At 49.0% G+C, this 59,850-nt stretch overlaps 1 protein-coding gene across 1 annotated transcript; it reads right to left on the reverse strand.

Moving 5' to 3' along the window:
- Positions 1–7,567: 7,567 nt before the first annotated feature.
- Positions 7,568–56,186, reverse strand: ERCC5 (ERCC excision repair 5, endonuclease). The gene is made up of 18 exons (XM_056109963.1): positions 56,085–56,186; positions 52,557–52,732; positions 49,555–49,670; positions 49,085–49,171; positions 47,846–47,906; positions 46,832–46,975; positions 43,762–43,969; positions 42,438–43,163; positions 40,642–40,916; positions 40,086–40,205; positions 39,431–39,644; positions 38,517–38,661; positions 37,677–37,877; positions 36,170–36,254; positions 33,785–34,202; positions 13,822–13,988; positions 11,746–11,863; positions 7,568–7,971 (listed from the first exon to the last, which is right to left on the reverse strand). Exons 1-18 carry the CDS (start codon positions 56,170–56,172, stop codon positions 7,568–7,570), a joined length of 3,753 nt encoding a protein of 1,250 aa, XP_055965938.1. The 5' UTR covers positions 56,173–56,186.
- Positions 56,187–59,850: the final 3,664 nt, after the last annotated feature.

Below are 59,850 nucleotides of genomic sequence, written 5' to 3' on the forward strand. Positions count from 1 at the left end.
CTTCAAATCATGTAAATCTTTTCGTCTTTTACTAAAGTTAATAATCCTTAGCCATTGAAAAACACTATAAGATAGAAAAGACTTATTAAAATTATATCTTTTGAAATTAAAATTTGTAGCAAAGTAGTGCAAAACTTGCAAAAAGATGAAGCGGACACACCCACAAAATAAAGTGGAACTGAATAGGCAGTGTGGGGGATGAGTGTTTAAACTTGCAGTGAATGCTGTGGACAAAATAAAACAGCAGTTACTGAACCTAGGGCTTGTCAGGTGTCACCACTAACAGAAGAAATATTTAGAATCCTATGGCTGGTTTGGTCCTAATAACTGTTTTTGAATGAAGAACTACATCTCTGTCCCTAGAAATAACTTGGTAGCTACATCCATTTTCTTTCTCTTTTTTTAGCAGAGGAGCCATATTTTTCCTTGTTACCCCTCAAATTCTTGCTGCTGTCATGAGTACACTCCAGAAAACTCTGAGGTGGCTTTGAGGAATCTTAAACTCTACTCAATGAGCCCTAAAACCACCATGGTCATAAATTCACGTTTTTCAGAGTCAATTGGAAGATGTAACAGGAGACTTGTATCTGAGTGCTAATGACCACCTTTATGGAGAGGCTACACTTGACAGTGGCAATCTAACTGTGCTGGGAGGAGTCCACATTACAACACAAACACAAATCACTTACAGCATAGGTGGAGGGATGTGTCTGAACCCTTAATACTAAGGTTCTGAGGCCAGAGCGATAGTATAGCGGGTAGGGCATTTGCCTTGCACACTGCCAACCAGAGTTCAATCCGCAGCATCCTATGCAGTCATCCAAGCACAGTCAGGAGTAACACCTGAGTGCAGAGCCAGGAGAAACCTCTGAGCATCACCCAACACACACACACACACACACACACACACAAAGATCGAGGTTCTGGAGAGGGACTGACCAACAACCGTCCAGTCTGGGCCTCTTGCAGCTGTCTGTTAGTGGAGAGGGAGGTTCCACTTCTGAACAAAAGACTCGAAGACATCGATGGAGAAGACTTTGAGATCACAGGTCTGGCATCCCAAAGGCATCTCAAACCTGGTCAATTCTATGTCAAGTTTGACACTGTATTCCAGATCTGCATTATCCTGACCTCGTGTGAATTTTAATGTAGGTGCGGTCTCTCACCCTCTCACCTCTCAACTTTCCAGAGTTTGCTGGTATGATCAGCGGTCACCCACACACCCTCACCTGTTCATCACTGCTAATGGTGCATCTTCTATCAAAACAATGTATCTAGTCAAGGTAGATAGAGTGTTGGCTGGAACTCATCTGCCTCACAGGAATTGGGAGGGGTGGGAGGTGGGGTTCGCAGTTAAAAATAAGTATTGGTAGAGGGAAATGTGTTTGATATTTACATGACTGAAACCTAAACCCGAAAGCTCTGTGGCTTTTCCCACAGTGATTCAATAAAGAAATAAATGATAAAAAAAAAATGGTTTTCCTTAGGTGGCTTTTAAGCTTATGGGGAAAATAGCTGGACTCCTGAAAATAAGTTTGGCAGCAAAATAAAGATAATATTTACATTTTCCACACACACAAAAAAAGCACATCACAACTTGGCTTGTCAGGATCATTAACATATGAATACAAATATAATGGGAAACTTAAAAAAATTCATGCTATACACATTCTTTAATCTCTGACTACTGGCAAAGACCCAGGGTTCAGCCATTATTGTCTGTGTGCTCATTCTCACTCCCCAGATAACGTTTACGTACCATCTGTAAGCAGAGGACTCTACATCCAGCCCCTCCCATCAGACTTGGCAGATAGCTTCAGCCCTCTCTGTCCTCACACTCATGTTCAAATGGTTTGGAGGACCTTTGGCCTCCACACATCCTTAGAGCTGACCGTGTAGAGCATTTACCCTTTGGGGGCTGCTGCCATGCCCTGCCTGGATAGCAGTGCAGTTTTCCGGCTTACCCCTTTGCCCCGCCCCACCATCAGCCGGAGTGGCCCTTCCCTAAAAGGCCTCTTTTCTCTCCTCTCCTCTAACCACACAGGGATTCTCCACAACAGAAAAGCTAAAGTTTTCCCTGGCCTGGAAAAGTGCTGGCCTTCATCTGTGAATGTCCAGGGGTGGTGTAAGCAGGGTAGAATCACTCCCTTGAGCTCAAGGGACAGCCATCACCTCTGATGGCCAAGCAAGACCCAAGAGTGTCGCCCACCAGGTGAACTCCAAAAGGTCACCCTAGGCCCAACCTTCTATGTGGAGTCCGCTGGGGGTTGCCTCCACTTCCACCCTACTCCCTGCCACTCCCTTAATACTTTCCATCAGCCTGTCTGCAGTGGTCCTCCCTAATAAACAACCTGCACCCCGAAATCAGGAGCCTCTGAGACTGAGTCCCAGGAACCCAGTGTCCGGTTGAGCTCCCACCCAGCCCACCAGGCTCTCCACCTCACGTCTGACCTGGCTCCTCACATGCCCACCCACAGCCCACTGGCCCTTGACCACTTACATCTTCACCACCTCCCACCACCACCCCATCCCTGTCCTCACAGAGCTGCTTCTGCTGGACCATGTGTCGTGTCTCAACACTGGACACATGGACATCCCTGCCCTTCCTTACATCTTTGGTCCTGAGGAGCTGACCCTGACCAGCTGACTAAGGCAGGACATGAGAGAAAAGAAAACGGAAGCTAAGAAAGGGGCCGTTCCCATGTTCAGTCACCCACCGGCCCTACCCTACCGATTCCGGATTAAATCTCCCAGGAGATGCAAACCAAACAGCTAAAACACGGAAACACTGGTCCTCGCAGCCAAAAACTCTGGGACATCCTCAGGAGAAGTGTTCCACTCACACCCACCCAAGTACCAATCCAAGCACCCACCCCCTCCTGTCTTTCTGCAGAAGCCCAGAAGCCACAACCAGACCCCACCACCGCAGCCACCCCTAGGGCCCAACCCACCCAATATGGCCTTACCAATATTCTCGCAGAGATGACAAACTGTGAATCATCTCAGTTATCACAGGCTGATAACTCTGTTGTTTTGAGGTGTCGAGGTGGACAGCCTACCCTCACCCCCCCTTTTTTTCTAAGATTTATTTATTTATTTTTAATTTTTATTAGTGAAACATAATGAGGTACAGTTGTAGACTTACAAATTTTTGTGCTTGGGTTTCAGTTATACAATGATCGAGTACCCATACCTCCACTAGTGCCCAGTATCCTCCCACCCCCCAGCCCCCTCATCCCGTCCTGCATCTATGGCAGGGCATTTCCTTTTGTTCTCTTTCTCCTTTTGGGTGCTGTGGTTTGCAAAAGAGGCATTGAGTGGCAATCATGTTCGGTCTATAGTCTACTTTCAGCATGCATGGAATCCATAAAGTACATTGAAGACAAAGTTGGCAAAACCCTCCATGACATTGAAGCTAATGGTGTCTTCAAAGATGTCATGCCACTGGCCAAGCAAGTGAAAACAGAGATAGAGAAATGGGACTATCTTAAACTAAGAAGCCTCTGCACCTCAAAAGAAACAGTGATTAAAATACAAATACAGTCTACAGAATGGGAATGGATATTCGCTGAATACGCATCCGACAAGGGGTTGATATCAAGGATATACAAAGTACTGGTCTAACTCCACAAGAAGAAAACATCCAACCCCATCAAAAAATGGGGCAACGAAATGAACAGAAATTTTCTCAAAGAAGAAGTCTGAATGGCTAAAAGGCACATGAGAAAATGCTCTACATCATTAATCATCAGGGAGATGCAGATCAAAACAACAATGAGATATCATTACCACAGAGACTGGCCCTCATCCAAAAGAACAAATGAAACCAATGTTGGCGCGGATGTGGCAAGAAAGGGACCCTCCTTCACTGCTGGTGGGAATGCCGACTGGTTCAGCCCTTTTGGAAAAGAGTATGGTCTATTCTCAAAAAATTAGAAATTGAGCTTCCGTTTGACCCAGCAATACCACTCCTGGGAATATAACTCAGAGAGGCAAAAAAGTATAGTCACAGTAACATCTGCACTTGTTTGTTCATTGCAGCACTCGTTACAATAGCCAGAATCTGGAAAAAACCTGAGTGCCTGAGAACAGATGACTGGTTAAAGAAACTTTGGTACATCTACACAATGGAGTACTATGTAGCTGTTAGAAAAGATGAAGTCATAAAATTTACATACAAGTGGTATTACATGGAAGTATCATGCTAAGCAAAATGAGTCAGAAAGAAAGGGACAGACATAGAAAGACTGCATTCATCTGGGGAACATAAAGTAACAAAATAGGAGACTAACACCCAAGAATAGCCGAGATAAATGCTAGGAGGTTTACTCATGGTTTGGAGGACAGTTGCACATGCTAGGGGAAATGGCAGCTCAGATAGAGAAGGGAGCACTAAATAAAGGGTGTTGGGAGGATCCCCTCACCCCCTTTACTCCTGGAAACCTCAGCAGCCACACCCACCTCCCACAGCTCCACTCATGGGCCCAGAACATGGATCCTGACATCTCTGGACCACACATCACCTCCTAATTGCTCGGGACTGAAATTCCAGGAGGAGCACACCAAGTTAGATGGGAGAGTGACATTGAAGTCAACTAAACTCAACAAGCAAACACAATAACACAGAAGGTTCAACTAGCAACTACAGCTTAATAAATTCTTAGACAAGGAATTAACAACCCTGCCATCAGGTATAACAATTTTCATATAAATTTATTTTTCATATTCATTGATTTTAATATATGAGCTTTGTTATTTAATCAATTTTAATTCTAGAATTGTATCAACAATTATGGATTTTTTTTGCATTAAAATAATTTTTTAATAATTTTTTTAAAAAGTAACCATTCTGATTTTCTTCGTGTATTTCCTTATCATTCTGGGCACAGATTTCATTTGGAGATAATCACTTTAATTGCTTAAAGAGATGGAAAAGAGCTGTGCATTTTTTATTGAGGTACTAGTTTACAATCATGTTCATATCCATGCTTTATGTGTGCAATGTTACCGCATGAGGCCCACTACCAAGTGCCAATGTCTTCCCACACTACTTCTAGGTCCCTTCTTGTCCACTCTCTCTCCCACCCCACCCTCTACATGGAAAACTAGTTTCTCCTCACAGCCTCAGGGTTGTGTTCATTGACCTTAGTCTATTCATTCGCTTTGTTTCTTCATAGTCCATATATGAGTGAGGTTATCAGGTACTTGTCTTTCTCCTGACTAATTTCACTTAGCATGACTCCCTTCTAGTCCAACTCAAGTTGTATAAAAATGGAAACTTTCCCTTTCTTATAACTGAGTAGAATGCTGTAGTGAATATAGACCAGGTCATCCACTCATCTGTTGCCAGGCGCTTGGGTTGTTTCCAGTCTTGATTGCTGTAAATATCACTATAGTTAATATAGGTGTGCATGTATCTTCTCAGACTTTTTGTGTCCTTGGGATAGATGCCAAGGAATGGACTTGCTAGATTATGTGTCAGCTCTACTTTTAAATTTGTTTGGAAATTTCCATAGAGGCTGAACCAAATTACATCCCCATCACACCTGAAAAGGTTTCCTTTCTCTCCACATCTTTACCAGCATTGGTTCTCTTTGGCCTCTTTTGTATCTCACTAGCATGAGGTAATATCTCATTGCCATTGATATTTGTATGTCCTTCATAATCTGTAATGAAAAACACTTTTTCATATGCTTATTAGCTTTCTATATATCTTCTTCAGTGATGTGTCTATTCTGTTCCTCTTTCTGATTTTGGTAGTTTATTTACTTTTTATTTTTGTGAGTTTTTGTATGTGTGTGTGTATATATATGGATATATACACATATATCCATATTCCATATAGGTATGTATGTTATATATAATCTTACTTTCAATCCCACTGGTCTGAGAGTTTTTTTTTTATTCTAGTACCACTCTACCACTCTGGATTCTACTATAGTTTTATAGTTTGGTTTAAAGTTAAGTTAGGGAATGTGATAGCTTCCATCATCTTTTCTTCTCAAAATTGTTTTGACTTTTCAGGGAGTGAAAAATGCTATTTTTAAGTGCTATTTTAAATGCGTAAAGGCATTATAGTGGTAGAGGACATACCTAGGGGCTCAAGAACCCTGGGTCTGGGCAGCCCAGCCTGCCCACATAGAGGCCTGGACAAAAGGCTCAACCTCTTTAGTCTTGGTTTCTTAGCTGTGAAGTGGGGATGATGGTTCACTCAGAGTTCTTAGGTTGTGAGAAATGAATTTGCCTAAGTAGCAGATTGTGCAATCTTACTGGATCATGTAAATATTGGGAATTGTTGAGAGCTGGTCCTATAATCCTATACAATTTACAATCCCACAGAGTCTAAAAGCACCAAAAACTCCAGTGGGGTGTATTGGCACCTGGTTTATAGGTTTAGCTATACTCAACCCTGTGTGGGCTAAGGGCTTCCAATAAAGCTGAGAACTTCCTGCAGTGCTGAGAGGCTGCTCTGAGCAGAGCCTGTAACACCCCAAGGACCCAAGGACACAGCCATTAGTCAGGACAGATAGGTCAAAACATTCCGATACAGTTTTCTTTCAAGGTCTCAAAAAAATCCAGTTTTTTTCCTCTTCTTGCACTGACTTTAATTACTTAAGACTTAATCCTAATCTCTAAAGCTCATGTGAAAAGTGTATTCAGACAGGATATCAAAATCTAAGTGTTTTTGTGTATCAGTGTATGTGTGTGAGCGTGTGTGTATTTGTGTGTGTGTGAGTGTGTGTGTGTTCATCAGAAGCACTTGCAGCATTAAAACATCTGATGGTGTGAGATTAGAGACCTAAATCTTCTCATGTGTGTTTTTAATCCATTGTTCCCCTATTTATTTCTGCTTCTGTGCTGCAAAATAACCAAACTTACAGAAAATAAAACACCACTTCCTCCTAACCCTCATCAGGTCTTCAGTGAGTTTCCCTCATTTCCCCACTGCACTGGCTGAAATGTCCTTCTCGACACTGTGTCCACACCCTCAAATCCACAAGCCCGACTGACACTGTGCTGGAGGGTCAGCCTACCCAGCAGACAGGAACCCCTCACAGGCACTAAGGAAAATATGACAGCTGCCCATCCCCCATCACTCAGAGTTCACCCAGGCCCTCTCTGCAGGCCCCGGGATAATGGGATTCTGCCTAGACAGAGACTTGGCTCTGCCAACGTCCCAGATGATAGGGTTGTTCACTTTGGAGATAGCATCAGTTAAAAGTTCTCATTCTGCAGCTATACATTAAAATTAACAGCTGCTCTATTACTGGTAAAGGAGACCATAATAACCCAGGGTGCATTAAGGGGTAAGGTCGGCAGACACTGACCTAATCAAAAACCACATCACATAACTCTGCCAGCTCCAGACCCATGTGCAAGTGAGATCCAGGAAAAGCTTTGCCTGCTTCGAGTGAGAGGGGTATGTGTGTGTGCATGTGTGTGTGCGTGTGTGTGTGTGTGTGTGTGTGTGTTCCCATGAGAAAGCCCGTGCTACATCAGTTTATCCAGGGTCGCTTTCCCAGGCAGCTGGAAACTGCTTTCACTTTCTAAAAGTCCTGTGAGATTATCATGCACTCCTCCGACTTTTCTTCACAGCTTTATACAACTTAATATGCAGAGTGGGGAAACTGGAAATCTCCTCCAGCTCAAACAATCCCTTAAACCGGTCTACAAAAGCGTCATCTTCCTCCAGCCTGAATCTCATGGCCCAGAGGATGACGGTCGTGTCTCTGCACAGGTGGTCAAAGGTGACTAGCAGTTCATCCAGGAATGGGTGGGCGTATACCACGTCAGCCGCCAGCACATAGTCGAAGTTGTTGGAAGACCTGGGGAAGTTGGTTTCGAGATCCACACCCCAGGACAGCTCCTTCACCTGCGGAGGGTGCCTGCACTTCATTTTCGTGTTTCGTGAAACATTATACTGCAAGTTTCCAAGTAACTCGGGTAAGTCGGTGGCCGTCACCTGGGCACCTGTGAAAAGTCATTCATTCTGGTGAGAGGTGGTTTCACCATCAGATTTCTTGTCAATGAGCATTTGGCAGTGAGCATAACTGCTGGCTCCAAGGAGAAAGCGTTGGTACGTACAGGTGGGAGACCCTTTCAAAGCGCCATGGAGGCAACTCTAGGAATCCCCTTTGAAAGTTTGAGGGGGACTGGAGTGATAGTACAGCATGGAGGGCGTTTGCCTTGCATGCGGCTGACCTGGGTTCGATCCCTGGTATCCCATAGGGTCTCCCCAGCACTACCAGGAGTAATTCCTGGGTGTAGAGCCAGGACTTAACCCCTGAGCTTTGCCAGGTGTGATCCAAAAAGCAAAAAAATAAAAATAATTAATAAATAAATAAATAAATAAAGTTTGAGGGTGGTGACAGAGAGATAGTGCAGTGATAAGGGCATGTGCCTTGCACACAGCAGCCCAGCTTCAATCCCTGCAGCGCCCCCCACCCTCCCTGGCCTCATGCCTGTGTGTTGTGGAAGGAGGAAGCCTGGGCACCACCGGGTGCGGCTCTCATGGCCAGCACTCAGGACCCCGAGTGCTTGGCGGTGGGTCACTAGGAGCAGACCCCAGCCTCCCCGCCCTGCTTAGGAGGCGCCAAACAAATTAAATATATTCTTTTAAGTTTTTGATGCAGGGAGACCATTTTAATTCTATTCTCTTGTTGCTTTTGTTTCCCCTGATGCATTTTTTTGTCCCTTCCCCCAGGTATTTTGTGTTTTGTTTTGTTGCTGTTTTCTATTTACCTACGACATACAAGGGAGAAACATATTCAAGAGAGGGAGTTTCCAAACTTATGGGACTTCCTGAGAACACACCTTAGTCATTGCTGAATGATACGTTTTGGTGAATGTTTCCTGAGCCTCAGTCAGTGATAAGGAACATGCCCGTTGCCTATTCACCATCCTGGAGCCAGAGATGGTTTCATGGTTTGAGAGCATCTTCCTGGAGATGGAGATCAAACATACGGCTGAGAGTTCAAGTCCCCATGCCACCCACGTGCACCCAGGTGGTCCTGATAGTGCTGCCATTGGGATTCCCAGGGAGGAGAGGGTCCAGCAGACACTCAGAGGCTTAGAATGTACCCAGGACAGGGCCAGAGCAATAGCACAGCAAGGAGGACACTTGTCTTGCACGTGACCTACCTAGGTTTGATCCCTGGCATCCCATTAGATTCCCTGAGCACCACCAGGAGTAACTGCTGAGTGCAGAGTCAGAAGTAACCCCGGAGTATCACCAGGTGTGACCCAAAAGGCCAAAAACTAAAAAGAAAGTTCCCAGGACAGGAAGGGAGGCTGAAAGCAAAATACCTGAACTCTCATGTTCTGGCATGTTCCAGGTCAAGCCTAACAGCCCCACAGGATGGAATCCTCATAAGAGAAAAAAATTACTTACATGAATTTTTTAAAAAATGATTTTAGTGGCCAGGAAAATACCACCAAGGGTTAGACAGTTCTGCCTAGAGAAGGCCCAGACTTGAGTCCCAAGTTTGATCTCCAGCAGCACATGATGGGACTGCCTCCCTCCCCCCAACAAAATAAAGTATGTATATTAAATTAAATATATATTTGCATATAGAACGGCAAAGCCTGGCAAGCTACCCGTGACATATTCAATATGCCAAACACAGTAACAACAAGTCTCATGATGGAGACGTTACTGGGCCCATTTGAGCAAATCGTTGAACAATGGGAGGACAGTGATACAGTGATAGCATTAAATTAACTACATATGGATATATATTGAAGGGATTCCTGGTTAATGCCTGACACTCAACAAAAATTAAAGAGAAAGTATTATGACAGCATGTTTATGCCTAAGTTTTCATCTGGACCTCATTAGAAGTCTTTTATGAAATGATATTTAAATTTAGCCACAACAGGTAAGTAATACTTATCTTAAAAACGGGGCTGGAGAGACAGTACAGCAGGTAGAATACTTGCCTTGCACACAGCTCACCCAGGTTTGACTCTCGTCACTACGTACGGGCCCTTTAGGTCTGCCAGGAGTGATCCCTGAGCACTGAGCCAGGAATAAGCCCTGAGCACCCTTGGGTATGGCTCCAAAGCCAAAACAGTAATAAAAATATTAAGAGACTGATTATATTTAAAAAGGCAGGTAGAATGCGCAGATGAAAAAGACAGAAATAATTCCTGAGTTGAAAGCAGATATGGAGGTCGCTTTCAAGAAGAAAACAGAAGGAGCAAAACAGTCAAAGCCAACTCCCAATCACGGGACAGATTTCACCTTCCTGGCATGCTGTGAGCCAGAAGACAAGGCGTAGACGGGTACCGAGGTGGTGAGTGTGGCAGCATCAGACAGAACAAGGCCCAGCTGGAGAAGGACTTGAAAGACACCTTGTTTGGCCCGCATAGAAGGCAGTTTTGGGGGGAAATGTCATGGGAGAGGAGTACGCAGATCACTGCAGAACCACAGATTAACCCACAGGGAAACCCTTTGTTTTGTTTTGTTGTTTTTTTGGGGGGGGAGGTCACACCCAGCGATGCTCAGGGGTTACTCCTGGCTCTGCACTCAGGAATCACTCCTGGTGGTGCTCGAGAACCATATGGGATGCTGGGAGTCAAACCTGGGTCGGCCGTGTGCAAGGCAAACACCCTACCCGCTGTACCTATCTCCAGCCCCAAACCCTTCATTTTTAAGTGATGGACAAAACAAAGATCCCCTCTTTGGATATTTGAACCAAGTCTCCTGAACAGGTTGAAATAATGAATTCATTGGGATGAGATGAATGAGTTCCCGAAGCACAATTTCTATTCCCCAGAACTGGAAGCCTTCGGGGCATAATTCGGCTCGTACTGAAGCCAGGGTCTTGCATGTCCTGGAAGGCAGGGACAAGCTAGAAAAGGCTGGCTTTGGAAAGCAACATCGAGAGAGAACTCCCCCCACCCGAAATTGTTTTAATAATGAAGGAGGATTTCAAGATCTTCTATCTCCTTGGTGTTTAGGAAGCTGTGAGTTGCTAAGTGTCAGTTTTTCTCAAGGTGTTAGAATGGCAGATGGGCCCTTCTAAGAATCCAGGAAATCAAGACAGATTCAGGGAGGGCACCTCGAAGAGGCAGCTAGATCAGGGCAAGTAAACGGAGAGCAAAATCCAGAAAGACTCTCAGGAAACAGGTTCAGGCACACACAGAGCCACTCACATGTCTCGCTAGAGGAGAAAATGCTTGGAAAAAGAACAAAGGATCATAAAGGAGAAACAGAAATGAACTGAGAAAATAAATTGAAAGCCGACACCTAAAATTAGTAAAAGCCGACCTCTATGGAACTGCAAATGCTGCTTTCTCTATTCCAGCCGGTGCTTTTCCTTAAGAGCAGACAACCTCAGAACCCAGAAGAAATACAGGCAACAACTAAGAGTAAGTGTGAAAGATCAGAAACAGCAGCAGGGGTTGGGGGGGGGGGGGGGCGTGCTCCTGTGGGAGCGCGGTGGGGGGGGGGGGGGCCGCGGGGGCAGACTTCACACCTTTTCTCTTGCAGCCCCAGGTGGAGGGCCCCTCCTAGTCAGAACACACAGTGCTTCCGCTCCAGAACACCAGGAATAGGATTCCCAGAAGATGCAAGGAAAGCCAGGAAGGCAACTTTAACACGCGTGGAGACATGGATAAAACTCAGATGGACAATGAAGGGGCTGAAAACGGGCCCTGATCATTGTATACTGAATAGTAAATGCGACTCCCGCTCTTGAGCTGTGAGCTCTGGGCAGCCTTACGGCAAACCAGCCCACTTACCCAGCAGGCTCGCCACGATGGACACGAGCCCTGTGCCAGCCCCAATCTCAATCACATGTTTGTCAGCCAAGTCGTACTGCTTTGCATTCGTTTCCAGGAAATGACACAGAACAAGGGCCTGTAGACGTCAAAAAGAAAAAAAAAACAGAAAGAAGTTGTGTTTGGCAAGTAACAACAGAATGAAAAATGGAAACTCCATTAAAAAAATTCCCCACTGATGCTAGGATATGTTTGTGTGCACGTGAGTGTACAGATGTGAGCACATAAAAGCATGCATGTGTATATACCTGCATGTGTATGTACCTGTGTGTATATACCACATGTGTGTATATTTCTGCATGTGTATCTACCTGCACATGGATATCACTTAATCACACTTAACTTCCCGTTAGTCGTCGATTTGCTCGAGCGGGCGCCAGTAACGTCTCCATTTGTCCCTGTCGTGTGCTAGTGTAGCCCAATGGCATCTGTTCGCTCTGGGAACATGAAGAGCCTCAAATCAATTGTTCATGATCTTGACCATCTGGTAGGTGGGCGGCCATGCGGTCTTTTGACATCCTGTGGAATCCAGTCGGTAACAGCTCTAGTCCAGCAGTCGTCTTTAAATCTCATTACGTGACCAGCCCATCTGATTTTCGACACCTTGGCAAATGAGACAGCATCCCTGATTCTTGATCATCGACAGATGTCGGAACTCCGGATTCTTTCTCTCATTTGAGTGAAACGTGATATTCCAAGCATAGCTCTTTCTATTCTTCTTTGGGAGACCTGAATAGCATTCTCATCCTGTTTGCGTAGGGCCCAGGTCTCTGAGGCATATGTTAATGCAGGAAGAACAGTGGAATCAAAGAGATGTGCCCGGAGCCGGAGGTTCTTCGTCCTCTTAGCTATTTCTTCGATGTTCTTAAAGGCGTTCCAAGCCGCTGTCTTCCTCCTGCGCAGCTCGGGTGCCAGGTCATTTGTCATGTTGACTTCTCAACCTAGGTACACATAGCTGTTGCGTTCAGAGATGGTCGTTCCGTTGAGAGTGAATGGGGCATCAGTGTATATACTATGTGTATATAGATCTGCATGTGTATGTACCTGCATGTGTATATACTACATGCATGTGTATATACATGTATATGTATGTACCTGCATATACTACGTATGTGTATTACATGCTACTATCAAATAGATTCAGTAGAAGTTCAATAGGTCCAATATTTTGGCCAAAAATAATAGTCCTTGGGGATTATAGTCCCCAATTTCCCCAACATGGCCTTCAGTTGATTGTGATTGATTATCTTTAAAGAAAGGAATTTAATGACAATAGTAAGGGTGTGGGATTAGCAAATCTTTGGGAGATACTGAGCCTTTAAAATGGTCACCTGCTAGAATAATCTGCATGTCAAGACCAATAGATTTTGTTAGAATTGTTCACTTCAAGCGATGCCAGTTAAATAGGAAATAAATTTGCTATTCTAATGCTTCAGTCATTAAAGAAAAAAGAAGTCTCAGGGCATAACAAAATGATTATTCTTACAAATTTTCATAAAGTTAGACATAGAATTCATTAATAGAAGCATTTTCACAATTTCGTGCTTTCTAGATGTTAGTGTTGTTTGAGGTCACCCAGTGGAAATGTGGAACTGATTTTATTCTTCCAAATAGCACCTAGGGGCTGGAGTGATAGCACAGCAGGTAGGGCATTTTCCTTGCACACAACCAACCCGGGTTCGATTCCCAGCATCCCCGAGCACTGCCAGGAGTAATTCCTGAGTGCAGAGCCAGGAGTAACCCTTGAGTATCTCTGGGTGTGACCCAAAAAGAAAAAAAAAATGGCACCTAATTTTTTTTAATGTTTTGGTTTGGGGGCTACACCAGTCAGTGTTCAGGGCTATTCTGGTTCTGCACTCAGGGATCACTCCTGGCCAAGTGATTCCCCCCACCCCTTGTGGGGCACTGGAAATCCAACACAGGTCACTGTGTGCATACCCAGTTCCCTGCCTGCCTCGCCATCCCTCCAGCCTGCACCTAATCATTCAAAAGGGCTGAAAAGGAGCTGACATAAACCAATTTGATAGAACATTATACCGATGGCCAGACCACGGCGCCATAGCAGTCCATGGCTTCCGTGATGCGAATCTCGTTATCCACGAAATGAAAGGCCTCCCATGAGGTGGTGGTGATGAGGGCAGGCACAGAGCACCTGGCCAGGATCTCTGCCACCACAGCCTCGTCTGCATTGCCGCCTCTGCTTTCTGAAATGAGAAAGGGAAGCCGTAGTTACATTCAAAGGGGACGAACCTGGTGACAAGGCGGCATTGCTAATGGAGTTTCCATTGCTGATGGCACTGCTACTTATAACTCTGAATCTCCATGAACCTCAGTGGCTGCCCAGGAGCAGCCATGGAAGTTCCGTGAAAACAACCCACTCTCCCAGCTAATATTTCTCACCCCTGGGCAGTGCCTGTGGTTCTCATTGAGTGGGGTGGTGATGCTGTGTGACACAAGTGGTAACTGCTTAAAAGCACTGCGGGCATGACCCCAAGAGATCCACCGATCCAGCTAGAAGAGTTTCCAAAGTGGCAACACTGAACCCCAAGAAGTGGGTGCAGCTTTGCCACAGTGGGGTGTCTGAAACCACTCAAAGAAGAGGAATTCCAGCAGGGCACTGCGTGATTTTGTTCTGAAAAAAGTAATTGCTAAGCCAAATAAGTTGGGGATCTGGTCTAGAACAAGAGAAAGATTGGTGATAAAATATAAGACCCTATCTCACAGTGATTCAATAAAATATACACAAATATATATGCATATAATATATATACAAGACCCTAAGTTCCATGGCTACGCTAATACGGTTATTTCAGTAATTTAAGTAGCATATCTTTTAAGATTTGCCTTTATACAAAAAAATTACCATCATTTAATACCCTTATATTATTTTATTATTACTCATCTTTCAATTACTCATGGCATCTTAACACACAGTTCAGCCCACTCCATAAAGTTAAGCAATAGCACATGGACTGGACCGGTAGTATAGGAGGGAGGGCACTTGCCTTGCATGAGGCTGACATGGGTTCAATCTCTGGCTTCCCATATGGTATCCTGAGCCCTGCCAGAATTGATTCCTTAATGCAGAGTCAGGGGTAACCCCTGAGGACTGTCAGGCGTGGCCCCAAAACAAAAGCAAATAAAAAAGCCAAAGAAGAACATTGGAAGCCTTCAGAGCCCTAGTGGTAGAGCACATAACCCACAGATGCTAAGGCCCTGAGTGCTCCATCCCTGGCATCCATGTCTCCGAGCACCACCAGGTGGGTCCTGCAGCTCCAGCACCACCAGCCAAGCACCAAACTTACCAGGGCCTGGACTCAAGCTGAGCATCAAGGACCGTGGCCCTGGGGGGGGGGGGTGTCCCACCCCAGCACCATTGAATGTGACCCTTATAAAAATTGTGTGTGGGGGCAGGAGAAATAGCACACCAGGTAAGGTGCTTGCCTTCACATGTAGCATACCCAGGTTCTATCCCTGGTACTGCATCTGGTCCCCCCAAGCACTGCCATGGGTGCTTCATGAGCATTGAGTCAAGAGGAAGGCTTGAGCACAGCTGGACATGGTCCAGAAAGAACAACCCCCAAATAGTGTATGGATGGATAATAGCCACCAATTGTAGATTCTAGGTATCTGTGGCAGAGAGGGGATGTCATTGTGACATGCCAAATAAAGACAGGCACTTAAGGAGAAAGATCTTTGAACAGCCTGGCTGAAGAATGGTCCAAGAACAGGTGAACTGACAGATGAGAAAACTCTGCCCCCTTCCACATGAACACAGCCACCATCTCTGGTCCCCTCACAGCTTCTCATTGAAAGAGAGGAGATGCTTCTCTCTGGGTAGCACCCCACCATATTGATGGACAGTTTGCACCCCACCATGTTAATGGGTAGTTTGCACCCCTCCATGTTGATGGGAAGTTTGCACCCCTCCATGCTGATGGGCAGTTTGCACCCCGCCATGTTGATGGGTCAGTTTTTGTCCTCATGGACGGTAACTATGCCTTACAAAGCTGACACAGTGACTTCTTTTTAACATTATTTCTAAAAGAAAGATCTGAGGTGAGCATCATTTTATTCTTAAAATGAGTCCCAAAAACTGGGAAAGGAGGAAAATAGGCAAAGAAAAAAATAATAATTATGGGTCCAGAATTTTAAATTCAAGGCTCAAGTGAAGACCTCAGAGACTCCTCCATCCTTCTACTCTAGTGAGACAGGAAAGGAGCAAGGGGTCTAGAGCCTTACGGGTTTATGGTCCTGAGGGTGGGGAGGGCCACCCAGCTCTGCCCACTGAACTCCAGCCTCATCTTTCCCGAGTACTCAGAGGGCACAAGAGCAATTCGGGAGTCAGGTCAGCTACCAAGGACCATCTGCCACCTTGGATTCCTACCCCGGATTCCTCATCAGAGCACTTCCCCGGAACCAGACAGAAGCAGGCATTGATACCCCCAAACTTCACCCCAGTTACTCTGCCCTGCCCACACCCTGGTCCTCACCACCAGTTCTGCCCTTGGGCAAAGATGACAGAAAGCAAAGCCAAGAGCCATCAACTGTATCTGAACAACACCGGCTCTTCTCATCTCTCACCATGATTCCCTCTGATGACCGGCACCACAATTGACAAAGTCGTTCATGAGAGAGTGTCTGGTGTGCAGCGTCCGGACACCGATCTCACCCCCAAGGGCAGTTCCCCTTTACCAATGTCCCTGCTGTCTCTCCTGCACCTCAGCCCAGCCTGTCTGCTGGAGTCTGGACCTCCCACGGGGAGTCCTGTCAGCCCTGTGGTTGGGATTCTTCCCCGACAGCACCGTTCCCCATTCGGGATGCGCTCCAGGCACCCAATAATAATGGTAATGGGTTTTATGTGAACTTTAACTTTCATTTCACTATATTCACTTGCCTGCTAAGCGGGTGGGCGGGGAGGGCGGCTCTTTGGGGAGAAGCTGAGAACATTAATTGCTTCCTTGACCTTTAGCTCACCGTGCCTTCCTGGGTGTTTGCTGCTCCAGTAAAGGCAGCTCTGCCCTGACAGGTCACCCACCGTCTCCGGGATTAATAGATGTGAGAGCACGCCAAGTCCCAGGAGCGGCTCCTCAAGTTCCCGTTTTTGATATAAAAACTTTGCCAGTTAATATTTGCTGCTGCAACTTGATGTCTCTGACATTGCGCTTTCATTTATTGGTGAGCTGACCGCCTTAAACGCTGCTGTTCTAACCACGGCAGAGTAACCAATGGTTTCCATCTTTGTGTGTCATTTAAACAATCTTTTATAAAGACTACATCACTACCTTTCTGAAAAAAATAAGGTTTATAATACATAAGAATATATTATTTTAATTTAAAAAAGTCACCAAAGAATATTCAAGAGAACCTCCTAGAAGACATTTAAGAGATCTCATGAAACCCATCTACCATGGGTTTCCTGTGTAAAAGACATATGCATGAAACAATAAAAACAGTATTGATCATTGATTTCATGTATAAAAGAGCACAAATGGATAGATCACCACAAAATGAAAATGATGATAGACCCTATGAAAAACATTTTCAGGTTGACCCAATTTTAACTGACATTTCTTATCAATGTGTTTCTATTTGCATTTAAGTACTCTGTGAAAACAACTGGCATAAGAATGATACTCATAAAGATTAGAATAATTTGTTCCCCTGGAAACCAAAACGTGCTGAACTTAGAAACTTCATTTGTCTAGATGAGCTATGTGGGATTTTAAAAGCAGAGATAGCACAAGGAATAAAGTGCTTACCTTGCACAGAGCTGACCTTGGTTTGGTCCCCAGCACTGAATATGGTGCCCTGAGCACCACCAAGAGTGACCCCTGAGCCCAGGAGTAAGCCCTGAGCACCATTTAGTGTGGTCCTCAACCAAAAAAGTAAAATAAAAGCAACTACACACAGACTCATAAGCATAGCTACTTTCATCCTAAAATATTTGTTTTTAGCATTAACTTCTAAGGATTTTGTGGGAATGGTGTTAGTGGTGCTTATTACTTAAATCAAAGACCTGTTTGACATTAAGCCTCAAGAATACCACCGTCCACTTCAAAGTAATGGCAAGGTAACTCCAGTCTCATGGAGGGAGCTACATGCTAAGCTTCCTGTGAAAGAGAGATAGCCATGCTCCTGAGACAAATGACAAAGGAGGGTCCCTTTAGCACGCATGTTTGGTCATTTGTTAAGTATAAAATTGAACCCTGAGAAGATCAGTGAATTAGTAGATGGCCCGTATTCTTTGGTCTTTAGTTCAGGCCTGACAATAAATTTCCTCCAAAAAATTAAGAGCAGTATCATCCAGTGGAATTTTAACGGACACTTCAGAAAAATGACTTTTTTTTTTTGCTCTTTGGGTCACACCCGGTGATACACAGGGGTTACTCCTGGCTCTGTGCTCAGGAATTACCCCTGGCGGTGCCCAGGGGACCATATGGGATGCTGGGAATCGAACCCGGGTCGGCCACATGCAAGACAAACGCCCTACCCACTGTGCTATTGCTCCAGCCTCGAAAAATGACTTTTCTACACATACTCTCTCCTTGTTGCCTATCCCCAAGACAAATATCTAAAACCAGGTACTGTTACACAAAATGTCTATTTGGGGTGAGGTGGGCCTACAGCCTTCATAGTTCAGGGGCTATTCATGACTCTGGGTTCTGAGATCATCCTGGCAGATATCAGGGACCATGTTGTACCAAGGACCAAATGGGAGTTGGCCCCATGCAAGGCAAGTGTCTTCCCCTCTCAACTCTCTTTCTAGTTCCCAAATTCACAGTTTAAAAAGCAGAAAACTGGGTGGCTCTGAGGTCAATGGGTGAACCTTTCGAGTGTGAGACCTTGAGCTGATGCTTGCTGCCTTCCACATCCGCTGGGCACAGGCCGTCTAGCTCTTCATGACAGGATGTGCCACCTTCAGAGCACCACATCCAGGCACATGGGAGCACCACTGCTGAAAGCGCACCACCTGCAAAGGCCCTGCAACTCAAGGGCAGGCAGGAAGCGGAGTGCAGCCCTCAGGGACACCTGGGCCCAACATCCGGGAATGCAACCAGACCTCAGTGACTTCAGTCACCTCATCCATGGAAGGGAAGGGAAAGGGAAAGAAATAAATACAATTAAAATAAATAAAACAGCTCTCTGGAAAGAAAGATGGCGGCCGCACGGGAGCCTTGTGGACAGCAGGTTTGAGCCGGGGGTGGTGGGAGCAGCAGGGACCTCATGGGAAGGGGGGCGTTCTGGGCCGTCCTTCACGCCTGACTGAGGTCGCCAGCTGCCCCCCACGAGCGGCTCTCCGGCACGGCCACGACTCCAGGGCACAGAAACCAATCTCTTAACTATCTAACTTTTAATAGAAATTCTTCCAGGGTCAATAAGTAAAATAGCAGAAATCCAAAACCGCACGGCCGCAATAGCGGCCACGCGACATCATTTTATTCTTAAACCAAGTTGTAGAAAGCAAATCATTTCACAACGCTGTTTCAGCATGTCTGATTGGGGGGGGGTCGTAAACTCTAAACAATAATTGTGCATCTTCTATCGAAACAATGTATCTAGTCAAAGTAGATAGAGTATTAACTAGAACTCATCTGCCTCACAGGAATTGGGAGGGGTGGGAGGTGGGGTTCTATTGGGGTTCGGGGTTAAAAATAAGTATTGGTAAAGGGAAATGTGTTTGATATTTACATGACTGAGACCTAAACCCGAAAGCTCTGTAACTTTTCCCACAGTGATTCAATAAAGAAATAAATTATATAAAAAAATAAAATAAAATAAAATAAAATAAATAAAACAGCTGGAGACATGCCAAAGGGCACACACGCTGCATTCGGGAGTCTTCAGTCCATAGCATGCCCACCTCATGGTCCTCCCAAGCACTGCATGGTGCGGCCCCAGGATAATAAATTAGGGAACAAATTAAAAAGTGAGAAAAGGCCAGATAATCTTGTCATCAGCCACCCTCCAGAACTCACAGTGCTTCTCCCAGAAGGGAACATAAAATGAGGCCTCCTTAGTCATGCCACTGGACTTCGTGCCAGGCTGTTTCCACTCGGGCATCCCAGGGGGGGGCGGGTAAGAGCCCTCTCCATCCCAAGTGACCCAGCCCCAGCAGTGGACTCACACAACACAACTGCCACCACGCTCCAGGCCTCTTTCCACATGCTCGGGCCAAGACTCACATATGAGCGAACGTATTCCTGGACCGCGAGACACATCTTAAGACACTTTCTACCCATTCTTCATAATTACCACACCATATTTGATGGGGTTCAGACAGTAGGCAACAAATCATGGAGGAAAATATATATATGCATATATACATATTTTCAGACATATATACCAAAGCTCACATCACCCAAACTTTAACAACATGTTAGTGGTATCCTATAGAATGTCTTAATGGCTCCTGCCAAAATAGAACAATCTTCACACTGTTTTCTATATGAACACTTTGTTGTGAGCATGTTCAGCAGTTCTTCATAACAGACAATACAAAATATATTTTTTTTGGTTGTGCTTTGGGACAGGGATTGGGGCTTGGGATGGAAACATCCTGAATTTGGTGGTGGGAAGGTGTAATGGTGGTGGAATTGGTTTTTGAATATTAAATGTAATCAAATATTGTGAACTAACTTATAAATTTTTTTTAAAAATTACTGTCACTGTCACTGTCCTCCCGTTCATTGATATTCTCCAGCGGGCCCAGTAACATTGTGAGACTTGTTACTGTGTTTGGCATATCAAATACGTTTAAAAAAATAACTAAAATAAAAGCGAAAAAGAATCCTGAGTTTTGTAGCTTTAATGCTATCTACTACCATCAGAACATTGTTTAATGAATGAGCTTCAAATTTAAAAATTTTTTTTTAATTTTTATTAGTGAGACATCATGAGGTACAGTTGTAGACTTACAAATTTTTGTGCTTGGGCTTCAATTATACAATGATCGAGTACCCATCCCTCCACCAGTGCCCATTTCCCACCACTATGGATCCCAGTATCCCTCCCACCCCTCATCCCACCCTGCCTCTGTGGCAGGGCATTCCCTTTTATTCTCTCTCTCTCACTCTTATTGGGTGTTGTGATTTGCAAAAGAGGCAATAGGTGACAATGATGTTATAAAAGGTAAAGGTAAAGGCCCTCCCGTTGATCGTCAATTTGCTCGAGCGGGCCCAGTAACGTCTCCATTGGAGACTTTGTTGTTACTGTGTCTGGCATATCGAATACTCTCGGTAGCTTGCCGGGCTCTCCGAGAGGGGCGGAGGAATTGAACTCGAGCACAGCGGTAGGGCATTCGCCTTACAAGCGGCCAACATGGCCGACCCGAGTTCGATTCCTCGGCCCCTCTCGGAGAGCCCGGCAAGCTACCGAGAGTATTCGATATGCCAGACACAGTAACAACAAAGTCTCCAATGGAGACGTTACTGGGCCCTCTCGAGCAAATGATGTTATAAAACAAATTGAAATGAGGGGAGGCAGAGCAATAGTATAGTGAGTAGTATTATAGTTTCCTGTATTTGATTCCCGGCATCCCATACGGTCTGGGAATAATTCCTGAGTGCAGAACTAGAAGTAATCCCTGAGTATCTCCAGTATGATCCATAAAGCCAAAAGCAACAACAACAGAAAGTAAAATGCAACATACTCAGGACAGCCTTACCACCTTAGACATAGTTATTTCTCTGCTCTTCAACACCAAAAGCATCTTAGCTTCATCTTCCTGCTATTCGATCTTTGCCATAGTGAATTCAACCTACCAGGTGCTCTTATTTGTCTGAGAATTAAAGGAGTTTCAAGTGTGAAATGAAAATTAGCAAGATTCTGTCCTCACGATACGGAAGATTTTCATAAGAGGAAACTTCAGTGGTGGATTGGTGTCTGCTGCCTTCAAAACTCCATTCTTTTCTTTTCCACTTTGAAGGTCAACCACAATAAACGAAGGAATCAGATCGCAGAAAGACACCCCCCCCCCCCCCGAATTCTTTAATAGCTATGACAAGTGAATTGCAGCTTCCCCTCTGTGGGCTGTCATAAAAAAAAAAACCCTGCCAGCAAAGTGTGAAGCGGACGGCCGTCTGCTTAATGAAAGAGACTGTCATTCAAGCACATTTTTTGTTCAAAGACGGATGTCAGATGCTTCTTAGAAATACCTGGAGCTTGTGGGGGCAGGGGGGAAATGCTAAAGATGTTTCTCAAACAGTCGCAAACTAAGCCCAGAGAGGAAATTCTCCAAGGCAAAATCTCGGGGCTGAGACTGATTCCAAGGTGGCCCCCTTTGCTTGCTCTCTGTACATCTGCATCACTCCCAGAAGATACAGAGAATGTGACTTTGGTCAAGTAGAACAGATGACCTTACATTTTCAGAGGAAAGAACATCATCTTTCCCCAAGACAACTGAGGCTGGTAGTGAGGGGAGAAATCAGCTTCATTCTGAGTCCCCGGTTGGGGTCACAAGTGGACAGACAAAACTAAACAAATGCCGGTGAGGGTTGGTCAGTGCAGTGAAGGAATCAGCTCTCATCTGCAGGGGTGAGCCCCGCTGGCAGGTGGGATCCGGGGAAGCATTTTCAAGGACAGGGCCACTGGGGTGGACTTGGTGGGAAGTGGGGGTATGGAAGAGAGAAGGGAAGAAAGGTCAGGGGAGACGACTGTCGTGGCGGTAGGGAGACGGGCGTTCACTGTCCGGCAGATGGTGGGGTGGGGTCTCAGGTGCATGTCAGATTCTGGAGGAAAAAGAACCTGAGGAGCAGGTGGGGATCAGACTCAGGTTCTTCTTCAAAAGGTGCCAACGAGTTCGGAAAGGATTTTGGCACAGGAGCAGACAGGCATGGGTCTGCTATTGAAGCATCCTCTCTGACAGTGGGTGACTCACCAGTGTTGGGACGGGGAGATGGGAGTGATCACCTGGACAGAAAAGCATCTGAGTGAGGCAGCATCCCTGGGACTAGCAGCCAAGGAGGAATCTGGGGTTCTGCAGCCAGGAAAGATGACCCTGATGTAAGACTCACAAGATGAACCTTCAGAGCCAAGTTGTGCAGACACTTAAGGCAGCTTGTTACGGCCAGGAGTTATTTCAACTCAGCTTGTGAAAAAGAGAATTTGTCTTACTTGAACTCTGCAGTTATTTTTATTCTGATAAATAAGTCAGTTCTTATCTCAGATTACTTTTTAAGCATTTGCAGTGTATGGGAAAGGAGAGGTAGAATCCTGGAACCAAAAGAGCACCGGATTATTATCACAAGGATGCTCAGTGATTATAATATAGGACAGTGGTAGTAAATTGTGGTGACATTACTGGTCATCTGAAAAAAATTAAAAAGAAGTTGAAGGGTTGGCAAGATGATAGAGGAAGCAAGGCACTTGCCCTGAATGCAGTTACTTTTGCCAACTCCGCTTTAACAACCAACACTTCTGGACTCACTCCTGAGCTCAGAGCCAGAAATAGCCCCTGATTATTTTGGGTGTGGCCCCAAAATAGTGGTATAATAATAACTAAGTTGAATTCCAACCTCAGACTATCTTTCTAAGTAAATTCTAGATTAATTAAAATAGTTGAAACATACTAAAAGACATGTCCCATATTAGTATTATATTTCAACTAGTAGATCAGATTATCTTGTCTCATATTATAGTTAGCTATTTCTTAAACAGTAATAGAATCACACAAATACACTTTCTTCTTCATAAATCCAGGTAATGCTGCTTACAAAAATTCCATCGTACATTCACCTAACCCCTACCATGGATCCCCAGGGAAGATTTGCTTGTGATCTTGAGTTCTCTATCATCCTCGGTCCTGAAAAGAGGCAGCTAAGTGGAAATCAGTACAAGAGTAAGGATGCTCAGTTAGTTGTGAGTTGCTAACAGTTGTTAGCAACTGTTAAACCAAACCAATAGGCCTAAATGATAGTTCATTCATAGTGCACTCATTAAGAACCTGGGCACTGTATGTTCAAAGACAGATCAACATGTAAACATTGTGTGGAGACTGAAGGATTCAGCTCAGAACCAGAGACACTGCCTCATGTCTTGAGCCAGAGGCAAGAATGGCCAAGCCTGAGGACTGTGAATGAGACCAGCCAGAGTCCCTGAAAAGTCCACTTGGCAGAAAACAAGACTCTTGGCCAGTCGTCCAATGCGGTGAAAACTAGAGAACCTTCAAGTAGGCCAATTGGTGGGTTTGTCTCAGGTGAAACCTTCAGGCCGTCCTAAGAAGTCTTAACTCTCTTCAATAAAAAAAATAAATGATGAGGCACTGAAGAAGAGGGATGAGAACTTTTGGGTTTTGTTTGAGGGTCATGCCTGGCAGTTCTCAGGGCTTACTCCTGGCTCCATGCTCAGGGGTCTCTCCTGGCGGGCTCAGGCAGCCATCTTTGGTACTGGGGATCAAATCAGGGTCTTCTACCTGCAAGACAAATGCCCTCTTCTCTATCCTATCAGCCTAGCCCCAGATGGAAACTTCTTTAAAGATTGTGCAGGATCTGGAGAGAGAGCTTGAGAGAGAAAAGGGAAGCAAGGCCAGAGTGAGGCCTTCAATCAAAGCCCAAGTCAGGTCCTTGAGACCACAGGCCAGGCAAAGGGCTGGGGAGGGGACAGGCCTCCACAGTGATGGTGAAAAGTTGAGCCCAGGACAGTGGGGGTGATGGTGCTGCTGTAAACTAAGAGAGATCCAGGTAGCAGAACTGCATAAGGGCAGAGGGTCCGTGCTTCCAGCACAGCCTTTCCCGACACCCCACTACCATGCCTTCAAGAACACCCCTCTAGACTATCTGCTTTCTACTCAGAGACTCCCTATCGAATGACCCAAGACTTTCTCAGAACTGGGGTGCAGCCTGAGGCATCTCATCACTGGCCCGCATGGCTGTGGTGCCTTTGGAGGGGACAGACCTGACTCCAGGCAGCGGGAAGGAGGGAAAAAAGAGTTTGGAACCTGTGGGCCCCCGCACCCCTGAATAGACTGAGCATGGACCAAGATGACAGGCCCTGTCCTTGGGCTCTCCAGACAAAGAGTGACACGCGGGCATATTTGAACACAATGCACAGTGGGATGATGCCTGGGCACTCGGTTCCAGCGAGGAGGAGCACAGCAAGCTCTTCAGAGCAGTTCATGTGTAGGAGACACTGCACAGCTGCCATGATAACGAAGCACAAGAAACCAGAGACGGAGGAATTTTTAGCCTTTGCCATACTCCAAACTGTAATCTGTGCAGAAATAAGTGACATTTTATAGGTCTTGGCTCTTGGGGCTGGCGTAGGAGAGACCTGGACTGTGAGATTGATCCATCCCTTCCAGGATGCTGGAGCATCAGCGCCTTGAGATGGGGCGAGGTGGGGGGTGGGGGTAGGGGGGCAGTCACCTTCAGGGTTTGCGAACAGAGTGTTCCTTGAGCAAGCAAAAGTCTTTCCAAAAAAATGTCATCTGACTCTGCCCGGTAGCACACTTAATCCCTGAGCGCCAGGAACATATTTTTAAATCTCTAATTGGTTATACAGATGACGGAGGGGTGTGTTTATTCATGGTGCAAAACATTTTAAAACCCGTTCTGTCTCAACCTTGCCTTCAAGGTCTTCTACTTCCCTTGTAATTTGCCAAATTATGGTTGAAACCAGGCAATGCTACCCACGATAAGGATAAATGATGTCATGTCATGTATACATCACCCAGAAACTGCATCTTCACTCAAATTGCTAGATTTGAGATTCCGTGGCTAGATTCTCTTGGCAACTGTGGCTTCACATGTTTAGGGTTGCAAAACTCAATGGTAAACTGATCATGTTGAAGCCACAAGGGGCCCCCAGGATGCCATTGTGGAAAGATACCTACTCTCTCAATCGCAATCTATGCTCACCTAGGCAGAAGCTACCTGGCTTCCCTGAAAGGAGAAAATAACAGGACCTGAGTGCTCAGAAAATAGTCACTGTGTGCCCATAAATAGGGGAAATAAAGAGGGAAATAAAGTTAATAAAATTTGTACTATAAATCCTCCTCAAAATGTGCTCATTCTTCTAATCTGTCAAAAATGTACATCTGCACTTTTTGTCTCAAGACCATGAGACTAGTTATACTATTGCAACTTTGGTGAATTCAAGCTTGGTGTCTGAGATGAGTTGAAAGATTGGTGATACAGGAACTAGAGCGATAGCACAGCGGGTAGGGTGTTTGCCTTGCATTCAGTCGACCTGGGTTCGATTCCCTGTATCCCATATGGTCCCCCTGAGCACTGCCAGGAGTAATTCCTGAGTGCAGAGCTAGGAATAAGCCCTGAGCATCGCTGGGTGTGACCCAAAAAGAAAAAAAAAGACTGGTGATATAACTCAAACTCCAACTCTCCTGACATCTGGAGGCTAGAATGTAGAATGCATTAGGTATTAATGAAGTTGTAGGTCAGAGAAACTACGAACTCGAGCTAGAAATGTTTTTTAGAGTCCAAAAGCATCTTTCAAGTGAGCATGCATGAAAACACGCGGTCTTCCATAAAGCTCCTTGCATCTCTCCTGAGGGTTCCCTATAAGGATGAAATAAGCTAGAAGCACAATCAGACACTCAATGAATAACACTTGGAAGAAATGATTCCATGGTTGCAGATTAGAAATCTAAGTACTTAACAAATGTACAAAATTTAGTATCTGTCAAAATTATCTCCAAGATGTCATCAGGACCAGATGGCTAGCAAGAAGCAAGGTAAGAAGCAAGGTACTGTGTATGATGGCTGGAGTTCACTCCCTCCAGGGACATCCGTGGACACTGTGAAGGTCAGCTGTTTAGTCCCTAATCCCGGGTTAGACTGCATGAAGAAACCTAAAATTATTTACCTTTTTGAGCTTCGGGATCCATTAAGCAGTCAACTAATAGATTCCTCTAGATGGATGTTCTCTTGATCATTTCTTGAAAAGTAGGCAAATAATACCTTAAAAGAGCAAACAGTGAAAATTCCAAACATGCCGAGAGCTTTTATATTTACCTAACAAAGCTCAAAAAATACAGAGAAAAATGTTTTGTATCATATATTAATAAAACATGATTGAAGAAAGCCCAGAACTCACCGTTTCATCTAATCACAATTTGCACAAGAGCTACGGATATAGAAAGTTGAGAATTACTAAAGGGGGGAGTGGAACAAGGAGGGTTAGAACACATTCTTTCCCAGAAACCGCCTCATCCATTCTTTTGTTGTTGTTGTTGTTGGTATAGATCTTTTTTTTAATTTTTTAATTTTTATTAGTGAGACACCATGAGGTAGTTGTAGACTTAGAAATTTTTGTGCTTGGGTTTCAATTGTACAATGATCAAACACCCATCCCTCCACCAGTGCCCATTTCCCACCACCACGGATCCCAGTATCCCTTGCACCCCCCATCCCCCCATCCCACCCTGCCTCTGTGGCAGGACATTCCCTTTTGTTCTCTCTCTTTTTTTGGGTGTTGTGGCTTGAAAAAGAGGCATTGAGTGGCAATCATGTTTAGTCTATAGTCTACTTTCCGCATGCTTCTCCCATCCTGGGAGGATCCTCCCAACACCCTTTATTTGGTGCTCCCTTCTCTATCTGAGCTCCCTTTTCCCCTAGCATGTGTGGTTGGCCTCTAAGCCATGGAGCACAATTCCTGGTACTAATCTTAGCCATTCCTTGTTTGTTCATTGCAGCACTCTTTACAATAGCCAGAATCTGGGAAAAAAACCTGAGTGCTCATCCATTCTTTTAAGAGAGAAAGGCACCTTGTCTTTATCTTGACTAATAAGATAGCAATCCTAAAATGTAAGTGGTGATTCAAACGCTTGGAGAAAATGGGTCTCTCTCAAGCAGAGTAAGGCGAGCCAGAGACTCCGTAAAGGAATCCAGTGCTCATTCCATACAGCCACAGCTATATAGCTCACATGTTCCTGCAGAGTCATTAGCATACAAACCCAAATAACCCACCCAATGGCCTTGTCGATAGTTCCCACTTCACAGTCTACCAACAAACAAGAGGGAAAATAAAACACTGAAGTATTAGAAGGCTCTCAAAGCAAAGAGTGCAAACAAACAAGCTTGGGGGAAAGAATTACTTTAGAATAAAACAGGATCTGATGCTTTGCCCTTGCCCTCCCCGCTAGGGAGTGATATGTAAATAATTACTGGAATAGCACATATTTATACAGCACTCCTCTCTTCAGAGGACCCCCAAACACTCAGATACAAAGGACTTTCTCTGCAGTTCCCAGACTGGAAAATGAAATGTTGCCGGATACAGCTGAGCGTCCCCTGCTCCCCACAGTCAGGTGTCCCCCTGCCTCCACCCCAGCCAGCTTCTATTCTAGCAAAGAAAGTGGCAGCTGATGGTCCAAATCGACTCACTGTTAGGTGTGGACGTGCCTAGTGGTGTTTCTGGGCAGTGAGAAGCATCACACCCGCCTTAGCTCTGCTGCCCGAGCTCTGATGGTGCCCCGAGGGGCGTCCCATGCCCACAGTCACTACTGTAAGGCCGGGCCCGAGGCCAGTCCTTGCCAAAGCCTTGGGATTCTCACAGCTGTGGTTTCAGAGCTCAGAGTGCCCAGTAAAGAGCCCATAAATAGAGGGCTGGAGAGCGGGAGGAATATTCCAGGGGGGGTGTGTCTTGAGAGCCAGGCTGCCTGCTGGCTGACCGTCACTCACTCCTGCGACAGGTGGGATGGGGCCTGGCTCGGGCAGGACCCAGCTGTGACGTCCTGGGAAATGGGCCCGAGTGCCTTGTGTGTCCTGTCCTGGTGTGAACATCCATCGTAGCCTCAGTCTCAGAGGGTCACAGCAGAAAACTGGAGAAGGGGAGCAGCTGAGCGTGGGCAGAGGGGCAGAACATCAGGATTCCTTCTGGCGGAGGTGGAACAGAGGGCTAAAAGGATGTGTGTGTGTGTGTGTGTGTGTGTGTGTGTGTGTGTGTGTGTGTGTGTTTGTCAGGGTGGGAGGACACCTGAGCACTCCATGTGTCCCTGCAGCTCAGACGATTTGGAAACTTCAAAACAAACACTGTCCTCCCATTGTTCATCGATTTTGCTCGAGAGGGCCCAGTAATGTCTCCGTTTTTGGTTTTTTTTGAGACTTGTTACTGTGTTTGGCATATTGAATACCTCGCGGGTAGCTTGCCAGGCTTTGCAGCACGAGTGAGATACTCTCGGTAGCTTGCCGGGCTCTCCGAGAGATTTGGAGGAATCGAACCCGGCTTGGCTGGGCTGGCTGTTCGCAAGGCAAACGCCCTACCACTATGCTATCACTGAAATACAATTTGTGAGATCCCAGGGTCTCTAAGAAAACCAGGCAACACTGGAAATTTACATAAATTTAGGCATCTGGGACACCAATTCTGAGAAAGACTGAGAAAGCCAAACTTGCATACAAACTGAAAATGTCATGCTCATATATTGGGAAGGGCAGAGTTCTCTGCAGCCTGACTTGAGTTATTCTTTTCAGTAAGTTTGAGAGCGGCCAGAGAGATAGTGCAGTGGGTAGGGCACTAGCCTTGCACATCGCCAGAACCCCATATACCCCCTGAGCCCCACTAGAGGTGTGCCTTGAGCACTGCTAGGTATGGCCCCAGAATCAAAAATCAAAAAATAAATAATAATAGTTTGTGGTTTTAAGAATTTATATTGTGTGTTTCTTTGCTCCTCCGTATACCAATGATGGAGTTCTTTAAAAAGCACTTGCTAAGAATTCGTGGGATGAAACAGGTTAGCAATGATATTCTGGAAACTTCAGGAAGTAAACAATAGAAACTATCATTCCTGAAAGTTAATTCTAGGCAGAGGGATGATCTCTATCCTCTGTCTCTATCTCTCTGTGTATACACATATATGTATATATATATAATATATATATATATATTTCCCCCCAAGAACAAGAATGGTGGAGGGAAGATGCAATGGTGGGAAGGTGGGATTGGTGGTTGGAATATTAAATGCCTGTAACAAATCATCATGAACAACTCTGTAAACCACAGTGTTTATATAAAGCATAAGGAAAAATTTTTTGGAAAAAAAAAACAGAATAAAACATTCTTTAGTGAATGAAAATCACCTACCTGTATTTTTCATTGAGTTATATTTCAAAAAAATCATGGAGTTATATGATTAGTTGTATTGAGACAAAATCCCCAAATCAGTGATCTAAAACATGACGACCATGATTAATTTATTTTAAAAAATTGTTTTACAAATGCAGAGACTCTGCTTATAGGAGTCCTCTCCCACTTCCCCTCCCTCCCTCCCTCCTCCCTCCCTCTCTTCCTCCCTTGCCCCCTCTCTCCCTCTCTCTCTCTCTCCCCCACTCTTCCTCCCTCTCCCTCCCCCCCCCACACACACACCCCTGTTATGAAGGATCCAGGCAGCCAATTTCCACACATTTACCTCTACTGGCATAGAGACTGTGCAAAGGAGAGGCAGGTGTAGCAGAAAGCCAGGAGAACTTCCAGCAATCTCTCCGAACCTGAAGACAAGGGAAGGGGACTTGGCCCTGGCAAGAGACCCAGGAATTCGGGACAAATCCCATCAAAAAAAGATCCAAGGAGGAGTATGGGTGATGCTCAGCTCTGATCCACACTGGCCAGAGGGCAGAGCACAGGTGGGCCTACAGTAGAGGCTCCAGGATGCCATAAGACTGCAACTGTTAAGGGAATGGGTGGGAGGGGAACAGAGGGCGGGGCGGAGCAAGGCTGTGAACTGGTACTAACTGTCCATCCATACCAAGCTCTTGAGCACTATTGGAAGCCCATTATCTAATCTATAATGAAAAACTAATGAATTCGGTAAAATTAGAGTTCATGACCATTCCCCAAAGAAAAGATATTTACTTGATAAATTGTTCGGGAAAGAGGTGAGTTTTCCAAGTCTAAGGTGCTCAAAAGCAAAACAAAATGCCCAGAAGACACCCCAGCTAGAATAGCATGTGGTGAAAAATACCAAGTGTTGGCTCGTCAGGTGACACGTAATGGAAAGGTGCGGTATCTTGTGGGATGGGAAGGAGTAACTGCATCCTAACTGTAGGACCGAACATTATGTTCACTGCACTCTCATTTTCTGTTGGTAAAGTTCAAAGCCCTAAAGTAGTCTGGCTCTTACTATCTTTCTTAAGAAAAAAAAAGTCAAAAAAATTCACAAAAGGAGATGATACTAGCCTTAACATGTACTTGTCAATGTTATGGATATGGTCATAAAAAGCTATCTTTTAAAAAAGCAGAACAGAGACGTAATTTTTCAAATCTTAAAAATTTTAGAATGTTTGTAGAATGTTTCTAGGATGGAATATTAAAAATGATTCAATCGCCCCCCCCCCCCCCCCAAAAAAAAAGGCAGCCTGGAAAACAGCCGTGAGACGTCTAGAGCAGCAACAGAGTCTGATGGGGCACTGACAGACAGTAGAAAATTCCCAATTATAAGTAGAAAAGTAAGAATAGCTTCTCTCAGGCCAGGGTGATAGTACAGCAGGTAGGGCGTTTGCCTTGCACATGGCCAACCTGGGTTCAATTCCCAGCATCCCATACGGATCCTCAAGCGCCAGGAATCATTCCTGAATGCTGAGCACCACCACGTGTGACCCAAAAACAAAAGCTAAAACAATGAGTATCTCCTATCTCCTCCTTCCCCAGCTGCTGAGAAGAAAGGGAAAAAGTATATTAAAAAAAAAAAAAAACAGTCATCTGTTCTCGGGCACTCAGGTTTTTTCCAGATTCTGGCTATTGTAAAGAGTGCTGCAATGAACAAACAATTGCAGATGTCACTTCGACTATACTTTTTGGCCTCTCTGGGATATATTCCCAGGAGTGGTATTGCTGGGTGAAATGGGAGCTCAATTTCTAATTTTTTGAGAATCGTTCATACTGTTTTCCAAAAGGGCTGAACCAGTCGGCATTCCCACCAGCAGTGAAGGAGGCAGGGTGGGATGGGGGAGGTGGGGGGTGGGAGGGATACTGGGATTCGTGGTGGTGGGAAATGGGCACTGGTGGAGGGATGGGTATTTGATCACTGTATAATTGAAACCCAAGCACAAAAATGTGTAAGTCTACAACTGTACCTCATGATGTCTCACTAATAAAAATTTAAAAATAAATAAATAAAGGTAACCCTCTTAGGTTTTTCAGATAAAAAAAAAAAGAGAGAGAGAGAGAATTTGGGGCTGGAGAGATAGGACATCGGGAAGGGCAGTTGCATTGCATACAGCTGACCCAGCTTCCATCCCTGCACCGCATGTGGTCCCCTGAGCCTCATCGGGAGTGAGCACAGAGCCGGGAGTGATCCCTGAGCACAGAGCCAGGGGAAAGTCCTGAGCACTGCTGGGTATGGTCCAAAAACAACCAAAAAATTTACTTGAAAAACAATGAGTTTATTTCTGTAGCAATAACAGTCCGCTTCAGAAGAGGGCTGTATGGAAGACAGAGAAGTGACCAGACAAGCAAAGAAAAGCAGACGCTGAGCTCCAGCTGTTTGGGCTGAAAAAAACATAAATGAGACATTTAAAAAAGAACAAGGGGATGGTGGGGAGATGCTCCAAGGACCGCAGTACGGCTCTGCATCAGGGGCCCGGGGGTGCTGGCTGCGTGGAGCCCCCAGGACCCTCAGGAGGATCCCAAATAATCTCCACCCCCAATGCCAGGAGTGACTCCCCCCCCCAAAAAAAAAAAACAAAGACTGAAAGTGACTTGTCTGTATTTCTGCCCTCAGCGGAAGCAGGAGAGGAGCACCCAGCAGGGAGCCAGGGGATCGGCATGGGGGAGGTTGTGGGGTTATTTTGCTGCTCTGGGAGCTGAGTCACCAGTGGGAAGGAACACCACTTGCCTTGCACCACTTACGGCCCCCCAAGCCTCCAGCAGTGGTCCCGGGTGCAGAGCCAGGATAGAGTCTGAGCACTGCTGGGGGAGTTTCCAAACCAATAATAATGACAAGGGTCACTAATAATAATAATAATAATAATAATAATAATAAACAAAAAAACAGTGCAATGGGAGGTATTGACCTTGCACACTCCCAACCTGGTTTTGGACCCCAACAGCCCATACAGCCCCCAAGGCCATCAGGAGGGACCCCTGAGCACAGAGCCAAGAGGGAGCCCCAGACTGATGGACGTGGCCCAAGCTCGCTCGCTCTCTCTCTCTCTCTCCCTCTCTCTCTCTCTCACACACACACACACACACACACACACACACACACACACACACACAAAGTCACCAGGGTGCCTAAGGGTCTTCCCGACCAGACGTTCCAGCTGTGGGTCCCACCTGGGCATGCTGGGGGGGGGGGAGGGTTACAGGAGTCACCACCCTGTTTAGGCGCCTACCAATTTGGCGGTGACCCCAGCAGCACCGCCCCCTCTAGCCACCCTCTGCAGGGGGCAGGGATGGGGGCACTGAGGCGACAGGCCAAGCATCGCAGAGAGAAAGGCTCGGGGACCTACATGGTGCTTGCTTTTAGGCTTTTAATATCACAAAGCTCGAGCTGTCCAAGACTGGAAACAGGTGCCGGGAACCACCCGGGGTTCTGGAAAACACTAGAAATTGGCACGATGGTGGTGGTGATTGGGTTTGTCCTGGAGCTGGGAGCACTCGCCTTGCATGTCGCTGGCCAGGGCTCAATGCCCCAGAAGGCACAGGGTCCCCCAAGCCCCGCCAGGAGGTATCCCTGAGCTCCCCAGGAGGGACCTCTGAGCACCCTCAGGAGTGACTGTGATCCCTGAGCACAGAGCCAGGAGGGATCCCTGGGTGCAAAGCTAGGAGGAATCTCTGAGCCCTCAGGAGGGATGCCTGAGCACCCCAGGAGGGACCCTGAGCCCCCAGGAGGGACCCCTGAGCACAGAGCCAGAAGGAACCCCTGAGCCCAAGGAGGGATCCCTGAGCCCCCAGGAGGGACCCCCGAGCACAGAGCCAGAAGAGACCCCTGAGCTCCGAAGAGGGACCCCTGAGCCCCAGGATGGACCCCTGGGCTCCTAGCCGGCCCAGCAGGGTCATGGTCGGGTTCCCCTCCTGCCGCGGGCTGCGCCCCCTCTCCTCCTACGCTTGGCCGCAAACACGGGTTTGGCTGTCACCAGGCCGCGCGCCGCCGGCTCGTCGTCCTCCCCGCTCGAGCTGCTGGTGCTCCCGGCCCCAGCCCGTCTCGGGGGGCTCCGTGTGGGCACGGGGGGCGCGACCGACGGGGCGCGGCGACCGGCGTCCCTGTGGGGGCCCTCGTCAGAAGAAGAAGGGGACAGGCGGCCAGCCCCCAGGAAGCCACCGCGCGCCCGCTTGGCGCCCCGGGACCGCGGGCCGGGCTCGGGGTCGGGTTCGGGCTCGGGCTCGGCTTCGGCACCCTCCCGCTCTTTCCTCCGCAGGCAGGTCACGGCCCGGTCCAGCCGCCGGCTCCGGCTCCGGATGCCCTTGGCATCCCGCCGCTCCTGCTCCGCCACACGCAGGAAGGAGTCGATCCGGAGCTGCGTCTGCAAGAGATGGACACGCCGGGGGCCAAGGGCCGTCTACACCCCGCACCGCACAAGAGCCAAGGGCTGTCTACACCCTGCACTGCACAGGAGCCGGTGCAAAGGCCAGTCTATACCCTACACTGCACAGAAGCCAAGGGCCCGTCTACACCCTGCACTGCGCGGGAGCCTGTGCAAAGGGCTTGTCTACACCCTACATTCCACAGGAGCCAAGGGATGCCCACACCTGCACCTCGAGGAAGCCAAGGGCTTGTCTACACCCTGCACTGCACAGGAACTGGGTGGAGGCAAATGACCCATTTTACACTGCACACTGGATAGGGTGGAGGGGAAATGACCCATGTTAGACTCAAAACCAAGATCTTAACAGATTCATTCTCTCTTTCTGTGTGTCTCTCTGTCTCTGTCTCTCGTGACTCCCTCTCCCTGCATGTGGAGCCCCTCACACACCCTCAGAGACCCCCAGGTGTCCCGTCAGGAGGGCTCTGTGGAGCCTGTTTCTGCCCCCTGTTGGCTTCCTGCAGAACCTACTCTGGACAGTACCCTCAGTGCGCTCTGGACCCAGGCTCAAGCCCAGGCTACAGCTAGTCTGGGCCCACTTGGGTGGGTCCTGAGAACAGGAGGCAAAGAGGAGCAGCCCTCCCTCACCCCCTCCCCCCCACACAACCTGGCTGGGGTATGGGACTGCCCGCCTGGGGTGGCCTGGGTGTGGAGGTCGGTGTGGCCAAGTTCCCACTGTGTGGATCTAGTTAAACCTGGTTAGAGCAGGAGCCAGGAGCCGTCATCTGGTAGCGGGGCACTTGCCTTGCATAAGGCCAACTCAAGCTCCATCCCAGGCACCCCACCTGGTCCCCAGGGCACCACCAGCAGTGATCCCTGAGCACAGAGCCAGGAGGAAGCCCTGAGCACAGCCAGGTGTGGGCCCCAAACAAAACAAAGGCTACACTGGTAGATGGTGTCACCTTTGTTCTGCAGCTGAGACACAAGCCTGGGCAGTGGGCAGGCTGTGGGCAAGCCCTTATTCCTTCCCCTTCTGCCTGCAGCCTCCAGGCTGGCCCTGTTCCCGTGAAGTCCCTGTCTAACAGCCAAAAGTGAATGGCAGGGGCTAGAGTGATAGTACAGTGGGTAGGGCGTTTGCCTTGCACACGGCCAACCTGGGTTTGATTCCTAGTATCCCATATGATCCCATGAGCACTGCCAGGAGTAATTCCTAAGTGCAGAGCCAGGAGTAACCCCTGTGCATCGCCGGGTGTGACCCAAAAAAGAAAAAAAAATGCATGGCATTACAACCCCTCCTCTGGCGGCTCAACAGGGGCCTCCCTGGCCCACACAAGCACTGGGACACGAGTGAGACCAAGACTGGCTTTTGCTGGGAAAACCCAAAAAAGAGGATACACTCTTAAGCGGCACCTGGGTGGTTGGATGGGTGGCGGTAGGGGGGAGGTACAAGCCTGGGGTCCACCCCTGCCTGGTTCGTGGGAAGTCAACAGTGAACGGGCCAGACAGTGACCCCGTGGGGGAGACTGGGGACATGGGACAGGCTCTTTCTCCTGAAATCTCTCCCACAGAAATGGGGTGACTGACTGTGACTTGGGGGGTTTGCCTGCAGAGTCCCCATGAATGCTGATACTTTCCAAGACCCTCACAACAAAGACTGGCCTGGACAGGAGGCTCCCAGCTGGAGGACAGGCAGAGGATCGGATTAATCTATGGGTGACCAGCAGCTCAGCATGCACTGATGATCGAAGGGTTCTACCCCTCCCCCCGCCAGGAAAGAATGACTCAAAAGGATGCCAAAGCCTGTCCCTGAGCTGACATCGGAACCGAAGGCCAAGGCAAGCGTTCTCTCTCCCACATCCTGCTTTCTGTCCCTGGTGCACAATCACGCCATGATAATTGAGGTGCCCGTAAGTGAAGAGTGGCTGCCTCTGAGCCCTCCTGGTGCCGGGGGGGAGGCCCCTGGGTACCTGCTGGGCGTTCAGCTGCTTCAGCACCGGGAGCAGGGATTCGTCCGTCTTGGTCCTGCTCCAGCCGAAGTAGCGCTGACAGAATGTGCCGGCAGTTAAGGCCTGTCTGGGTTTCAGGAGTCCCCGGGGCAAGCGACAAGGAGAGAAGGCCAACGACCACCCAACCCCCTCCTCCAATTCCACGCCCCGTATCTCCAGAGTTTTCTCATGTTTTATAAATGCTACTGCTTTTAAAAACAAAAGTGGTTAAAAAAAAAAAAAACAAATTACGCCAACATATTCCCAGTTGCCTGACTTCTGTGTTTGTGCTAGGGTAACCCACAGTGCTCAGTGATTGAGATAATACCCACAGTGCTCAGATGCTGGGGTAACACCCAGTTCAGTTGCTGGGGTAACACCAGCAACGACTACCATGCTTCACCCTCACCCTTCTGTACTCTCCTGAATAACCTCTAGGAAAACTCATGCCTCATTTATTTTAGGAAATCAAAGATTAGGGATTAATTTTTAAAATAATTTTAAAAAGTTATCCTAAAATAAGAGCATGTTTCAACTACTATATAGCTATCACTTAGAGGGGGAAAAAATTATATCACTAGATCAAGTCTACTGCAAACTTTTAAATCTCTATCCAAATTGACTATTTAAATATGCAGAAAGACATACAGAGAAATGAAAAGAACAAAAGGAAGCAGCTTTTCTATTTTGAAGTAACAACTCGGCAGGCGGTGGTGTGCACCAACGCTTTGCTACTACTCATTTCAGATCAAGATGCTCTTAAAAACAATGATGAAGAGGGCCACGAGCGAGAGGATGATGGGCAGGATGCTGGCCTGGGCACCGCCAGGAGTGATTCCTGAGCACAGAGCAGGAGGAACCCGGGTATAGCACCAAACCAAACAAACAAACCAAAAAAAAAAAAAAAAGAGGATGATGGATCATTTCTAAACATAGGCCAGCCTGGAAGCAGCTCAGGCTCAGGTGCGTGTGAAGCTCTGGTGGCGCAACTGGGTCCTGGAAGGAAGAACATCCTGACACGGGAACCACCCGCGGCCTCAGGTGCTCGCTGAGAACCCAACAGACCCGGCGTCCCCGCTGCCCACAACTGGCAGCCGGTACTAACCACGGGCTGAAAGGGGGACCCTGCAGGGGTGGGGTGCTGCGATCACGAACACGCAGAACCATCACTAAGATGAGCTGCATCATCCACTGCAAATCACAGAACCTCGATCAGTTGAGAGAGTTGGAACATGAATAATAATAATAATAATAATAATAATAAAAACCCTGAAGAAAATATTCCCAAATTGTGCAAACAGACCCAAGCCTTGCCAGAATGTGCAGGGAGGTGCCGGGTGGGCAGGCGGTGCCCCGGAGCACCCTCTGGGCAGCACCCGAGGGACCTGTGCAGGGAGGGGAGGGGGCGCGGCAGGGAAACGAGCATGCGGGATCTGCAAGGGAGAGGCGCGAAGGGACAGTCTCGCCGCAGGGGTCAGGACAAGGATATTCCCGGATCCGGTCCAGGTCGGGCCTGCCCCAGAGGAAGGCGCCCGTGGACTCGTCCACCACGGGCCGCAGGTAGGCGTCGGCCACGGCGGGGTCGGGGAAGCCGGGCGCCAGGTGCAGCGTGCGCAGCTTCTTCTTGACACGCGTGTCGCGTGGGTCGGGCCGCACCTTCTGGCTCTGCTGGGCCTCGCGCCACCACTCCCTGCAGGGACAGAGTAGACATGGATCAGGGCCAGGGGGCGACACCCCGGTCACCACGGGAAGAGGATGCCCAGGCCTGGACACGCCCCCTGCGCTGGGCATCCAGGGTCCTCAGTCCCTGAAGGCTACCATGGCCCTGGGCTCCGCACTGGGGGCGCAGAGGCCTGACCCCGTGAGATCCTGCGCCATGAATGGTTTCCCCAGAACTGCCCAGCCCAATCAGACTGGCTCCAGGGATGGTGCCCCCCCCACCCAGAACCACCTGATCCAATTAGATTTGGAGCCACAAATGGTCACCCCCCGCCCCAGCCCGACCCAGTTCGATCCCAGCACCAGATATGGTCTGGTTCCTCTGGAACCACCAAACTCAGTTAGATCCTGGTGCCAGGTATGGCCCCTCCAGAACTGCCAGACCCAGTTAGCTGCAGCATAACGTGTGTCCCCCCCCACCCCAGCCCAACCCAGTTAGATCCAGCACCACACATGCACCCCCCTTCCCACCCCCCAAGGGCAAGTATGCCAGATATTTTTTGAGGTCCAAATCAGGGTCTGGGATGGAGCAAGGCCCCAGGGCACAGTCTGGGCTGGAGGGCACAGAGCGTGGCCTGTCATGGGCCTTCCTACCAGTCTCTACACTCACGAGAACTTCAGGAGAGGCTCCAGGCCGCGCCCCGGGAACTCGTTGAGGATCTCCATGGCCGTGACACAGCCCACGCTGGGGACACCTTCTGTATAGTCGCTTCCCAGCAGGTACGCCAGGTTGATTAGTTTGCTCCGGTCCAACCCTACAGGCGTGAAAATATTTTGCCACTTGCCAATCGTGCTCCCAGGCCAGGGTGATGACTTGGTTGCTCTGTTTCCTCCATGGAGACCCAGTGCAGACCTCCCTGACCAGCCCTCGGTCACTTCTGGGTTCCAGAGGACTCTTGCTCCACTTGCTGTCCACTCGGGTCCCCTGTCCTCAACCGGGTCTCTCCTGCCAGCCGGCGAGTCTCTGTAGGCACGACTGGCACTTGGGAATCCCTCGACCTGTGGCCCTAACAGGCACAAAGATAGAGACTCGACCAGAAATGCCAGGGCAAGCCATGAGGCTCCAGGCCCCAGATGGGACATGCCCACTTGGGTTCACTCTGGACATCTCAGGTGACCTTGTCTGACCAGGTCTTGTGACTAAACTGCAGAAAACACCAGGCCTTTAACTCTGTGTGTGTATGTGAGTGTGACTTGGGGGCCACACCCAGTGGTGCTCAGGGCTCACTCCTGGCAGTGCTCAGAGGACCACCTGGGGTGCTGAGGCTCAAACCCAGGTCAGGCATGTGCCAGGCAAATGCCCTGACCACTGTCCTATCACTCTGGATGGATTTTAATTTCTGGATTCTACTCTAAAGATCTTATTCCTCTACGGAAGGAAAAACAAACAAAAAAACAAGACCACTTCCTTTCAACGAGTACCTGCACCGACCCCCTCCCTTTCAGACACAAAGCAAGTGAGCTCCTTGCAAAAGACCAACCCCCGAGGTGAACGCCAGGGAATCATCACAATTCAAGCCTTACCCAACTGGTTGTGGAAGTCCACGTACTGGTAATATTCCACAAACTTGTTTTTATTAAAAAAGTTTTTGTAGACGTGCCGGGCCCCAAACAGCCAGATATCACTGTCGTCTGTGATGGTTCCGGAAGTCTGGTCGGTGAGATCCAGGAGGGCGCACTGTGCCTCCGCCTCCATGGGGGCCTCGATGTAGGGGACACCGAAGAGACGCAGAAGTTCCTGCAGAGTCAAAGGTAGGATGTGAATTTGATGACCGTGAACGCCCTCCTTCGCCGGCAGAGGGCGCAGTGCCACACACAGGCCAGGAGCTCTGCAGTGATGCATGGTCCCGCCTTCACCAGCAGGGGGAGCAGAGCCACCACCACCGGATAAACTCCAGCAGTGCACACACCTGCCTTCACCAGCAGGGGGAGCAGTGCCACAGACACCATGAGCCCTGCAGTGGGACACTCCTCCTTCACCAGCAGGAGGAGCTGTGCCACAGACACCATAAACTCTAGCAGTGCACACGCCCACCTTCACCGGTAGGGGGAGCAGAGTCACAGACACTATGAGCTCTGCAGCGGCGCACTCCTGCTCCTTCACCAGCAGGGGGAGCCGTGCCAGACACCTCCCCCCCAGGGTAATCTAAGGAAAACAGGGGGTGCTGGGGGTCCCCACCTGACTCTCCAGGAACATCTGCGCCGTCACGGAGGCTGCCATCCGCTCCTGGTGCTGCTTTTGAGCTTTCAGTTCGTTCTGTTGGGCTAAAAGGTCATTCTCCAGGGTTTCCAGCTCCTCCTAGAAAATAATTTCACCTGCTGACTATTAGGTGAATAAGGCAACCAAGGGCCCTGGTCATTGTCATAATCTCGGTTAAGGGGCGACTCCTAGTACTGTTCAGGGCTCACCTCAAGGCAAACGCCTTATAACTGGACTGTCTCTCCAGTCACTAAGGGCACTTGTTATGCATCTGCATTTAGTCTGATGTCATCAACTGGCTTTTTCTGCCCAGCAAGCTTTCCGCAGGGGCTTCTGAGCAAGCCTCAAGCCTCTCGAGGCTCCCTTGCGAAGCCACGTGGAAAGTGGAGCCAGACTCCAGACACACGAGAAGAGCACCAGCAAGATGCAGAGATTCGAGCAACTGCTGTTAAGTACTCCCCTGGGAACCCATACCACCAAAAGCCTGCCACTGAGCGAGGCTGCCTGAGCAAGTGACGGGGAGTCCCTGTGTTACCAAATCAATATCCTGCCATTCATTGGGTGACTCGTGTGCGTCTCCTTCAGCCTCGTTGGGTGTCTTGGGTGAGTCGATATCCGAGGCCTGGCCTTCAGAGCTGCCCTGGGGAAGGCCCTCAGAGTCCATGGAGTCTTCATCCCCCTGAGGGGCCGGAGCCGCCCCTTCCTCTGGTTCAGAGGAGGAGCTGGAGCTGGAGCTGGAGCTGGAGCTGGCATGCAGCTCAGCTTGAAGCTCATCGTTTTCAACGACACTCTCCACTTCAATGAAGCTGCCTGCACCAAAGTAAGAAGGTCCCTTTATCTGCGGGTGAAGCATCAAGATTCCCCAAGAATCAGGAGCTCCCTGCAGGTCCCCAAGGTGCCAGAGTCCTGGAAAAGACCTGGGTGTAACTGAAAACATGGGACGGAGTCCTGGAAAAGACCTGGATGTAACTGAAAACATTGGACAGCGACAGACATCTGGTACCAAAATAGCCCTGTCCACTCTGCACAGGGAGCTGTCTTTGCAGCAACAAGCAAACACATCTGACAACAGCCCAAGGCGAGGTGGTGGTCAAGGAAACCAAATGCTTGGTGCCAAGCTCACAGCTGCTCAAAGTTTAAGAGAAGGAAACTCTGAAGGAAACGGTCCTTGACCATGGTCCCTGGGAGGCCCACACCAGCCTTTTAAACACCAGCCAGGAAAGGGCCCGGAGAAAGGGTAGCAGAAGAACCCTGGCCGGGAACACGGCACAGCGGGCTCAATCCTGGCACCCCACAGGGACCCCGCCCCCCTGCACACACACACTGAGCCAGGAGTCAGGCTCAAGCTCTGCTGGGTGAGGACCAAAACCAAATGCAAAAACCATCAATAAAAAGCAAAGCGGAACTCACAAGGTCAAGAGTCTGGCCCAGCCGCGTGTCTGGGGAAAGTGGCCCCTTCCCGGGCCTCCGGAGCCCACAGGGCAACAAGGCCCGACCCAGTCCCGCAACTGGCAGCAGACCCGGTCCCACCCCTTGCCCAGCACCTACCGTCAGAGTCACTTCCTGACGCATCGATGTCCCCTGGCTCCTCAGATGTGCAGCCCGGGACGAGATCCTGGTGGGCAGGGTCCAGTGTGGCAGCCCTCGGGGACCTGTCCTGCCCGGTTGCACTGGGCCTGCTAGACGCTTCACAGCTGGGCGCTGCCTCAGGGGAGCTGAGGGGTGCTCCCAGCATGCCAGGTGCTCCCATCATGCCCGATGCTCCCTGCCTGTCAGGTGCTCCTGCTATGCCTGGCGCTCCCTGCACACTGGACGCTCCCTGCTCTTCAGGTACTCCTGCCAAGTCCATTGTTCCCTGCATGCCTGGTGCTCCCAGCACTCCCGGTGCTCCCTGCCTGTCGGGTGCTCCTGCCATGCCTGGTGCTCCCTGCACACTGGGTGCTCCCTGCCCTTCGGGTACTCCTGCCAAGTCCAACGGTCCCCGCAGGCCTGGTGCTCCCTGCTTGTCAGGTGCTCCCTGCTTATTAGGTGCTCCTTCCAAGCCCAATGCTCCCTGCACGCCTGGTGCTCCCACCATGCCTGGTGCTCCCTGACTGTCGGGTGCTCCTACCATACCTGGCACCTCCTGCATGCCTGATGCTCCCAGCACACCGAGTGATCCCTGCTTGTCAATTGCTCCAGCCAAGCCCAATACTCCCTGCACGCCTGGTGCTTCCTGTATGCTTGATCCTCCTTGCATGCCCAGTGCTCCCTGCTTGTTGGGTGCTCCTGTCATGCCCAATGCTCCCACCATACTCGATGCTCCCTGTATGCTTGGTCCTCCCTGCACACCGGGTATTCCCTGGATGCTGGATCCTCCCTGCAGTCCCAGGTCCAGTGCCCCTGCCATTCCGGGGCCAGGGCCTGTGGCGGGCCTGGCGGCCTCGGGGTAGGCAGCTGTGCGCTTTGGGGTCTGGGGCGCGCATTGATCCCCTGTAGCACAGGGGTCTTGCTGGCTGGCCACGGCGGCGCTGAGGCTGGCCCCCGGTGTCCTGGGAGGTGTCTGCGCCTGGGGCGAGGGCGTCAGGGACAGTGCCCTCCCACTGCTGGTAGTGGGCGCGGGCCTCACTCCTTCCTCCCGCGCGAGGCCTGAGGCCGGTGTCCAGGGGCAAGCCCAAGGGGCCCTGCTCGGTGCCTGCTCCGGGACGATGGGGGCGAGGCCCTCGCCCTCATCCTGGTAGGGCCGCTGCGGCACGGCAGGAGCACCCGGCGGGGTCTGCGCATCGGGGCCGGCCATGCCCGTGTCCCTGTCGAGGTCCTCATCTTCGTCCAGCGCTCTCTGGATGGCCCGGAGGGTGGCCGGCGACACAGCGCCTTCCCGTGGCCCGGGTTCGCTGTCCTCGTCTGAGCCGCTGCCCAGCAGGGCGGCCTGCAGGGCCCGCAGCGTCCGCGGGGATGGGGAGCGCGCGGCCGGGGGGCGCGGGGACAGGGGCCGAGGCTCTGGCGAGGCTCGGGTGCTGGGCGGCTGGCTGGGGGGTGGCCGTGCCTGGTCAGTGGCCTCAGGCGGGGCCTGGACGCCTGCAAAGAAACGCACACACTTGGGGGTGGGGGACACGGCTGCCCACGCCTCGTTCCAACCCTCCACCTGGAACCAAGCGTCCCTTTGGTCGTTGCTTCCCGGGCACGCTCTGTGTGCGCGTTATTCCATCAGAGCTAATGGACAGGGTCAGTGTGCGCGTTATTTCATCAGGGCTGACTGACAGGGTAGGTGTGCATGTTATTCCATCAGGGCTAACGCACAGGGTCGGTGTGCGCGTTTTTCCATCAGGATTGATGGACAGGGTCTGTGCACACATTATTTCATCGGGGCAGACGAAAAGGGGCGGGCTCGGCAGGGCAGGGGCTGGGTTTGGTGTGTGGACAAAGGCAGGGGAACAAACTAAACCCTCCTTTGCAACCCAGCACACATGGCTCTGCATGGGCAGTTAATGATAAATTATTAGCAGGGGCGGGTTAAAGAACTGATCTCTCTGGTGGTTGGGGTGGGGTGGGGTTTGTCCATTGGGGTATTTTTGTCATTGTTCTTAACTTCCAGTGGCGCTGGTGGATCTGCATGTGCGCGACCACCGGCATGGTTGCCATCTGGCCCCCAGGGGGAAGCACGAACTCCGGGTACCTTTGATGAGGATATAGTGAGATGTGTCCTCCGAGACCACCCGGCGGGACTCCACGTCTCTAAGGAAGCCCCCCTCCTGCTCATACTGCCGCTGGATCTGGCCCGAACACTGCTGGTTCATCTCCTTCTGGACGTTTTCTATGTGTTGGTTTAGGTAGTTCTTCTTCAGCAGGCCTTTGAGCTGGTACTGTGAAAAGTCATTGGACTCCTGAAGCAAAGAAAGAAGATGAATCTTGTGTCATGGAGAGGTACTAGTCCTCTATTCCCCAACCTGAGACAAGAGAGGATTGATTTTACCCCCCACCCCCAAACAGGTGGTGTCTGCAAATCATAAAATAAAAATCTGAATATGAAGGGGAAAGTAGGACTAACTTATTACAGAACTGTCTTCCACTGAAGTTAGAGGCATCTTCAAAGATTGGGACTGGAGAGATAGCACAGGGGGGAAGGCGTTTGCCTTGCATGCGGCCAACCCAGGTTCGATTCCCAGCATCCCATATGGTCCTCTGAGCACTGCCAGGAGTAACTCCTGAGTGCAGAGCCAGGAGTAACCCCTGTGTATCGCCAGGTGTGACCCAAAAGGAAAAAAAAAAAGATGAAACACCACTGACCAAGCAAGGGGAAGCAAAGTTTAACAAATGGAACTACATTAAACTAAGAAGCTTCTCCACCTCCAAAGAAATGGTGACCAAGATACAGATAACCTGTAAAATGGAAAAAGTCATTCACGCAATATCCACCTGATAACGGATTAATATCAAATATATATAAGGCACTGGTAGAACTTTACAAGAAAGACATCCAACTCCATGAAAAATGAGAAGAAGAAATGGACAGAAATTTCCTCAAAGAAGAAACTCAAATGGCCAAAAGGCACATGAAAAAAAAGCTCTACATCGAAAATCATCAAGGAGATGCAAATCAAAACAATAATGAGATATCATCTCACACCACAGAGACTGACAAACATTCAAAAGAATAAGAACAACCAGTGCTAGCACAGATGTGGGGAGAAAAGGATTCTCCTTCATTGTTGGTGGGAATGCCAATTTGGAAAAGCCTATTGGAAAACTCGGCCAGCCTATTGGGAAAACAATATGGACATTCCTCCAAAAACTGGAAATTGAGCTTCCATATGACCCAGCAATACCACTTCTAGGAATATACCCCAGGGGCCCATAAACACACGACAGAAACACCACCTGCACTTCTATCTTCACTGCACTATTCACAGAATCTGGAAACAAACCAAGTTCCTGAGAACAGGCAACTGGATAGAGAAACTGTGGTATATCTACACAATGGAATACTATGCAGCTGTTAGGTAAAATGAAGTCATCAAATTTGCTTATAAATGATGGACACGGAGAGTATCATGCTGAGTGAGATCAGTCAGAAAGAACAGGACAGACATAGAATGACAGCATTCATCTGTGGGATATTTAAAAATAGGTATGAGACTAATATCCAAGGCCAGGGAAAATAGAGGCCAGGAGGACTGGTTAATAGTTGGAAGTTTGCCAAAAGTATGTGTGGGGCAGAGGGTAGGTAAGATAGATAAGGGACCAGTATGACAGTAATAGCTGAAAATGATCACACTGGACAAAAACTGAGAGCTAAAAGTAGGTAAAGGAATATACCTGATCATATTTCAGTATCAGTATTGCAAACCACAATGCTCAAAAGGGGAGAGAAAGAAGGGGGGAGAGAGAGACAGAGAATAGAAAGAGGGAGAAGAAAAGTGCCTTGGATAGGCAGGGGTGGAGGGAGCAGGAGGGATACTGAAGATATTGGTGGTGGGAAAATGTCCATTGAGTGTTGGAACATTGTATCACTGAAACCCAATCATGAAAAGCTTTGTAACTGTGAAAAAAATTTTTTAAAAATAGTTTTTTTAAAAAGAACTGTCTTCCTCATCCTTCACGCCCTACTGAGGTCAGGAGTCACCCACCATGAGCGGCTCTCTGGCACGGCCATGGCTCCAGAGCACAGAAACCAATCTCATAATTATCTGACTCTTAGCAGAAATACTTCCAGGCTTAATAAGTAAAATACCAGAAACCCAAAATCTGACATCATTTGATCCTTGTGACCAGCTGTAGAAAACAAATTATTTCACAATGCCTTTACAGCATGTCTGATTTGGGGGTGTAAACTCTAAATAATAATGGTGCATCTTTTGTCGAAACAATGAATCTAATCAAAGTAGATAGAATGTTAACTAGAATTCATCTGCCTCACAGGCATTGGGAGGGTTGGGAGGTTGGGTTTATTGGGGTTCTTCATGGTGAAAAATAAGTTTTGGTAAAGGGAAATGTGTTTGATATTTGCATGACCGAGACTTAAACCTGAAAGCTTTGTAACTTTTCCCACAGTGATTCAATAAATAAATAAATAAATAAAAATTAAGAAAAAAAAATAACTGTATTCAAGACAAAAAGAATCGGACCAAAGAGATGAAGTCAGGTTCTGTTTATGACACAATGATTTAGTCACAACACCTGTAGTGAGCACGCAATGCCAGCCAGGGGCGCTCGGGCGAGGCTGAAGCAGGTAGGCAGTGGCCTAGAACACGGGTATGTGTGCCAGGAATGGGCCGGTGTGAGCCCTAGTCATCAATCCCAGCTATGAACCACGATCAGCATCTACGCAGCCTTTCCTGGCAAACTACTCCGCCCAGTACTGCTATCCACGCTGGCCCGTTTGATTTTCCGCCCGAGAGCCAGATGTCACAGTCTCCAGCCTACAGACCAAGCAGTGGATCGCTCCACAGACTGGCTGACTCCCGAGGTGACTAAGAAGAGAAAGATCTGGGGTGACATCAGGTCATAACCCCGATACTGGTAGGGGAGTCCTGGCCGCCCCCGGCACCACGACCCAGGCCGCCTCCCCCCAAAAGCAAAGGCTTCTTCCTTCGAAACATCCACTGCTTCCCAGGCTCCGGGACAGAGCCCCAGCTGCTGCCTGTGAACCAAGGACACCATGCAGTGCTCCTGGAGTCCTCCTTCGCCTAAGAGACACTCTCCTCACACTCTTACTCCATCACCCGCCCCTGCTGCTGGTGCTTCACCTCTGGCATTGCTTCGAACAGCGTCCTCCTGCGCTTGGTGAACTCCTTCATGTCGGTCAGGATCTCGTGCTTCACCTCGGGGGGCAGGCTGGTGAAGTCCTCGGACTCGATGTCGATGGACTGCGGGTTATGGAAGAACTCCTCCTGCGAGAGGAAAATCACCCCCATGAAATCCCAACACCAGACTGTCGGCTATACTCCCCGAGGCAGATCCTTCTTGTGCCTATAACACACACGGGAGTCCCCGTGTCTACACAGACAGGACAGGAAACGCACCCACTCACTCATTTATTCACTCAGAACAACCCAGACAGCTCTGAAGCCCGGGCACAAGCCCGCAGAAACCCGAGAGGCGGAGCAGCACCTCTGGATCACACATTTTCCCACTTCACTTTTTCTCTGCAAGCGAACGTGCAGCCGGCTGCACTGTGTGACTGTCTGCCATGGGTGTGAGTGGGGGTGCTGTGATAAGTGGCTCCACCTTCTGCTCCTGAGGCCATGGGGTCCCCCACAATTGTGTCCACTGCGTTAACTAGTCAGGAGCAACCAGACTCAGGAGCCCCGGGACTCAGGAGCTGCCGCTGCCCGTGCTCCCGGGGTCACCCTGGGAAAGCACCGAGACAGCTGAGGGTCACAGGTGCTGGATCTAGTTGGCATTCACTGCCTTGAATGCAGCTGACTGGGGTTCGATCCCTGGCATCCCATAGGGTCCCCTGAGCACCGCTGGGAGTGATTTCTGAATGCAGAGTCAGGAGGAACCCCTGAGCATTGCTGGGTGTGGCCCCCAAACAAAAACAAGTTAAAAAGATTCATCCCTGTCACAGTCACTGTCCTCCTGTTGTTCATCAATTTGCTCAAGTGGACCCAGTAACGTCTCCACTGTGACACTTGTTACTGTGTTTGGCATATCGAATACGTCACGGGAAGCTTGTCAGGCTTTGCCGTGCGGGTAAGATACTCTGGGTAGGTTGCTGGGCTGTGAAATCATTCTGACTTGGGGAATTATTTAGATACCTGTAGTGCTTGCTTGTGGCTCATCCTCTCTTGCCATTCTTTTTCATCTTCCTCTTCTGAGCTGAAAGGGAAGCATCACTTGTGAAATCCATCCTTGAATGACTCCTTACAAAAACATTCCCAGGCAGTGCTGGTCAGTGGGGGGCTCCAGCCAGCCCCAGGAGTCTGAGCGGGTGCTGAGAAGTTGAGCGAGGGTGTCGGGGCAAGGCACAGGGTCACCTCAGGGCACCTCAGCCCTCTCTGGGATTCCTGAAAGCTCTGCAAGTTTGTGATTACAGCCGGGGACAGCCGGGGCTAGGGAGGAGGGAAGTGCCGTGAGCAAGAGACAGACGGTGACACTTAGCAGGTCTGCTCCAGTGAAGCAGAGGCTGGTCTTAGCAAGGAGGGTTCCAGAAAAAAGGGCACATGGAAGGGAACACAGTGGCAGAGCGAGAGAGAGAGGGAGAGAGAGAGAGAGAGAGAGAGAGAGAGAGAGAGAGAGAGAGAGAGAAGTGTTTAATAAAGTAATCAGCCCTGACAGGAGGATGGATGCCCATTTTCTCGGTTATGTGTTTGTGTGCATAGATTTTAATCTCATGCTGATCTTTTCAAGAAGAGAGAGAGAGAGAGAGAGAGATGCCCCGGGGACAAAGCACAGGCTGATTATAAGGACACCCCAGGGGCCACGGGAAGGGCGTGGGGCCAAGGGGGACAGAGACCAAGCATCTGTGTCCCTCCGCCTGTGCCTGCACCATGGATGTGCCGCTGACCAACAAGCAGAGCAGATGCCACCAGGGGCACTAGGGAGGCAGCCTGTGGCAGGGGAGGGACCCCGCATGCCTGGGGAATGGGGACCATGGTGAGGGTCAGCCAAGCCAGAGGGCTCTGGGGCTGGGCACAGGGGAAGAAACAGCCCCATTGGCTTCACACCGGCCACGAAAACACCAGTAACGCTATTAATGAATTAAAGGCCAGTCTTGGAGGGGAACTGATGGGGAGAGATGAAAGGGAGTGCCCAGAGCACTCTCCGCCCCCAGGGGCACAGCATGGCTGGCTGGGCACAGAGATCAAGGCTCTTTCAAACCAATGTTTGCCTGATTCGTTCTGTTTTGTTTTGGGGCCACACCCGATGATGCTCAAGGCTGACTCCTGGCTCTGTGCTCACGAGTCCCGCCTGGGGGTGGCAGGGACCTTATGCGGGCAGGCTGCATGCCAGGACACAGTCCTACCCTCGGCTGTGCCCCCCGGCCCGGGCTTTACCTGTTCTTTGCTTCTTCCTGTAAGGGCGGCAGAGCAAAGATATCCTCCTGGTGGCGAACCTCCGTCAGGCTGGGGAGCGGGTCACTCCTGGAAATGACAGAAGACTCAAGGGGGACGCCTCCCTCGGGGAGGCCACCGCAGCTGCGGCCCACTTGCACAGACCCGGTGAGCGGGGATGGAAGGGAAGAGGAGGTGCGGGCTCACCCCTGCTGAGCCAGCTCCCCAGAGGAAACACAGCATCCTGAGAAAGGCAGGGGTGTGGGCTGGCTCCAGGGCTGCCGCCTCAGCGTGTGCCACGGCAGAGCCATGGAAAGTGGTGTGCGGGGCAGCATGGCCCAACGGACATTGGGGGCTGAGCGCACGCCCCTTCCTCCTCTCCTCTCTTGGGGCGGGGAGAGGCACCCGGATTCCCCCCACGCCAGGATGAACCGTTGGAAATAGCTCGGGGGCCCAGTCCTGGCCCCTCTTGCCTTTTGGTCTTCAGGGTAGTTTTGATGGCTTGTCTTTTCAAAAACGTCTTCAGAAGCTTCTCTGTGGTTTTCCTGGAGTGGCTGCTGGCTAAATCCTTCCTCTGTCTTCTCTTGGCCTGTGAGAAGGAGGGATGGGGGATTTTAACCCCAGGCACCAGTGCAGGAAAAGCCTTTGTGTGGTTTCCCCCCAGAGCTGGTCTGTCTCAGTCTGCGGCCAGGGTCATTTCAGCACCGAGTCTCCAGCCCAACGCCGAGGCCCCGAGAGTCGCACAGTCTGTGAATAGCTGCTCTATACCACGGTCACGGTCACGGTCACGGTCCTTCCGCTGTTCATCAATTTGCTCGAGCGGGCCCAGTAATGTCTCCATTGGAGACTTTGTTGTTACTGTGTTAGGCATATTGAATACATCACGGGTAGCTTGCCAGGCTCTGCCGTGCGGGCGAGATACTCTCAGTAGCTTGCCGGGCTCTCCGAGAAGGGCGGAGGAATCTATAGCACAAGCTTGGAAAACTAGTGGGTATTTTTAATACTTTCTCTCACATGTCTAGTTTCTGCGTTAACAGTATACAACAGAGCAAATGCTTCCTAAGGGACTTTTCTATCAATATATTGTGAAAAGTCATTGTTAAAACCAAAGGCTGACAATTGGTTTTACTTTTTATAATTACCATTTGCAACCGACATTCCAGATTATGGCATAAGGAAGCTTAAATGTACAGAACTGTCTGGGACTCTTCCAGAGATCCAAGCTGGGAGAGATGTCCAAATGAAACTGCCCATCCTTATAGCTGAATAAGAGGCAGGAACATCAAAACGTTCCCTTTCCCTGCCCAATGCTGGGAAATGCTCGCTCTACAGTGCTCACAGGGAGCTGAAACTGCAGCATTCGCCCTGAGCCTGCAGACGAAGCCCCCATGCAGTTAGGAATCCTTACTTCTACCCTGCGTTTGCATGGAATCTGATAACATCCACCTGGTGAGATTAAGAAAGTGGTGAGCCAGGAGGTGTAGGACAGAGGGCAAGGCACTCGCCTGGAACACAGCCAACCAAAGTTCCATCCCCAGCACCCCAGGTAGTTCCCTGAGCCTGCCAAGAGTGACCTCTGAGCACTGCTGGGGCTCCTGAAGAAAAACTGGGATGGAGCAATAGCACAGTGGGAAGGGTGTTTACCTTGCACATGGCCGACCCAAGTTTGATTCCCAGCATCCCATATGGCCCCCCAGGCACCGCCAGGAGTAATTCCTGATTGCAGAGCCCGGAGTAACCCCTGTGTATCACCGGGTGAGATTCAAAAAGCAAAAAGTAAAAAAAAAAAAAGAAAAAGAAAAACTAAGATACTAATGTGATGAACTGGTGATTTCTGCCTATTGCAGGCCCACGGGGCTGGCGTGCAGGTAGGGTTAGTGTTGGCTGTAGTAAGGGAGCTTTACTGCCTGGCAGAACTCGCCCATAGACTCAGGTTTCCCATTCATGCTGCACTGTGGTGTTGTGTAAAACAGCATCGTACCTTTAAGCGACTACCTGTGCCCTCCGTCTGAAATATGGCTAAGCATGCCAACTGTGGCCTGGGCCGGTGGAGAGTCCTGTGAAAAAGCACAGCATCTGGGCCAATGCGTACAGCAGGTTAGGAGCCCGCCTTGCTTGCGGCCAACCCAAGTTCCATCTGGGCATCCCAAATGGTCCCCAAGCCCTGCGAGGAGTGGTCCCTGAGCGCAGAGCCAGGAGGCCCCAGCACCACTGTGTGTGGCCCAACGTGGTGAGGTCTGTCTGATCACCCCAACCTCGCTTCCGCGTTTCAGGAAACACGCTCCTTTTCTCTCCCATTCCAGTTCCTCTCTTGCTCACGCCCTTAAGTGATGTCAGCATACAGGATTGCTTACGTCATAACCCAACTCACCTTTAGAAGAAAGCTCATACCATGGGGTGTGGAAATAGAATTCAGCGGGGACAAGGTCCCCCAAGGCGGAGGGTCAGCTCAACCCCAGAGCTGAGCTCTTAAGAATACGAACAGAGGCTACTCTAAAGGCACACAGCTCAACTGTAAAATTTCTCTTTTTTTCCTATTTTACCATCGCACCCATGATGTCACTTTTGTTTTTGGTTTTATTTATTTATTCATTGCTTTTTGGGTCACACCCGGCGATGCACAGGGGTTACTCCTGGCTCTGCACTCAGGAGTTACTCCTGGCGGTGCTCAGGGGACCATATGGGATGCTGGGAATCGAACCTGGGCCAGCTGCATGCAAGGCAAACGTCCTACCCGATGTGCTATCCCTCCAGCCCCCATGATGTCACTTTTGTAAGAAACTTTTTTTTTTCCTGGTTTTTGGGCCACACCCTGCTGTGCTCAAGGTTTACTCCTGGCTCTGTGCTCAAGGATCACTCCTGGCAGGTTTGGGCTACCATGTGGGGTGTTGGGGATTGAACCCAGGTCAGTCGTGTGCAAAGCTGTAACCACTGTAGTACCACCCAGCCCGTAAGAAACCTATTTTTCAAAAGGAAGGTGTTTGGGGAATGGAGATGCGTGTTATCAGCCTGGATTCGATCTCCGCCACGCTGTCGGGTCCCCTGAGCACCAGCTGTAGTGATCCCTGAGCTCAGAGTCTGGAGTAAGCCCAGGGTACCATTAAGTGTGGCCACAAAAACCAAAGATAGAGAAAAGGTGCTTGCGATTCATTACAAACAAACCAAGCAGGGGCTGGAGCAATAGCACAGTGGGTAGGGCGTTTGCCTTGCATGCAGCCAACATGGCCGACACAGGTTCGATTCCCAGCATCCCATATGGTCCCCCGAGCACCGCCAGGAGTGATTCCTGAGTGCATGAGCCAGGAGTAACCCCTGAGTATCGCCGGGTGTGACCCAAAAAGAAGAAAAAAAAAAGCAGTTGATATTGGAGAGGATGTGAGCAGATGCTGAGTTATGTGTTGGAAGAGGTCTAGGTTTCCAGAATTCTAAGGCAAAGCTTGATCTCACCATGAGGAGACAGGTGGTGGGTTCTTACCAAAGTCTGTTTCTTCAGTAGCGGAGCATCTCCGTCAAACACAAAAATTGGACGAATTCGAAAAAACAGGAGCTTGCAGAGCCGATGGAACAAGGTGAGGAGGTGGGGGTTCTCGATGGAGTTGCCATGGCGATCTCGGACTCCCTTGAGAGCCTGGTTTAGCCAAATGCTAATGTCTGCGGCAATGGGTAAAGGAAAACATGGCCAAGAGGCTTCCTCTCCTCATACCGCTGTATGGGAAAGCTGACAGGAGGACCCATCACAATTCAATGGATGTTTGATGGGCTACGCCTGAAACCAGCCAACTCCACAGACCCTTTGCTAGATTATAAAACCTGACAAATGCAGAAGTGTTCCTTCAAATTTGTATTGTGAAAAACTGATCCTTTCTAAAAACCACTGAAGGCCTTCCAGAATTTTATCAAAGTAGTACATTTCCTGAGGACAATTAGCAGTCTGTAGCAAAAACAATAAAAAAAAAAACCCACCTCATTTCCTATTTTAGAAAATCTACTTCCAGACACTTTCCTTAGGAATTATTAATAATTCTAGGAATTAGTAAATTACCTCAAAGACTGTGTATAGTTAAAATATAACAATGTAAGTTCTCAAAAAGATTCTATATTGTAACTAATATAAAATACTGGTTTGCTGGAATACCAAGGAGTCCTTGAAAATGGAAGTCTGCAGAAGCATATATATAGTGATAAGCAGCCACAAAATATTAAAGGATGTAAAAAGAGGTTACAAAAGGACATAAAGAATAACTCCAGTTGATAATATAGTCTAATATAAAAACTAGTGCAGACAACAAACTATTAAGAGTTTATCACTACTGTTATTTCAAGTCATCTGTTTTCTTTGGGGGCTTTCTTAACAGGTCTCTTTAAAAAAGTTTTTAAAGAAAAAAAATAGCTAAGGGTCAGAGAGAGGGAGGGACAGAGGGAGAGAGAAAGTATCTGCCATAGAGGCAGGCAGGCAGGGAGTGGGGATTGGCAGGAGGTTAACTGGGGACATTGGTGGCAGGAAATGTCCACTGGTGAAAGGACGGATGGGTATTGGAACATTGTATGAGTGAAACCCGATCATGAACAACTTTGTAACCGTGTATCTCATGAGAATTCAGTTTAAACAAATTTAAAAATTAAAAATATAAAAGATGGATGAAAACTGAAGAAAAGAAATGGCCAAGGGGCAAAACAGTGCTTGGGAGCCACTAAGCTGCCCTGGGTTGGGGAAGACGGCACAGAGCAGCAGGAGAACCCTGGGTGGGTCAGAGGGAGGCCAGGGCCAACATCAAGTGACAGAGAGAGAAAATAATTTCCAGGTCACCCACTTCCCTTCCAGGACCACCTGTGAAGGGGAAAAGGACCAGACCAGGGAAGGCCATGGAAAAGACTCCAGGAGGTAGCTTAAGGGTCACCCTGGGGAGAAACCACAGAAAACTGGCTTAAAACAAGTCCTGGAGAGGATGCAGAGGGACCGGCTGGGTGTGGGTGTGGGACACAGCCTGGAGGTGGCTCTGCCCTAAATTCCCCTGCAGCAAGATTTCTGTTTGGTTTCTGTCAGGTTGCACAGGGGCAGGGAAGCTTCCATTTCGCCCACCATCACTTGTGTTTACACTCAAATGAGACCGTGTAATTTCAGAGTGGCTCTCAACTACGCTATCCTTTGGCACTGGACAGGAAGCTTCAGAACATTTCTAAAAAGATAGATATGTCTGAATCACAGATGCTGACTTTTTTTTTTTTCAATGAACCAGAGGTAGCGCCAATGCTCAGCTGAGGTTTAGAATTTCATTTTGAAATTCTGAAAGAAATATGTAAAATTAGGCAGGCTGAAAACACTGCCTAATTCAACTACTCTATTTTTTCAGTAATTTTTATATAAAGTGAAATTAAATTTATCCCAGATTGATAAAATCTATAGCAAAGTGGCCAGAGAAATTATGGTGTCTATAATACCTGCAGCCACCAGACACAATTCCCCAAGCACTGCCAGGACAAAGCCCTGGGCACGGCCACAAGTGACCACCCCCCAAAAATCGTACAAAAAGAAAAATCCTGCAGCAAAGTGAAATATATTTTTTAAGGCCTGAAGAAGCAATAACCATTTTGAAACAAAAAATAAACTGCCTATTTTCTACTTTTAAGTCTTACATTTTAACTAATTCCCATTATTAATAATCTAAACCAAGTATCTCCTGCAAATTACATATGTGTCTTTTTATGAATTTAAGGTCGTTAAGAGACCAAAGTTAAACTCTCATCCTTTATTTCCGTATACAGACATCCAAGCTACATAAATAAACAGGACACTTAGATGGTAACATGACCAAACAATTTATTTTACAGATCCAACAGTGAATTATGAATCTGGTATAGAAACAGGGTTGCTGGGGTTTTTGTTTTCTTTTTATTTTTTTTAACGAACAAAAACAAAAAGTATATTTCTGATACTTGAACTCAAATTCCCATGGAAAGTAAATAAAACATTAACTGCAAAACTATCAATAACCAGGCTCAGAAAAAGACTCCCCAAAGAGCTTCTAAAAGTTGGCTTAAAATAGAAAACCTGAAGTAAAAGCGTGTCCTTTCCGGGACACCATCCTGGGAGGGGGGGGGGAAGAAAATTCACCAATAAAAAGATTTGGGAACTTTGCCTGTCCCGTGCACCCCAAAACTCCCCTTTAAAGTTAAGTCTGGGGGGCGGGAAGAAAAGGATGCGCCCCCCACACACACACACACACACACACACAGGAGTATCTGCAGGGGCTGGGGCCTATGAACGTCCTAGTCAAAACATAAAAATAAGCAGTGGGACTATTTTCGCAAGACGAAAATAGTCTAAACCCCCGGCCAGCTGCATGGCAGACCCCTGTACCAGGGAGAAGAGTTGGGGGCACGAGGGGTGGGGTGGGCCCTCCCTGCCCGGAAAATGCACCCAGGACTCGGTGGGCAGTTTCTGGACTCCTGGAGGGGCTGCTCCCCGAGCCCCAGGGAGAGGGATTGGGGGGGGGGGGGAGGAGGAGGAGGAGGAAGAGGAGGAGGAGGAGGAAGAGGAGGAGGAGGAAGAGGAGGAGGTGAAGGAAGTGGAAGAGGAGGACGGGGGAAGAACCAGGAAAAGGAGGAGGAGGACGAAGAGAGGGAGAGGAGGAGCAGGGGAAGAAGAGGAGGAGGACGGAGAGGAGCGGGGTAGGAGGGAAAGAGGAGGGGGAGCAGGAGGAGGACGCAGAGGAGAGGAAGCAAAGAAGGGGAGAAAGAGGAGGAGAAGGAGGAGGGCAGGGGGGAGGAGGAACAGGAGGAGGGGAGGAGGAGAAGGAGGAGGAGGAGGAGGAGGAAGAAGCAGAGGAGAGGAGGGGCAGGGGAGGAAAACGAGGAGCAGGAGGATGGAGCGGAGAGAAGGGGCAGGGAAGGAGGAGCAGAAGCAGGCGGAGACCTACGATGTGGAGAGGAAGAGCAAGGGAGGAAGAGGAGGGCTACCAGGAGGAGGGGCAGGAGGGGCCGTGGGAGGCAGCGGCAAGGATACCCACAGCCAGGATCTTCCCCTCCAGCGTCTCGGGGCTCACCGGCCGGCCCGAGCACTCCAGCAGCTTCCAGAGCCCCTGCACTCCCATGAGGCCTGGCTGCGGTCGGGTGCGGCCCCGCACCTGCCTCGCCCAGAACTGGGGCCCGAGGCACCGGCCGTCCTTTCCCTAACGCGCAGCGGGTCCCGCGGCCTTCCGGCTTCCGTCGAGCGGACGGAAGTCCCGCCCTCCCGTGGCGGAAGTCCTGCCCTCCCGTGACGTGTTTCTCCTGCGCCGCGGCCATGGCGGCCGGAGCGGGCGGTCGTGCTGCGTCCCGGCCTGTCTTCTCGCGGCGACCCCCTCCACGCGGGCACTTGGGGCCTGGGAAGCGGCAGTCGTGTCGCAGCGTGTCTCCTTCCCCACAGGGAAACCTCGAGGGGCGTCGCCGCCCGCGGCTTCTACCACTCGACTCGCCCAGATCTTCGCACCGTTTGTGGTTCCGAGATGTGTCCGACTCCTTGCAGCGAGATCGCGATGCCATCTACATCAGACCGTTAGAATACAATAATTTTTCCCCCTCCTTATGCAATTTGGGATTCGACACCCGTAGGTCGGGACGGCCGCAGGGACCCGGCGCCCCCAACGCCTCCCTCCCTCCCCAGCGTGGTTCTCTGCAGGTGGGCCATGGTGGGGACGGGGTTCGTGGGTCCTGCCTTGTCGGACTCGGTGGCAGAAAACCGGGCGTGCACACGACCGGCCAGGATCAGAGGCAAGGTGTGCAAAGCATTCAGTGGGAATAGACTTAAAACGATGGATTTATGCATCGTCCTTCAAGTTGAAATGAAGGTCCGGTTCACAAGACTGGTTTAACTCAGTTATTATGCCAAGGAATAACTTAGGACAACTTGGTTTTGGTTTGAATCAGTCTTTAGGGCCAGAGTGATAGCATAGCAGGTAGGGTGTCTAAGTACCTGGTTTCTATCCCTGGCACTATATATATATATCTCACGATCATCCTGTTGTTCATTGATTGCCTCGAGCAGGCACCTGTAAGTGTACTTCTTCCTAGCCCTGAGATTTTAAAAGAGCCATTTCAGTGCTCTTTCAGGATTAGGAGAATGAGACCCATCATTCTCCATCATTGTTACTGGTATTTGGCATATTGAGTATGACGCCAGAAGTTTGCCAGACTCTGCCGTGCGGGCAGGATACTTTTGGTAGCCTGCAGGTTCTCCAAAGGGAAAATACAATAATAAGATGTCGCTTCCGGGACCTGGGTTTTATAGTCTCTGCATCTTGGCCATTGATGGGACCAACCTGGGGCTGGCGACAGCTGGTGGGTGTGACGCCTACCTACTGGAAGATGGGGGCTGTGGTTAGAGAAAGCTCAGTCCCAATCCGAGTAGGCTTGGAGACCTCAGCCCTGGGAGCTGCATGCCTGGGTTCCTCTGCCAGTTCTTTCGTGCATGAGACCCGTCTGGACATATGGAGAGTGGTCCCAGCATAGCTGTGGCTGACTCCGGAGGGCCTCAGCTGCTGGGGCTCTGCTCGGGGAGGGGATGGAGAGAAACTCAACCCTCCCCCCTCCAAGGGAATATATATATATATATATACATATATATATATATATCCCAAACTTGCCAATAGTGATCCCTGAGTGCAGATCTAGGAATAAGGCCTGAGCACCTCTTCATGTGCCAGTCCCCACAAGGGGATGGGGGGGGAGGGGAGAACAGTCTATCAAAATCATTTCTATACCTAAGCACATCATTGATCGTAATTGTGTTTACATGACCTACCTACAATTTTCTTTCTATAAGAATGATGCAAAATGCCCTGAGAATGCTAGGACGTTTTGTCATTGTTCTTTGCATCGCCTCCATAGCACTGTAGCACTGTCCTCCCCTTGTTCATCGATTTGCTCGAGTGGGCAGCAATAATGTCTCACAACAAATTGTGAGACTTGTTACTGTTTTTGGCATATTGAATACATCACGGGGAGCTTGCCAGGCTTTGCTGTGCCGGCGAGATACTCTTGGTAGCTTGCCGGGCTCTCGGAGAGGGGTGGAGGAATCGAACCCAGGTCGGCTATGTCAGCCGCATGCAAGGAAAATACTTTACCCACTGTGCTATCGCCTCCATATGGTCAGAAATTCCAAGAAATTGTACCTGGCTTGATTTCACTGAGATTAATCGCCCATTCAGTTTTTGTCTTCACCCCACTGAACTGTGTACTTGTTGAGGCCAGGGATGATTTTATTGATTATATCTCTACCCCAGCGCTCGCCAGAGATCCCATAAATATTACGCCTATGACCTCTTCTTGACCTCCAGGCTGAAGCTCTTTGCCTTGGACCAGATGAATCTCCGCAAAAAAATCGGGAAAATGGTGGTTGGGACCTTAGAAGCCAAATAACCTTGTTCTGTGGGAGGAAATGGGCTACTCTAAGATTCATATACGGAAGCCCTAATACCCAAAGCCTCGGAGGTGGCAATGGGGCCAAATGCCTTAAAAGGGGGCCACCAGGGTAGATCTGCAATCAGTCCGACTTGTGCCCTTTTAAGAGGGGCTGTGGGCAGAGACATGGGGGGTGCAAAAGATGAGCATCGGAGAACTCAGGAAAAGGCCAGACTGTCTTGATTCCCAGACCCTAGTTAAATTACTAGAACATGTCTTTCTGTTGCTTACACCACCCATCTGGTTATTTCATTCTGAGAGCCTTAGTAAAAAGTTCATTCTGTGAGGCTGGAGTGATAGTACAGTGGGTCGGGTGTTGGCCTTGCACACAGCCGACCTGGGTTCAACTCCCAGCATCCCATATGGTCCCCTGAGCACCACCAGGAGTAATTTCTGAGTGCAAAGCCAGGAATAACTCCTGTGCATCTCCAGATGTGACCCAAAAAGCCAAAAAAAAAAAAGTGCATTCTGTGTTAGTGTCCCCACTAGTGGGAATGGATGAACACAAATGTGGCAACCCCATCTTCTTGGGGTGGTTCTGCACTCGGTTATTTCACAGGGAACTCAGTAATGGTGCTTAGGTCTATTTGTGGACCGAATGACACCGGGAACATACTGTTAACATAGGCACAGAGCGAAATGGGGCCCAGTGCCCAGCTGCCTACTCCCCTGCAGTATGCGGAAGAACAAAAGATGAAAAGCATGAGAGCTGCAGTGCCAGTCTCGCCTAATGATAGACCACGGTCCAGGGCAAAGGCACCATCGGGACATAGTAAAAGCAACCAAGTCTATGTGGACTGCAGTAGTTTACAGCCAGTGCAATATTCTCTTGAGTAGAAACTACTCTTTCACAGGGACAGCAACTAGGGGATATCCTTCAGACACTATAAGGACTTTTCCATCTTAAACTATGAAGAGCTCTTTTGAAGTGATAGTTACAGCAGGTACTTAAATAGCCATTCCTGTCTAAAAAGCACAGCTGGAAACACTACATGGATTAAACAGCTTCTCCAAAACAGTTTAAGATACTATTGAGGAAATAGTAAAAGAAATTAATCTTAATTAGTGTAAAGCCAGTATTTGAACCTTCGTGGCTACTATGGTGGAGGCTGAAAGAAACTGACCATGAAATTAACCATTAGGACTGTTACTGATAGTCCTGACATTTAATTCATCTTGAAGATACGTATGATGTGATTCGCTCAGTTTCTGGAAAAGCAGACTGATTCAAATATCAGTGTGCTTTTGTAGCTTCCAGACTGGCATACCAGGTTATTCATCATATTTATCAAGATCACTGTAAAATCTGTTTGTGGTCAGCGAACAGCTCA

The sequence above is a fragment of the Sorex fumeus genome, unplaced genomic scaffold (genome assembly GCF_029834395.1).
Source record: "Sorex fumeus unplaced genomic scaffold, SorFum_2.1 ptg000008l, whole genome shotgun sequence".
In the NCBI taxonomy this organism is placed as follows: Eukaryota; Metazoa; Chordata; class Mammalia; order Eulipotyphla; family Soricidae; genus Sorex; species Sorex fumeus.

Bases quoted from the DNA above. Each gene is read 5' to 3' on its own strand.
- ERCC5 (XM_056109963.1), bottom strand. From the start codon at position 56,172: ATGGGAGTGCAGGGGCTCTGGAAGCTGCTGGAGTGCTCGGGCCGGCCG. The intron at 47,907-49,084 runs GTAAAGCCCGGG...CTTCCCTTTCAG, and splicing joins CAGGAAGAAGCAAAGAACAG to CTCAGAAGAGGAAGATGAAA. The intron at 38,662-39,430 runs GTAAGGCTTGAA...TCACGCCTGTAG, and splicing joins GGACTTCCACAACCAGTTGG to GGTTGGACCGGAGCAAACTA.